This window comes from Camelina sativa, chromosome 18, assembly GCF_030686135.1.
Source record: "Camelina sativa cultivar CO46 ecotype springtype chromosome 18, ASM3068613v1".
Classification (NCBI taxonomy): domain Eukaryota; kingdom Viridiplantae; phylum Streptophyta; class Magnoliopsida; order Brassicales; family Brassicaceae; genus Camelina; species Camelina sativa.
The window spans coordinates 9,895,133-9,967,221 of record NC_141897.1 but is presented as its reverse complement, the minus strand read 5'-3'; the positions used below and the strand labels follow the sequence as shown (position 1 = coordinate 9,967,221).

Here is a 72,089-nt window from a genome sequence, read left to right as displayed (position 1 = left end):
ATAGGGTCATAATATGTACTAATACAATGCATTTGACTTATTATAAGAGTTCGGGTTGAATTTGGTGTTTTTAGACACCACTTTTACCCATTTTGTCCCGAAACAGCCTAAAACCGAGAAAACATTGAGGCGAAGCAGTAAACAGCTTTGTTACTGTTTATAGGGTCAGAATGTGTGATAATCCAATGCATTTGACTAACTGTAAGAGTTCGGGATGAATTTATAGTTTATAAGACAACACTTAAACCCGTTTTATTCCAAAACAGGCTTAAGCAGAGAAAACAGGCTAAAACCAAGAGAAAACATTGATTTAAAGCAGTAAACAGCTATGTTACTCTTTCTAGGGTTAAAATATGTAACAATCCAATGCATTTGACTAATTATAAGAGTTCGGGTTGAATTTGGAGTGTTTAGACACCACTTTTATCCATTTTGTCCCAAAACAGGCTAAAACCGAGAAAACATTGATTCAAAGCAATAAACAGCTTTGTTACTGTTTCTAGGGTCAGAATGTGTGACAATCCAATGCATATGACTAACTGTAAGAGTTCGGGTTGAATGTGGAGTGTTTAGACACCACTTTTACCCATTTTGTCCCGAAACAGGCTAATACCGAGAAAACATTGATGCGAGGCAGTAAACAGCTTTATTACTGTTTCTAGGGTCAGAATGTGTGACAATCCATTGCATTTTGACTAATTACAAGAGTTTGGGTTGAATCGGGAATATTTAGACACCACTTTTACCCATTTTGTCCCGAAAGAGGCTAAAACCGAGAAAACATTGATGCGAAGCAGTAAACAACTTTGTTACTGTTTCTAGGGTCAGAATGTGTGACAATCCAATACATTTGACTAACTGTAAGAGTTCGTGATGAATTTGGAGTGTTTAGACAACACTTAAACCCGTTTTATCCAAAAACAGGCATAAACAGAGAAAACAGGCTAAAACCCAGAGAAAAAATTGATTCAGAAAAGTAAACAGCTATGTTACATTTTCTAGTGTCAAAATATGTCGCAATCCAATGCATATGACTAATAATAAGAGTTCGGGTTGAATTTGGAGTGTTTAGACACCACATTTACCCATTTTATCCAGAAATAGGCTAAAACCAAGAAAACATTGATGCGACGCAGTAAACAGCTTGGTTACTGTTAATAGCATCAGAATGTGTGAGAATCCAATACATTTGACTAATTATAAGAGTTCGGGTTGAATTTGGAGTGTTTAGACACCACTTTTACCCATTTTGTCCTGAAACAGGCTAAAACCGAGAAAACATTGATGCGAAGTAGTAAACAGATTTGTTACTGTTTTGAGGGTCAGAATGTGTGACAATCAAATGCATTTGAATAGCTGTAAGAGTTCGGGATGAATTTGGAGTTTTTAGACAACACTTAAACCCGTTTTATTCCAAAACAGGCTTAAACAGAGAAAACAGGCTAAAACCCAGAGAAAAAATTGATTCAGAGCAGTAAACAGCTGTGTTACATTTTCTAGTGTCAAAATATGTCGCAATCCAATGCATTTGACTAATAATAAGAGTTCGGGTTGAATTTGGAGTGTTTAGACACCACATTTACCCATTTTGTCCAGAAATAGGCTAAAACAGAGAAAACAGGCTTAAATTAAGAGAAAACATTGATTCAATGCAGTAAACAGATATGTTACTCTTTCTAGGGTCAACATGTGTAACAATCTAATGCATTTGACTAATTATAAGAGTTCGGGTTGAATTAGGAGTGTTTAAACACCATGTTTACCCATTTTGTCCCGAAACAGGCTAAAACCGAGAAAAAATTGATGCGACGCAGTAAACAGCTTTGTTACTGATTATAGCATCAGAATGTGTGAGAATCCAATGCATTTGACTAATTATAAGATTTCGGGTTGAATATGGAGTCTTTAGACACCACTTTTACCCATTTTGTCCCGAAACAGGCTTAAACCGAGAAAACATTGATGCGAAGCAGTAAACAGATTTGTTACTGTTTTGAGGGTCAGAACGTGTGACATCAAATGCATTTGAATAACTGTAAGAGTTTGGGATGAATTTGGAGTTTTTAGACAACACTTAAACCCGTTTTATTCCAAAACAGGCTTAAGTAGAGAAAACATTCTAAAACCGAGAGAAAACGTTTATTCGAAGCAGTAAACAGCAATGTTACTCTTTCTAGGGTCAAAATATGTAACAATCCAATGCATTTGACTAATTATAAGAGTTCGGGTTGAATTTGGAGTGTTTAGACACCACTTTTACCCATTTTGTCCCAAAACATACTTAAACCGAGAAAACATTGATTCTAAGCAATACACAGCTTTGTTAATGTTTCTAGGGTCAGAATGTGTCACAATCCAATGCATTTGACTAACTGTAAGAGTTCGGGATGAATTTGGAGTGTTTAGACAACACTTAAACCCGGTTTATCCCAAAACAGGCTTAAACAGAGAAAAAGACTAAACCCGAGAGGATACATTGATTTAAAGCAATAAACAGCTATGTTAATCTTTCTAGGGTCAAAATATGTAGCAATCCATTGCATTTGACTAATAATAGGAGTTCGGGTTGAATTTGGAGTGTTTAGACACCACATTTACCCATTTTGTCCGGAAATAGGCTAAAACAGAGAAAACAGGCTAAAACCAAGAGAAAACATGGATTCAATGAATTAAACAGATATGTTACTCTTTCTAGAGTCAACATATGTAACAGCCCAATGCATTTGACTAATTATAAGAATTCGGGTTGAATTAGGAGTGTTTAAACACCACTTTTACCCATTTTGTCCGGAAACAGGCTAAAACCGAGAAAACATTGATTCGAAGCAGTAAACAGCTATGTTACTCTTTATAGGGTCATAATATGTACTAATTCAATGCATTTGACTAATTATAAGAGTTCGGGTTGAATTTGGTGTTTTTAGACACCACTTTTACCCATTTTGTCCTGAAACAGCCTAAAACCGAGAAAACATTGAGGCGAAGCAGTAAACAGCTTTGTTACTGTTTATAGGGTCAGAATGTCTGACAATCCAATCCATTTGACTAACTGTAAGAGTTCGGGATGAATTTGGAGTTTATAAGACAACACTTAAACCCGTTTTATTCCAAAACAGGCTTAAGCAGAGAAAACAGGTTAAACCAAGAGAAAACATTGATTTAAAGCAGTAAACAGCTATGTTACTCTTTCTAGGGTTAAAATATGTAACAATCCAATGCATTTGACTAATTATAAGAGTTCGGGTTGAATTTGGAGTGTTTAGACACCACTTTTATCCATTTTGTCCCAAAACAGGCTAAAACCGAGAAAACATTGATTCAAAGCAATAAACAGCTTTGTTACTGTTTCTAGGGTCAGAATGTGTGACAATCCAATGCATTTGACTAACTGTAAGAGTTCGGGTTGAATGTGGAGTGTTTAGACACCACTTTTACCCATTTTGTCCCGAAACAGGCTAAAACCGAGAAAACATTGATGCGAGGCAGTAAACAGCTTTATTACTGTTTCTAGGGTCAGAATGTGTGACAATCCATTGCATTTTGACTAATTATAAGAGTTTGGGTTGAATCGGGAATATTTAGACACCACTTTTACCCATTTTGTCCCGAAACAGGCTAAAACCGAGAAAACATTGATGCGAAGCAGTAAACAACTTTGTTACTGTTTCTAGTGTCAGAATGTGTGACAATCCAATGCAATAGACTAATTACAAGAGTTCGGGTTGAATTTGGAGTGTTTAAACACCACTTTTACCCATTTTGTCCCGAAACAGGCTAAAACCGAGAAAACATTGAAGCGAAGCAGTAAACAGCTTTGTTACTTTTTCTAGGGTCAGAATGTGTGACAATCCAATGCATTTGACTAACTGTAAGAGTTCGGGATGAATTTGGAGTGTTTAGAGAACATTTAAACCCGTTTTATCCCAAAACAGGCTTAAACAGAGAAAACAAGCTAAAACCGAGAGAAAACATTGATTCGAAGCGGTAAATAGATATGTTACTCTTTCTAGGGTCATAATATGTACCAATCCAATGCATTTGACTAATTATAAGAGTTCGGGTTGAATTTGGAGTTTTTAGACACCACTTTTACCCATTTTGTCCCGAAACAGGCTAAAACTGAGAAAACATTTAGGCGAAGCAGTAAACAGTTTTGTTACTGTTTCTAGGGTCAGAATGTGTGACAATCCAATGTCTTTGACTAACTGTAAGAGTTCGGGATGAATTTGGAATTTTTAGACAACACTTAAACCTGTTTTATTCCAAAACAGGCTTTAGCAGAGAAAACAGGCTAAAACCGAGAGAAAACATTGATCTAAAGCAGTAAACATTTATGTTACTCTTTCTAGGGTTAAAATATGTAACAATCCAATGCATTTGACTAATTATAAGAGTTCGGGTTGAATTTGGAGTGTTTAGACACCACTTTTACCCATTTTGTCCCAAAACAGGCTAAAACCAAGAAAACATTGATTGAAAGCAATAAATAGCTTTGTTACTGTTTCTAGGGTCAGAATATGTGACAATCCAATGCATTTGACTAACTGTAAGAGTTCGGGTTGAATTTGGAGTGTTTAGACACCACTTTTACCCATTTTGTCCCGAAACAGGCTAGAACCAAGAAAACATTTATGCGAATCAGTAAACAGCCTTGTTAATGTTTCTAGGGTCAGAATATGTGACAATCCAATGCATTTTGACTAATTATAAGAGTTCGGGTTGAATTGGGAATATTTAGACACCACTTTTACCCATTTTGTCCCAAAACAGGCTAAAACCAAGAAAACATTGATTCAAAGCAATAAACAGCTTTGTTACTGTTTCTAGGGTCAGAATGTGTGACAATCCAATGCATTTGACTAACTGTAAGAGTTCGGGTTGAATTTGGAGTGTTTAGACACCACTTTTACCCATTTTGTCCCGAAACAGGCTAGAACCAAGAAAACATTGATGCGAAGCAGTAAACAGCTTTGTTAATGTTTCTAGGGTCAGAATGTGTGACAATCTAATGCATTTTGAGTAATTATAAGAGTTCGGGTTGAATTGGGAATTTTTAGACACCACTTTTACCCATTTTGTCCCTAAACAGGCTAAAACCGAGAAAACATTGATGCGAAGCAGTAAACAACTTTGTTACTGTTTCTAGTGTCAGAATGTGTGACAATCCAATGCATTTGACTAATTATAAAAGTTTGGGTTGAATTTGGAGTGTTTAGACACCACTTTTACCCATTTTGTCCCGAAACAGGCTAGAACCGAGAAAACATTGATGCGAAGCAGTAAACAGCTTTGTTACTGTTTCTAGGGTCAGAATGTGTGACAATCCATTGCATTTTGACTAATTATAAGAGTTCGGGTTGAATCGGGAATATTTAGACACCACTTTTACCCATTTTGTCCCGAAACAGGCTAAAACCGAGAAAACATTGATGCGAAGCAGTAAACAACTTTGTTACTGTTTCTAGTGTCAGAATGTGTGACAATCCAATGCATTTGACTAATTATAAAAGTTTGGGTTGAATTTGGAGTGTTTAAACACCACTTTTACCCATTTTGTCCCGAAACAGGCTAAAACCGAGAAAACATTGATTCAAAGCAATAAACAGCTTTGTTACTGTTTCTAGGGTCAGAATGTGTGACAATCCAATGCATTTGATTAACTGTAAGAGTTTGGGTTGAATTTGGAGTGTTTAGACACCAGTTTTACCAATTTTGTCCCGAAACAGGATAGAACCGAGAAAACATTGATGCGAAGCAGTAAACAGCTTTGTTACTGTTTCTAGTGTCAGAATTTGTGACAATCCATTGCATTTTGACTAATTATAAGAGTTCGGGTTGAATCGGGAATATTTAGACACCACTTTTACCCATTTTGTCCCGAAACAGGCTAAAACCGAGAAAACATTGATGCGAAGCAGTAAACAACTTTGTTACTGTTTCTAGTGTCAGAATGTGTGACAATCCAATGCATTTGACTAATTATAAGAGTTTGGGTTGAATTTGGAGTGTTTAGACAACACTTAAACCCGTTTTATCCAAAAACAAGCTTAAACAGAGAAAACAGGCTAAAACCGAGAGAAAAAATTGATTCAGAGCAGTAAACAGCTATGTTACATTTTCTAGGGTCAAAATATGTAACAATCCAATGCATTTGACTAATTATAAGAGTTCGGGTTGAATTGGGAATATTTAGACACCACTTTTACTCATTTTGTCCCGAAACAGGCTAAAACCGAGAAAACATTGATGCAAAGCAGTAAACAACTTTGTTACTGTTTCTAGTGTCAGAATGTGTGACAATCCAATGTATTTGACTAATTATAAGAGTTCGGGTTGAATTTGGAGTGTTTAGACACCACTTTTATCAATTTTGTCCCAAAACAGGCTAAAACCGAGAAAACATTGATGCGAAGCAGTAAACAACTTTGTTACTGTTTCTAGTGTCAGAATGTGTGGCAATCCAATGCATTTGACTAATTATAAAAGTTTGGGTTGAATTTGGAGTGTTTAAACACCACTTTTACCCATTTTGTCCCGAAACAGGCTAAAACCGAGAAAACATTGATTCAAAGCAATAAACAGCTTTGTTACTGTTTCTAGGGTCAGAATGTGTGACAATCCACTGCATTTGACTAACTGTAAGAGTTCGGGTTGAATTTGGAGTGTTTAGACACCATTTTTACCCATTTTGTCCCGAAACAGGCTAAAACCGAGAAAACATTGATTCAAAGCAATAAACAGCTTTGTTACTGTTTCTAGGGTCAGAATGTGTGACAATCCACTGCATTTGACTAACTGTAAGAGTTCGGGTTGAATTTGGAGTGTTTAGACACCACTTTTACCCATTTTGTCCCAAAACAGGCTAGAACCGAGAAAACATTGATGCGAAGCAGTAAACAACTTTGTTACTGTTTCTAGTGTCAGAATGTGTGACAATCCAATGCATTTGACTAATTATAAGAGTTTGGGTTGAATTTGGAGTGTTTAGACAACACTTAAACCCGTTTTATCCAAAAACAAGCTTAAACAGAGAAAACAGGCTAAAACCGAGAGAAAAAATTGATTCAGAGCAGTAAACAGCTATGTTACATTTTCTAGGGTCAAAATATGTAACAATCCAATGCATTTGACTAATTATAAGAGTTCGGGTTGAATTGGGAATATTTAGACACCACTTTTACTCATTTTGTCCCGAAACAGGCTAAAACCGAGAAAACATTGATGCAAAGCAGTAAACAACTTTGTTACTGTTTCTAGTGTAAGAATGTGTGACAATCCAATGTATTTGACTAATTATAAGAGTTCGGGTTGAATTTGGAGTGTTTAGACACCACTTTTACCCATTTTGTCCGGAAACAGGCTAAAACCAAGAAAACATTGATGCGAAGCAGTAAACAGCTTTGTTACTGTTTCTAGGGTCAGAATATGTGACAATCCAATGCATTTGACTAACTGTAAGAGTTCGGGATGAATTTGGAGTGTTTAGACAACATATAAACCCGTTTTATCCCAAAACAGGCTTAAACAGAGAAAACAGGCTAACACCGAGAGAAAACATTGATTCGAAGCAGTAAACAGCTATGTTACTCTTTCTAGGGTCATAATATGTACCAATCCAATGCATTTGACTAATTATAAGAGTTCGGGTTGAATTTGGAGTTTTTAGACACCACTTTTACCCATTTTGTCCCGAAACAGGCTAAAACCGAGAAAACATTGATGCGAAGCAGTAAACAGCTTTGTTACTGTTTCTAGGGTCAGAATATGTGACAATCCAATGCATTTGACTAACTGTAAGAGTTCGGGATGAATTTGGAGTGTTTAGACAACATATAAACCCGTTTTATCCCAAAACAGGCTTAAACAGAGAAAACAGGCTAAAACCCAGAGAAAAATTTGATTCAGAGCAGTAAACAGCTATGTTACTCTTTCTAGGGTCATAATATGTACCAATCCAATGCATTTGACTAATTATAAGAGTTCGGGTTGAATTTGGAGTTTTTAGACACCACTTTTACCCATTTTGTCCCGAAACAGGCTAAAACCGAGAAAACATTGATGCGAAGCAGTAAACAGCTTTGTTACTGTTTCTAGGGTAAGAATGTGTGACAATCCAATGCATTTGACTAACTGTAAGAGTTCGGGATGAATTTGGAGTGTTTAGACAACACTTAAACCCGTTTTATCCAAAAACAGGCTTAAACAGAGAAAACAGGCTAAAACCCAGAGAAAAATTTGATTCAGAGCAGTAAACAGCTATGTTACATTTTCTAGTGTCAAAATATGTCGCAATCCAATGCATTTGACTAATAATAAGAGTTCGGGTTGAATTTGGAGTGTTTATACACCACATTTACCCATTTTATCCAGAAATAGGCTAAACCCGAGAAAACATTGATGCGACGCAATAAACAGCTTTGTTACTGTTTATAGCATCAGAATGTGTGAGAATCTAATGCATTTGACTAATTATAAGAGTTCGGGTTGAATTTGGAGTGTTTAGACACCACTTTTACCCATTTTATCCTGAAACAAGCTAAAACCGAGAAAACATTGATGCGAAGCAGCAAACAGATTTGTTACTGTTTTGAGGGTCAGAATGTGTGACAATCAAATGCATTTGAATAACTGTAAGAGTTCGGGATGAATTTGGAGTGTTTAGACACCACTTTTACCCATTTTGTCCCAAAACAGGCTAAAACCAAGAAAACATTGATTGAAAGCAATAAATAGCTTTGTTACTGTTTCTAGGGTCAGAATATGTGACAATCCAATGCATTTGACTAACTGTAAGAGTTCGGGTTGAATTTGGAGTGTTTAGACACCACTTTTACCCATTTTGTCCCGAAACAGGCTAGAACCAAGAAAACATTGATGCGAAGCAGTAAACAGCTTTGTTAATGTTTCTAGGGTCAGAATGTGTGACAATCTAATGCATTTTGAGTAATTATAAGAGTTCGGGTTGAATTGGGAATTTTTAGACACCACTTTTACCCATTTTGTCCCTAAACAGGCTAAAACCGAGAAAACATTGATGCGAAGCAGTAAACAACTTTGTTACTGTTTCTAGTGTCAGAATGTGTGACAATCCAATGCATTTGACTAATTATAAAAGTTTGGGTTGAATTTGGAGTGTTTAGACACCACTTTTACCCATTTTGTCCCGAAACAGGCTAGAACCGAGAAAACATTGATGCGAAGCAGTAAACAGCTTTGTTACTGTTTCTAGGGTCAGAATGTGTGACAATCCATTGCATTTTGACTAATTATAAGAGTTCGGGTTGAATCGGGAATATTTAGACACCACTTTTACCCATTTTGTCCCGAAACAGGCTAAAACCGAGAAAACATTGATGCGAAGCAGTAAACAACTTTGTTACTGTTTCTAGTGTCAGAATGTGTGACAATCCAATGCATTTGACTAATTATAAAAGTTTGGGTTGAATTTGGAGTGTTTAAACACCACTTTTACCCATTTTGTCCCGAAACAGGCTAAAACCGAGAAAACATTGATTCAAAGCAATAAACAGCTTTGTTACTGTTTCTAGGGTCAGAATGTGTGACAATCCAATGCATTTGATTAACTGTAAGAGTTTGGGTTGAATTTGGAGTGTTTAGACACCAGTTTTACCAATTTTGTCCCGAAACAGGATAGAACCGAGAAAACATTGATGCGAAGCAGTAAACAGCTTTGTTACTGTTTCTAGGGTCAGAATTTGTGACAATCCATTGCATTTTGACTAATTATAAGAGTTCGGGTTGAATCGGGAATATTTAGACACCACTTTTACCCATTTTGTCCCGAAACAGGCTAAAACCGAGAAAACATTGATGCGAAGCAGTAAACAACTTTGTTACTGTTTCTAGTGTCAGAATGTGTGACAATCCAATGCATTTGACTAATTATAAGAGTTTGGGTTGAATTTGGAGTGTTTAGACAACACTTAAACCCGTTTTATCCAAAAACAAGCTTAAACAGAGAAAACAGGCTAAAACCGAGAGAAAAAATTGATTCAGAGCAGTAAACAGCTATGTTACATTTTCTAGGGTCAAAATATGTAACAATCCAATGCATTTGACTAATTATAAGAGTTCGGGTTGAATTGGGAATATTTAGACACCACTTTTACTCATTTTGTCCCGAAACAGGCTAAAACCGAGAAAACATTGATGCAAAGCAGTAAACAACTTTGTTACTGTTTCTAGTGTAAGAATGTGTGACAATCCAATGTATTTGACTAATTATAAGAGTTCGGGTTGAATTTGGAGTGTTTAGACACCACTTTTACCCATTTTGTCCGGAAACAGGCTAAAACCAAGAAAACATTGATGCGAAGCAGTAAACAGCTTTGTTACTGTTTCTAGGGTCAGAATATGTGACAATCCAATGCATTTGACTAACTGTAAGAGTTCGGGATGAATTTGGAGTGTTTAGACAACATATAAACCCGTTTTATCCCAAAACAGGCTTAAACAGAGAAAACAGGCTAACACCGAGAGAAAACATTGATTCGAAGCAGTAAACAGCTATGTTACTCTTTCTAGGGTCATAATATGTACCAATCCAATGCATTTGACTAATTATAAGAGTTCGGGTTGAATTTGGAGTTTTTAGACACCACTTTTACCCATTTTGTCCCGAAACAGGCTAAAACCGAGAAAACATTGATGCGAAGCAGTAAACAGCTTTGTTACTGTTTCTAGGGTAAGAATGTGTGACAATCCAATGCATTTGACTAACTGTAAGAGTTCGGGATGAATTTGGAGTGTTTAGACAACACTTAAACCCGTTTTATCCAAAAACAGGCTTAAACAGAGAAAACAGGCTAAAACCCAGAGAAAAATTTGATTCAGAGCAGTAAACAGCTATGTTACATTTTCTAGTGTCAAAATATGTCGCAATCCAATGCATTTGACTAATAATAAGAGTTCGGGTTGAATTTGGAGTGTTTATACACCACATTTACCCATTTTATCCAGAAATAGGCTAAACCCGAGAAAACATTGATGCGACGCAATAAACAGCTTTGTTACTGTTTATAGCATCAGAATGTGTGAGAATCTAATGCATTTGACTAATTATAAGAGTTCGGGTTGAATTTGGAGTGTTTAGACACCACTTTTACCCATTTTATCCTGAAACAAGCTAAAACCGAGAAAACATTGATGCGAAGCAGCAAACAGATTTGTTACTGTTTTGAGGGTCAGAATGTGTGACAATCAAATGCATTTGAATAACTGTAAGAGTTCGGGATGAATTTGGAGTGTTTAGACACCACTTTTACCCATTTTGTCCCAAAACAGGCTAAAACCAAGAAAACATTGATTGAAAGCAATAAATAGCTTTGTTACTGTTTCTAGGGTCAGAATATGTGACAATCCAATGCATTTGACTAACTGTAAGAGTTCGGGTTGAATTTGGAGTGTTTAGACACCACTTTTACCCATTTTGTCCCGAAACAGGCTAGAACCAAGAAAACATTGATGCGAAGCAGTAAACAGCTTTGTTAATGTTTCTAGGGTCAGAATGTGTGACAATCTAATGCATTTTGAGTAATTATAAGAGTTCGGGTTGAATTGGGAATTTTTAGACACCACTTTTACCCATTTTGTCCCTAAACAGGCTAAAACCGAGAAAACATTGATGCGAAGCAGTAAACAACTTTGTTACTGTTTCTAGTGTCAGAATGTGTGACAATCCAATGCATTTGACTAATTATAAAAGTTTGGGTTGAATTTGGAGTGTTTAGACACCACTTTTACCCATTTTGTCCCGAAACAGGCTAGAACCGAGAAAACATTGATGCGAAGCAGTAAACAGCTTTGTTACTGTTTCTAGGGTCAGAATGTGTGACAATCCATTGCATTTTGACTAATTATAAGAGTTCGGGTTGAATCGGGAATATTTAGACACCACTTTTACCCATTTTGTCCCGAAACAGGCTAAAACCGAGAAAACATTGATGCGAAGCAGTAAACAACTTTGTTACTGTTTCTAGTGTCAGAATGTGTGACAATCCAATGCATTTGACTAATTATAAAAGTTTGGGTTGAATTTGGAGTGTTTAAACACCACTTTTACCCATTTTGTCCCGAAACAGGCTAAAACCGAGAAAACATTGATTCAAAGCAATAAACAGCTTTGTTACTGTTTCTAGGGTCAGAATGTGTGACAATCCAATGCATTTGATTAACTGTAAGAGTTTGGGTTGAATTTGGAGTGTTTAGACACCAGTTTTACCAATTTTGTCCCGAAACAGGATAGAACCGAGAAAACATTGATGCGAAGCAGTAAACAGCTTTGTTACTGTTTCTAGGGTCAGAATTTGTGACAATCCATTGCATTTTGACTAATTATAAGAGTTCGGGTTGAATCGGGAATATTTAGACACCACTTTTACCCATTTTGTCCCGAAACAGGCTAAAACCGAGAAAACATTGATGCGAAGCAGTAAACAACTTTGTTACTGTTTCTAGTGTCAGAATGTGTGACAATCCAATGCATTTGACTAATTATAAGAGTTTGGGTTGAATTTGGAGTGTTTAGACAACACTTAAACCCGTTTTATCCAAAAACAAGCTTAAACAGAGAAAACATTGATGCATTTTCTAGGTTGGGTTGAATTTGGAGTTTGGGTTGAATTTGGAGTGTTTAAACAGAGAAAAATTGATTCAGAGCAGTAAACAGCTATGTTACATTTTCTAGGGTCAAAATATGTAACAATCCAATGCATTTGACTAATTATAAGAGTTCGGGTTGAATTGGGAATATTTAGACACCACTTTTACTCATTTTGTCCCGAAACAGGCTAAAACCGAGAAAACATTGATGCAAAGCAGTAAACAACTTTGTTACTGTTTCTAGTGTAAGAATGTGTGACAATCCAATGTATTTGACTAATTATAAGAGTTCGGGTTGAATTTGGAGTGTTTAGACACCACTTTTACCCATTTTGTCCGGAAACAGGCTAAAACCAAGAAAACATTGATGCGAAGCAGTAAACAGCTTTGTTACTGTTTCTAGGGTCAGAATATGTGACAATCCAATGCATTTGACTAACTGTAAGAGTTCGGGATGAATTTGGAGTGTTTAGACAACATATAAACCCGTTTTATCCCAAAACAGGCTTAAACAGAGAAAACAGGCTAACACCGAGAGAAAACATTGATTCGAAGCAGTAAACAGCTATGTTACTCTTTCTAGGGTCATAATATGTACCAATCCAATGCATTTGACTAATTATAAGAGTTCGGGTTGAATTTGGAGTTTTTAGACACCACTTTTACCCATTTTGTCCCGAAACAGGCTAAAACCGAGAAAACATTGATGCGAAGCAGTAAACAGCTTTGTTACTGTTTCTAGGGTCAGAATATGTGACAATCCAATGCATTTGACTAACTGTAAGAGTTCGGGATGAATTTGGAGTGTTTAGACAACACTTAAACCCGTTTTATCCAAAAACAGGCTTAAACAGAGAAAACAGGCTAAAACCCAGAGAAAAATTTGATTCAGAGCAGTAAACAGCTATGTTACATTTTCTAGTGTCAAAATATGTCGCAATCCAATGCATTTGACTAATAATAAGAGTTCGGGTTGAATTTGGAGTGTTTATACACCACATTTACCCATTTTATCCAGAAATAGGCTAAACCCGAGAAAACATTGATGCGACGCAATAAACAGCTTTGTTACTGTTTATAGCATCAGAATGTGTGAGAATCTAATGCATTTGACTAATTATAAGAGTTCGGGTTGAATTTGGAGTGTTTAGACACCACTTTTACCCATTTTATCCTGAAACAAGCTAAAACCGAGAAAACATTGATGCGAAGCAGCAAACAGATTTGTTACTGTTTTGAGGGTCAGAATGTGTGACAATCAAATGCATTTGAATAACTGTAAGAGTTCGGGATGAATTTGGAGTTTTTAGACAACACTTAAACCCGTTTTATTCCAAAACAGGCTTAAGTAGATAAAACATTCTAAAACCGAGAGAAAACGTTTATTCGAAGCAGTAAACAGCAATGTTACTCTTTCTAGGGTCAAAATATGTAACAATCCAATGCATTTGACTAATTATAAGAGTTTGGGTTGAATTTGGAGTGTTTAGACACCACTTTTACCCATTTTGTCCCAAAACATGCTAAAACCGAGAAAACATTGATTCTCAGCAATACACAGCTTTGTTAATGTTTCTAGGGTCAGAATGTGTCACAATCCAATGCATTTGACTAACTGTAAGAGTTCGGGATGAATTTGGAGTGTTTAAACACCACTTTTACCCATTTTGTCCCGAAACAGGCTAAAACCGAGAAAACATTGATGCGAAGCAGTAAACAGCTTTGTTACTTTTTCTAGGGTCAGAATGTATGACAATCCAATGCATTTGACTAACTGTAAGAGTTCGGGATGAATTTGGAGTGTTTAGATAACATTTAAACCCGTTTTATCCCAAAACAGGCTTAAACAGAGAAAACAAGCTAAAACCGAGAGAAAACATTGATTCGTAGCAGTAAATAGATATGTTACTCTTTCTAGGGTCATAATATGTACCAATCCAATGCATTTGACTAATTATAAGAGTTCGGGTTGAATTTGGAGTTTTTAGACACCACTTTTACCCATTTTGTCCCGAAACAGGCTAAAACTGAGAAAACATTTAGGCGAAGCAGTAAACAGCTTTGTTACTGTTTCTAGGGTCAGAATGTGTGACAATCCAATGTCTTTGAATAACTGTAAGAGTTCGGGATGAATTTGGAAATTTTAGACAACACTTAAACCCGTTTTATTCCAAAACAGGCTTAAGCAGAGAAAACAGGCTAAAACCGAGAGAAAACATTGATTTAAAGCAGTAAAAATTTATGTTACTCTTCCTAGGGTTAAATATGTAATAATCCAATGCATTTGACTAATTATAAGAGTTCGGGTTGAATTTTGAGTGTTTAGACATCACTTTTACCCATTTTGTCCCAAAACAGGCTAAAACCAAGAAAACATTGATTCAAAGCAATAAACAGCTTTGTTACTGTTTCTAGGGTCAGAATGTGTGACAATCCAATGCATTTGACTAATTGTAAGAGTTCGGGTTGAATTTGGAGTGTTTAGACACCACTTTTACCCATTTTGTCCCGAAACAGGCTAAAAAAGAGAAAACAGGCTAAAACCAAGAGAAAACATTGATTCAATGAAGTAAACTGCTATGTTACTCTTTCTAGAGTCAACATATGTAACAATTAGAAGTGTTCAATTAGGAGTGTTTAAACACCACTTTTACCCATTTTGTCCCGAGACAGGCTAAAACCGAGAAAACATTGATTCAAAGTAGAAACAGCTTTGTTACTGTTTTGAGGGTAATAATGTGTGAGAATCCAATGCATTTGACTAATTATAAGAGTTCAGGTTGAATTTGGAGTGTTTAGACACCACTTTTACCTATTTTGTCTCGAAACAGGCTAAAACCAAGAAAACATTGATGCAAAGCAGTTAACAGCTTTGTTACTGTTTCTAGGGTCAGAATGTGTGACAATCCAATGCATTTGACTAACTGTAAGAGTTCGGGTTGAATTTGGAGTGTTTAGACACCACTTTTACCCATTTTGTCCCGAAACTGGCTAGAACCAAGAAAACATTGATGCGAAGCAGTAAACAGCTTTGTTAATGTTTCTAGGGTCAGAATGTGTGACAATCCAATGCATTTTGACTAATTATAAGAGTTCGGGTTGAATTGAGAATATTTAGACACCACTTTTACCCATTTTGTCCCGAAACAGGCTAAAACCGAGAAAACATTGATGCGAAGCAGTAAACAACTTTGTTACTGTTTCTAGTGTCAGAATGTGTGACAATCCAATGCATTTGACTAATTATAAAAGTTTGGGTTGAATTTGGAGTGTTTAAACACCACTTTTACCCATTTTGTCCCGAAACAGGCTAAAACCGAGAAAACATTGATTCAAAGCAATAATCAGCTTTGTTACTCTTTCTAGGGTCAGAATGTGTGACAATTCAATGCATTTGACTAACTATAAGAGTTCGGGTTGAATTTGGAGTGTTTAAACACCACTTTTACCCATTTTGTCCCGAAACAGGCTAAAACCGAGAAAACATTGATGCGAAGCAGTAAACAGCTTTGTTACTTTTTCTAGGGTCAGAATGTGTGACAATCCAATGCATTTGACTAACTGTAAGAGTTCGGGATGAATTTGGAGTGTTTAGACAACATTTAAACCTGTTTTATCCGAAAAGAGGCTTAAACAGAGAAAACAAGCTAAAACCGAGAGAAAACATTGATTCGTAGCAGTAAATAGATATGTTACTCTTTCTAGGGTCATAACATGTACCAATCCAATGCATTTGACTAATTATAAGAGTTCGGGTTGAATTTGGAGTTTTTAGACACCATTTTTACCCATTTTGTCCCGAAACAGGCTAAAACTGAGAAAACATTTAGGGGAAGCAGTAAACAGCTTTGTTACTGTTTCTAGGGTCAGAATGTGTGACAATCCAATGTCTTTGACTAACTGTAAGAGTTCGGGATGAATTTGGAATTTTTAGACAACACTTAAACCCGTTTTATTCCAAAACAGGCTTAAGCAGAGAAAACAGGCTAAAACCGAGAGAAAACATTGATTTAAAGCAGTAAACATTTATGTTACTCTTCCTAGGGTTAAATATGTAACAATCCAATGCATTTGACTAATTAGAAGAGTTCGGGTTGAATTTGGAGTGTTTAGACATCACTTTTACCCATTTTGTCCCAAAACAGGCTAAAACCAAGAAAACATTGATTCCAAGAGATAAACAGCTTTGTTACTGTTTCCTGGGTCAGAATGTGTGACAATCCAATGCATTTGACTAACTGTAAGAGTTCGGGTTGAATTTGGAGTGTTTAGACACCACTTTTACCCATTTTGTCCCGAAACAGGCTAAAACAGAGAAAACAGGCTAAAACCAAGAGAAAACAATGATTCAATGAAGTAAACAGCTATGTTACTCTTTCTAGAGTCAACATATGTAACAATCCAATGCATTTGACTAATTATAAGAGTTCGGGTTGAATTAGGAGTGTTTAAACACCACTTTTACCCATTTTGTCCCGAAACAGGCTAAAACCGAGAAAACATTGATTCAAAGTAGAAACAGCTTTGTTACTGTTTTGAGGGTAATAATGTGTGAGAATCCAATGCATTTGACTAATTATAAGAGTTGGGGTTGAATTTGGAGTGTTTAGACACCACTTTTACCCATTTTGTCCCGAAACTGGCTAGAACCAAGAAAACATTGATGCGAAGCAGTAAACAGCTTTGTTAATGTTTCTAGGGTCAGAATGTGTGACAATCCAATGCATTTTGACTAATTATAAGAGTGCGGGTTGAATTGGGAATATTTAGACCCCACTTTTACCCATTTTGTCCCGAATCAGGCTAAAACCGAGAAAACATTGATGCGAAGCAGTAAACAACTTTGTTACTGTTTCTAGTGTCAGAATGTGTGACAATCCAATGCATTTGACTAATTATAAGAGTTCGGGTTGAATTAGGAGTGTTTAAACACCACTTTTACCCATTTTGTCCCGAAACAGGCTAAAACCGAGAAAACATTGATTCAAAGCAATAAACATCTTTGTTACTGTTTCTAGGGTCAGAATGTGTGACAATCCAATGCATTTGACTAACTGTAAGAGTTTGGGTTGAATTTGGAGTGTTTAGACACCACTTTTACCCATTTTGTCCCGAAACAGGCTAGAACCAAGAAAACATTGATGCGAAGCAGTAAACAGCTTTGTTAATGTTTCTAGGGTCAGAATGTGTGACAATCCAATGCATTTTGACTAATTATAAGAGTTCGGGTTGAATTGGGAGTGTTTAGACACCACTTTTACCCATTTTGTCCCGAAACAGGCTAAAACCGAGAAAACATTGATGCGAAGCAGTAAACAACTTTCTTACTGTTTCTAGGGTCAGAATGTGTGACAATCCATTGCATTTTGACTAATTATAAGAGTTTGGGTTGAATTTGGAGTGTTTAAACACCACTTTTACCCATTTTGTCCCGAAACAGGCTAAAACCGAGAAAACATTGATTCAAAGCAATAAACAGCTTTGTTACTCTTTCTAGGGTCAGAATGTGTGACAATCCAATGCATTTGACTAATTATAAGAGTTCGGGTTGAATTTGGAGTGTTTAAACACCACTTTTACCCATTTTGTCCCGAAACAGGCTAAAACCGAGAAAACATTGATGCGAAGCAGTAAACAGCTTTGTTACTTTTTCTAGGGTCAGAATGTGTGACAATCCAATGCATTTGACTAACTGTAAGAGTTCGGGATGAATTTGGAGTGTTTAGACAACATTTAAACCCGTTTTATCCCAAAACAGGCTTAAACAGAGAAAACAAGCTAAAACCGAGAGAAAACATTGATTCGTAGCAGTAAATAGATATGTTACTCTTTCTAGGGTCATAATATGTACCAATCCAATGCATTTGACTAATTATAAGAGTTCGGGTTGAATTTGGAGTTTTTAGACACCACTTTTACCCATTTTGTCCCGAAACAGGCTAAAACTGAGAAAAGATTTAGGGGAAGCAGTAAACAGCTTTGTTACTGTTTCTAGGGTCAGAATGTGTGACAATCCAATGTCTTTGACTAACTGTAAGAGTTCGGGATGAATTTGGAATTTTTAGACAACACTTAAATCCGTTTTATTCCAAAACAGGCTTAAGCAGAGAAAACAGGCTAAAACCGAGAGAAAACATTGATTTAAAGCAGTAAACATTTATGTTACTCTTCCTAGGGTTAAATATGTAACAATCCAATGCATTTGACTAATTAGAAGAGTTCAGGTTGAATTTGGAGTGTTTAGACATCACTTTTACCCATTTTGTCCCAAAACAGGCTAAAACCAAGAAAACATTGATTCCAAGCAATAAACAGCTTTGTTACTGTTTCTAGGGTCAGAATGTGTGACAATCCAATGCATTTGACTAATTGTAAGAGTTCGGGTTGAATTTGGAGTGTTTAGACACCACTTTTACCCATTTTGTCCCGAAACAGGCTAAAACCAAGAGAAAACAATGATTCAATGAAGTAAACAGCTTTGTTACTGTTTCTAGGGTAAGAATGTGTGACAATCCAATGCATTTGACTAACTGTAAGAGTTCGGGATGAATTTGGAGTGTTTAGACAACACTTAAACCCGTTTTATCCAAAAACAGGCTTAAACAGAGAAAACAGGCTAAAACCCAGAGAAAAATTTGATTCAGAGCAGTAAACAGCTATGTTACATTTTCTAGTGTCAAAATATGTCGCAATCCAATGCATTTGACTAATAATAAGAGTTCGGGTTGAATTTGGAGTGTTTATACACCACATTTACCCATTTTATCCAGAAATAGGCTAAACCCGAGAAAACATTGATGCGACGCAATAAACAGCTTTGTTACTGTTTATAGCATCAGAATGTGTGAGAATCTAATGCATTTGACTAATTATAAGAGTTCGGGTTGAATTTGGAGTGTTTAAACACCACTTTTACCCATTTTATCCTGAAACAAGCTAAAACCGAGAAAACATTGATGCGAAGCAGCAAACAGATTTGTTACTGTTTTGAGGGTCAGAATGTGTGACAATCAAATGCATTTGAATAACTGTAAGAGTTCGGGATGAATTTGGAGTTTTTAGACAACACTTAAACCCGTTTTATTCCAAAACAGGCTTAAGTAGATAAAACATTCTAAAACCGAGAGAAAACGTTTATTCGAAGCAGTAAACAGCAATGTTACTCTTTCTAGGGTCAAAATATGTAACAATCCAATGCATTTGACTAATTATAAGAGTTTGGGTTGAATTTGGAGTGTTTAGACACCACTTTTACCCATTTTGTCCCAAAACATGCTAAAACCGAGAAAACATTGATTCTCAGCAATACACAGCTTTGTTAATGTTTCTAGGGTCAGAATGTGTCACAATCCAATGCATTTGACTAACTGTAAGAGTTCGGGATGAATTTGGAGTGTTTAAACACCACTTTTACCCATTTTGTCCCGAAACAGGCTAAAACCGAGAAAACATTGATGCGAAGCAGTAAACAGCTTTGTTACTTTTTCTAGGGTCAGAATGTATGACAATCCAATGCATTTGACTAACTGTAAGAGTTCGGGATGAATTTGGAGTGTTTAGATAACATTTAAACCCGTTTTATCCCAAAACAGGCTTAAACAGAGAAAACAAGCTAAAACCGAGAGAAAACATTGATTCGTAGCAGTAAATAGATATGTTACTCTTTCTAGGGTCATAATATGTACCAATCCAATGCATTTGACTAATTATAAGAGTTCGGGTTGAATTTGGAGTTTTTAGACACCACTTTTACCCATTTTGTCCCGAAACAGGCTAAAACTGAGAAAACATTTAGGCGAAGCAGTAAACAGCTTTGTTACTGTTTCTAGGGTCAGAATGTGTGACAATCCAATGTCTTTGAATAACTGTAAGAGTTCGGGATGAATTTGGAAATTTTAGACAACACTTAAACCCGTTTTATTCCAAAACAGGCTTAAGCAGAGAAAACAGGCTAAAACCGAGAGAAAACATTGATTTAAAGCAGTAAAAATTTATGTTACTCTTCCTAGGGTTAAATATGTAATAATCCAATGCATTTGACTAATTATAAGAGTTCGGGTTGAATTTTGAGTGTTTAGACATCACTTTTACCCATTTTGTCCCAAAACAGGCTAAAACCAAGAAAACATTGATTCAAAGCAATAAACAGCTTTGTTACTGTTTCTAGGGTCAGAATGTGTGACAATCCAATGCATTTGACTAATTGTAAGAGTTCGGGTTGAATTTGGAGTGTTTAGACACCACTTTTACCCATTTTGTCCCGAAACAGGCTAAAAAAGAGAAAACAGGCTAAAACCAAGAGAAAACATTGATTCAATGAAGTAAACTGCTATGTTACTCTTTCTAGAGTCAACATATGTAACAATCCAATGCATTTGACTAATTATAAGAGTTCGGGTTCAATTAGGAGTGTTTAAACACCACTTTTACCCATTTTGTCCCGAGACAGGCTAAAACCGAGAAAACATTGATTCAAAGTAGAAACAGCTTTGTTACTGTTTTGAGGGTAATAATGTGTGAGAATCCAATGCATTTGACTAATTATAAGAGTTCAGGTTGAATTTGGAGTGTTTAGACACCACTTTTACCTATTTTGTCTCGAAACAGGCTAAAACCAAGAAAACATTGATGCAAAGCAGTTAACAGCTTTGTTACTGTTTCTAGGGTCAGAATGTGTGACAATCCAATGCATTTGACTAACTGTAAGAGTTCGGGTTGAATTTGGAGTGTTTAGACACCACTTTTACCCATTTTGTCCCGAAACTGGCTAGAACCAAGAAAACATTGATGCGAAGCAGTAAACAGCTTTGTTAATGTTTCTAGGGTCAGAATGTGTGACAATCCAATGCATTTTGACTAATTATAAGAGTTCGGGTTGAATTGAGAATATTTAGACACCACTTTTACCCATTTTGTCCCGAAACAGGCTAAAACCGAGAAAACATTGATGCGAAGCAGTAAACAACTTTGTTACTGTTTCTAGTGTCAGAATGTGTGACAATCCAATGCATTTGACTAATTATAAAAGTTTGGGTTGAATTTGGAGTGTTTAAACACCACTTTTACCCATTTTGTCCCGAAACAGGCTAAAACCGAGAAAACATTGATTCAAAGCAATAATCAGCTTTGTTACTCTTTCTAGGGTCAGAATGTGTGACAATTCAATGCATTTGACTAACTATAAGAGTTCGGGTTGAATTTGGAGTGTTTAAACACCACTTTTACCCATTTTGTCCCGAAACAGGCTAAAACCGAGAAAACATTGATGCGAAGCAGTAAACAGCTTTGTTACTTTTTCTAGGGTCAGAATGTGTGACAATCCAATGCATTTGACTAACTGTAAGAGTTCGGGATGAATTTGGAGTGTTTAGACAACATTTAAACCTGTTTTATCCGAAAAGAGGCTTAAACAGAGAAAACAAGCTAAAACCGAGAGAAAACATTGATTCGTAGCAGTAAATAGATATGTTACTCTTTCTAGGGTCATAACATGTACCAATCCAATGCATTTGACTAATTATAAGAGTTCGGGTTGAATTTGGAGTTTTTAGACACCATTTTTACCCATTTTGTCCCGAAACAGGCTAAAACTGAGAAAACATTTAGGGGAAGCAGTAAACAGCTTTGTTACTGTTTCTAGGGTCAGAATGTGTGACAATCCAATGTCTTTGACTAACTGTAAGAGTTCGGGATGAATTTGGAATTTTTAGACAACACTTAAACCCGTTTTATTCCAAAACAGGCTTAAGCAGAGAAAACAGGCTAAAACCGAGATAAAACATTGATTTAAAGCAGTAAACATTTATGTTACTCTTCCTAGGGTTAAATATGTAACAATCCAATGCATTTGACTAATTAGAAGAGTTCGGGTTGAATTTGGAGTGTTTAGACATCACTTTTACCCATTTTGTCCCAAAACAGGCTAAAACCAAGAAAACATTGATTCCAAGAGATAAACAGCTTTGTTACTGTTTCCTGGGTCAGAATGTGTGACAATCCAATGCATTTGACTAACTGTAAGAGTTCGGGTTGAATTTGGAGTGTTTAGACACCACTTTTACCCATTTTGTCCCGAAACAGGCTAAAACAGAGAAAACAGGCTAAAACCAAGAGAAAACAATGATTCAATGAAGTAAACAGCTATGTTACTCTTTCTAGAGTCAACATATGTAACAATCCAATGCATTTGACTAATTATAAGAGTTCGGGTTGAATTAGGAGTGTTTAAACACCACTTTTACCCATTTTGTCCCGAAACAGGCTAAAACCGAGAAAACATTGATTCAAAGTAGAAACGGCTTTGTTACTGTTTTGAGGGTAATAATGTGTGAGAATCCAATGCATTTGACTAATTATAAGAGTTGGGGTTGAATTTGGAGTGTTTAGACACCACTTTTACCCATTTTGTCCCGAAACTGGCTAGAACCAAGAAAACATTGATGCGAAGCAGTAAACAGCTTTGTTAATGTTTCTAGGGTCAGAATGTGTGACAATCCAATGCATTTTGACTAATTATAAGAGTGCGGGTTGAATTGGGAATATTTAGACCCCACTTTTACCCATTTTGTCCCGAATCAGGCTAAAACCGAGAAAACATTGATGCGAAGCAGTAAACAACTTTGTTACTGTTTCTAGTGTCAGAATGTGTGACAATCCAATGCATTTGACTAATTATAAGAGTTCGGGTTGAATTAGGAGTGTTTAAACACCACTTTTACCCATTTTGTCCCGAAACAGGCTAAAACCGAGAAAACATTGATTCAAAGCAATAAACATCTTTGTTACTGTTTCTAGGGTCAGAATGTGTGACAATCCAATGCATTTGACTAACTGTAAGAGTTTGGGTTGAATTTGGAGTGTTTAGACACCACTTTTACCCATTTTGTCCCGAAACAGGCTAGAACCAAGAAAACATTGATGCGAAGCAGTAAACAGCTTTGTTAATGTTTCTAGGGTCAGAATGTGTGACAATCCAATGCATTTTGACTAATTATAAGAGTTCGGGTTGAATTGGGAGTGTTTAGACACCACTTTTACCCATTTTGTCCCGAAACAGGCTAAAACCGAGAAAACATTGATGCGAAGCAGTAAACAACTTTCTTACTGTTTCTAGGGTCAGAATGTGTGACAATCCATTGCATTTTGACTAATTATAAGAGTTTGGGTTGAATTTGGAGTGTTTAAACACCACTTTTACCCATTTTGTCCCGAAACAGGCTAAAACCGAGAAAACATTGATTCAAAGCAATAAACAGCTTTGTTACTCTTTCTAGGGTCAGAATGTGTGACAATCCAATGCATTTGACTAATTCTAAGAGTTCGGGTTGAATTTGGAGTTTTTAAACACCACTTTTACCCATTTTGTCCCGAAACAGGCTAAAACCGAGAAAACATTGATGCGAAGCAGTAAACAGCTTTGTTACTTTTTCTAGGGTCAGAATGTGTGACAATCCAATGCATTTGACTAACTGTAAGAGTTCGGGATGAATTTGGAGTGTTTAGACAACATTTAAACCCGTTTTATCCCAAAACAGGCTTAAACAGAGAAAACAAGCTAAAACCGAGAGAAAACATTGATTCGTAGCAGTAAATAGATATGTTACTCTTTCTAGGGTCATAATATGTACCAATCCAATGCATTTGACTAATTATAAGAGTTCGGGTTGAATTTGGAGTTTTTAGACACCACTTTTACCCATTTTGTCCCGAAACAGGCTAAAACTGAGAAAAGATTTAGGGGAAGCAGTAAACAGCTTTGTTACTGTTTCTAGGGTCAGAATGTGTGACAATCCAATGTCTTTGACTAACTGTAAGAGTTCGGGATGAATTTGGAATTTTTAGACAACACTTAAATCCGTTTTATTCCAAAACAGGCTTAAGCAGAGAAAACAGGCTAAAACCGAGAGAAAACATTGATTTAAAGCAGTAAACATTTATGTTACTCTTCCTAGGGTTAAATATGTAACAATCCAATGCATTTGACTAATTAGAAGAGTTCAGGTTGAATTTGGAGTGTTTAGACATCACTTTTACCCATTTTGTCCCAAAACAGGCTAAAACCAAGAAAACATTGATTCCAAGCAATAAACAGCTTTGTTACTGTTTCTAGGGTCAGAATGTGTGACAATCCAATGCATTTGACTAACTGTAAGAGTTCGGGTTGAATTTGGAGTGTTTAGACACCACTTTTACCCATTTTGTCCCGAAACAGGCTAAAACCAAGAGAAAACAATGATTCAATGAAGTAAACAGCTATGTTACTCTTTCTAGAGTCAACATATGTAACAATCCAATGCATTTGACTAATTATAAGAGTTTGGGTTGAATTAGGAGTGTTTAAACACCACTTTTACCCATTTTGTCCCGAAACAGGCTAAAACCGAGAAAACATTGATTCAAAGTAGAAACAGCTTTGTTACTGTTTTGAGGGTAATAATGTGTGAGAATCCAATGCATTTGACTAATTATAAGAGTTCGGGTTGAATTTGGAGTGTTTAGACACCACTTTTACCCATTTTGTCCCGAAACAGGCTAAAACCGAGAAAACATTGATGCGAAGCAGTTAACAGCTTTGTTACTGTTTCTAGGGTCAGAATGTGTGACAATCCAATGCATTTGACTAACTGTAAGAGTTCGGGTTGAATTTGGAGTGTTTAGACACCACTTTTACCCATTTTGTCCCGAAACTGGCTAGAACCAAGAAAACATTGATGTGAAGCAGTAAACAGCTTTGTTAATGTTTCTAGGGTTAGAATGTGTGACAATCCAATGCATTTTGACTAATTAGAAGAGTTCGGGTTGAATTGGGAATATTTAGACACCTCTTTTACCCATTTTGTCCCGAAACAGGCTAAAACCGAGAAAACATTGATGCGAAGCAGTAAACAACTTTGTTACTGTTTCTAGTGTCAGAATGTGTGACAATCCAATGCATTTGACTAATTATAAGAGTTCGGGTTGAATTAGGAGTGTTTAAACACCACTTTTACCCATTTTGTCCCGAAACAGGCTAAAACCGAGAAAACATTGATTCAAAGCAATAAAACAGCTTTGTTACTGTTTCTAGGGTCAGAATGTGTGACAATCCAATGCATTTGACTAACTGTAAGAGTTTGGGTTGAATTTGGAGTGTTTAGACACCACTTTTACCCATTTTGTCCCGAAACAGGCTAGAACCAAGAAAACATTGATGCGAAGCAGTAAACAGCTTTGTTAATGTTTCTAGGGTCAGAATGTGTGACAATCCAATGCATTTTGACTAATTATAAGAGTTCGGGTTGAATTGGGAGTGTTTAGACACCACTTTTACCCATTTTGTCCCGAAACAGGCTAAAACCGAGAAAACATTGATGCGAAGCAGTAAACAACTTTCTTATTGTTTCTAGGGTCAGAATGTGTGACAATCCATTGCATTTTGACTAATTATAAGAGTTTGGGTTGAATTTGGAGTGTTTAAACACCACTTTTACCCATTTTGTCCCGAAACAGGCTAAAACCGAGAAAACATTGATTCAAAGCAATAAACAGCTTTGTTACTCTTTCTAGGGTCAGAATGTGTGACAATCCAATGCATTTGACTAATTATAAGAGTTCGGGTTGAATTTGGAGTGTTTAAACACCACTTTTACCCATTTTGTCCCGAAACAGGCTAAATCCGAGAAAACATTGATGCGAAGCAGTAAACAGCTTTGTTACTTTTTCTAGGGTCAGAATGTATGACAATCCAATGCATTTGACTAACTGTAAGAGTTCGGGATGAATTTGGAGTGTTTAGATAACATTTAAACCCGTTTTATCCCAAAACAGGCTTAAACAGAGAAAACAAGCTAAAACCGAGAGAAAACATTGATTCGTAGCAGTAAATAGATATGTTACTCTTTCTAGGGTCATAATATGTACCAATCCAATGCATTTGACTAATTATAAGAGTTTAGGTTGAATTTGGAGTTTTTAGACACCACTTTTACCCATTTTGTCCCGAAACAGGCTAAAACTGAGAAAACATTTAGGCGAAGCAGTAAACAGCTTTGTTACTGTTTCTAGGGTCAGAATATGTGACAATCCAATGTCTTTGAATAACTGTAAGAGTTCGGGATGAATTTGGAATTTTTAGACAACACTTAAACCCGTTTTATTCCAAAACAGGCTTAAGCAGAGAAAACAGGCTAAAACCGAGAGAAAACATTGATTTAAAGCAGTAAACATTTATGTTACTCTTCCTAGGGTTAAATATGTAATAATCCAATGCATTTGACTAATTATAAGAGTTCGGGTTGAATTTGGAGTGTTTAGACATCACTTTTACCCATTTTGTCTCAAAACAGGCTAAAACCAAGAAAACATTGATTCAAAGCAATAAACAGCTTTGTTACTGTTTCTAGGGTCAGAATGTGTGACAATCCAATGCATTTGACTAACTGTAAGAGTTCGGGTTGAATTTGGAGTGTTTAGACACCACTTTTACCCATTTTGTCCCGAAACAGGCTAAAACAGAGAAAACAGGCTAAAACCAAGAGAAAACAATGATTCAATGAAGTAAACAGCTATGTTACTCTTTCTAGAGTCAACATATGTAACAATCCAATGCATTTGACTAATTATAAGAGTTTGGGTTGAATTAGGAGTGTTTAAACACCACTTTTACCCATTTTGTCCCGAAACAGGCTAAAACCGAGAAAACATTGATTCAAAGTAGAAACAGCTTTGTTACTGTTTTGAGGGTAATAATGTGTGAGAATCCAATGCATTTGACTAATTATAAGAGTTCGGGTTGAATTTGGAGTGTTTAGACACCACTTTTACCCATTTTGTCCCGAAACAGGCTAAAACTGATAAAACATTGATGCGAAGCAGTTAACAGCTTTGCTACTGTTTCTAGGGTCAGAATGTGTGACAATCCAATGCATTTGACTAACTGTAAGAGTTCGGGTTGAATTTGGAGTGTTTAGACACCACTTTTACCCATTTTGTCCCGAAACAGGCTAGAACCAAGAAAACATTGATGTGAAGCAGTAAACAGCTTTGTTAATGTTTCTAGGGTCAGAATGTGTGACAATCCAATGCATTTTGACTAATTATAAGAGTTCGGGTTGAATTGGGAGTGTTTAGACACCACTTTTACCCATTTTGTCCCGAAACAGGCTAAAACCGAGAAAACATTGATGCGAAGCAGTAAACAACTTTCTTACTGTTTCTAGGGTCAGAATGTGTGACAATCCATTGCATTTTGACTAATTATAAGAGTTTGGGTTGAATTTGGAGTGTTTAAACACCACTTTTACCCATTTTGTCCCGAAACAGGCTAAAACCGAGAAAACATTGATTCAAAGCAATAAACAGCTTTGTTACTCTTTCTAGGGTCAGAATGTGTGACAATCCAATGCATTTGACTAATTATAAGAGTTCGGGTTGAATTTGGAGTGTTTAAACACCACTTTTACCCATTTTGTCCCGAAACAGGCTAAAACTGAGAAAACATTGATGCGAAGCAGTAAACAGCTTTGTTACTTTTTCTAGGGTCAGAATGTGTGACAATCCAATGCATTTGACTAACTGTAAGAGTTCGGGATGAATTTGGAGTGTTTAGACAACATTTAAACCCGTTTTATCCCAAAACAGGCTTAAACAGAGAAAACAAGCTAAAACCGAGAGAAAACATTGATTCGTAGCAGTAAATAGATATGTTACTCTTTCTAGGGTCATAATATGTACCAATCCAATGCATTTGACTAATTATAAGAGTTCGGGTTGAATTTGGAGTTTTTAGACACCACTTTTACCCATTTTGTCCCGAAACAGGCTAAAACTGAGAAAACATTTAGGGGAAGCAGTAAACAGCTTTGTTACTGTTTCTAGGGTCAGAATGTGTGACAATCCAATGTCTTTGACTAACTGTAAGAGTTCGGGATGAATTTGGAATTTTTAGACAACACTTAAATCCGTTTTATTCCAAAACAGGCTTAAGCAGAGAAAACAGGCTAAAACCAAGAGAAAACATTGATTTAAAGCAGTAAACATTTATGTTACTCTTCCTAGGGTTAAATATGTAACAATCCAATGCATTTGACTAATTAGAAGAGTTCGGGTTGAATTTGGAGTGTTTAGACATCACTTTTACCCATTTTGTCCCAAAACAGGCTAAAACCAAGAAAACATTGATTCCAAGCAATAAACAGCTTTGTTACTGTTTCTAGGGTCAGAATGTGTGACAATCCAATGCATTTGACTAACTGTAAGAGTTCAGGTTGAATTTGGAGTGTTTAGACACCACTTTTACCCATTTTGTCCCGAAACAGGCTAAAACAGAGAAAACAGGCTAAAACCAAGAGAAAACAATGATTCAATGAAGTAAACAGCTATGTTACTCTTTCTAGAGTCAACATATGTAACAATCCAATGCATTTGACTAATTATAAGAGTTTGGGTTGAATTAGGAGTGTTTAAACACCACTTTTACCCATTTTGTCCCGAAACAGGCTAAAACCGAGAAAACATTGATTCAAAGTAGAAACAGCTTTGTTACTGTTTTGAGGGTAATAATGTGTGAGAATCCAATGCATTTGACTAATTATAAGAGTTCGGGTTGAATTTGGAGTGTTTAGACACCACTTTTACCCATTTTGTCCCGAAACAGGCTAAAACCAAGAAAACATTGATGCGAAGCAGTTAACAGCTTTGTTACTGTTTCTAGGGTCAGAATGTGTGACAATCCAATGCATTTGACTAACTGTAAGAGTTCGGGTTGAATTTGGAGTGTTTAGACACCACTTTTACCCATTTTGTCCCGAAACTGGCTAGAACCAAGAAAACATTGATGTGAAGCAGTAAACAGCTTTGTTAATGTTTCTAGGGTCAGAATGTGTGACAATCCAATGCATTTTGACTAATTAGAAGAGTTCGGGTTGAATTGGGAATATTTAGACACCTCTTTTACCCATTTTGTCCCGAAACAGGCTAAAACCGAGAAAACATTGATGCGAAGCAGTAAACAACTTTGTTACTGTTTCTAGTGTCAGAATGTGTGACAATCCAATGCATTTGACTAATTATAAGAGTTCGGGTTGAATTAGGAGTGTTTAAACACCACTTTTACCCATTTTGTCCCGAAACAGGCTAAAACCGAGAAAACATTGATTCAAAGCATTAAAACAGCTTTGTTACTGTTTCTAGGGTTAGAATTTGTGACAATCCAATGCATTTGACTAACTGTAAGAGTTCGGCCAACTCTTAAACCCGTTTTATCCTAAAAACAGGCTTAAACAGAGAAAACATGCTAAAACAGAGAGAAAACATTGATTTAAAACAGTAAACAGCTATGTTAATCGTTCTTGTGTCAAAATATGTAACAATCCAATGCATTTGACTGATTATACGAGTTCGGGTTGAATTTGGAGTGTTTAGACACCACTTTTACCCATTTTGTCCCGAAACAGGCTAAAACCGAGAAAACATTGATGCGAAGCAGTAAACAACTTTCTTATTGTTTCTAGGGTCAGAATGTGTGACAATCCATTGCATTTTGACTAATTATAAGAGTTTGGGTTGAATTTGGAGTGTTTAAACACCACTTTTACCCATTTTGTCCTGAAACAGGCTAAAACCGAGAAAACATTGATTCAAAGCAATAAACAGCTTTGTTACTCTTTCTAGGGTCAGAATGTGTGACAATCCAATGCATTTGACTAATTATAAGAGTTCGGGTTGAATTTGGAGTGTTTAAACACCACTTTTACCCATTTTGTCCCGAAACAGGCTAAAACCGAGAAAACATTGATGCGAAGCAGTAAACAGCTTTGTTACTTTTTCTAGGGTCAGAATGTATGACAATCCAATGCATTTGACTAACTGTAAGAGTTCGGGATGAATTTGGAGTGTTTAGATAACATTTAAACCCGTTTTATCCCAAAACAGGCTTAAACAGAGAAAACAAGCTAAAACCGAGAGAAAACATTGATTCGTAGCAGTAAATAGATACGTTACTCTTTCTAGGGTCATAATATGTACCAATCCAATGCATTTGACTAATTATAAGAGTTTAGGTTGAATTTGGAGTTTTTAGACACCACTTTTACCCATTTTGTCCCGAAACAGGCTAAAACTGAGAAAACATTTAGGCGAAGCAGTAAACAGCTTTGTTACTGTTTCTAGGGTCAGAATATGTGACAATCCAATGTCTTTGAATAACTGTAAGAGTTCGGGATGAATTTGGAATTTTTAGACAACACTTAAACCCGTTTTATTCCAAAACAGGCTTAAGCAGAGAAAACAGGCTAAAACCGAGAGAAAACATTGATTTAAAGCAGTAAACATTTATGTTACTCTTCCTAGGGTTAAATATGTAATAATCCAATGCATTTGACTAATTATAAGAGTTCGGGTTGAATTTGGAGTGTTTAGACATCACTTTTACCCATTTTGTCTCAAAACAGGCTAAAACCAAGAAAACATTGATTCAAAGCAATAAACAGCTTTGTTACTGTTTCTAGGGTCAGAATGTGTGACAATCCAATGCATTTGACTAACTGTAAGAGTTCGGGTTGAATTTGGAGTGTTTAGACACCACTTTTACCCATTTTGTCCCGAAACAGGCTAAAACAGAGAAAACAGGCTAAAACCAAGAGAAAACAATGATTCAATGAAGTAAACAGCTATGTTACTCTTTCTAGAGTCAACATATGTAACAATCCAATGCATTTGACTAATTATAAGAGTTTGGGTTGAATTAGGAGTGTTTAAACACCACTTTTACCCATTTTGTCCCGAAACAGGCTAAAACCGAGAAAACATTGATTCAAAGTAGAAACAGCTTTGTTACTGTTTTGAGGGTAATAATGTGTGAGAATCCAATGCATTTGACTAATTATAAGAGTTCGGGTTGAATTTGGAGTGTTTAGACACCACTTTTACCCATTTTGTCCCGAAACAGGCTAAAACTGAGAAAACATTGATGCGAAGCAGTTAACAGCTTTGCTACTGTTTCTAGGGTCAGAATGTGTGACAATCCAATGCATTTGACTAACTGTAAGAGTTCGGGTTGAATTTGGAGTGTTTAGACACCACTTTTACCCATTTTGTCCCGAAACAGGCTAGAACCAAGAAAACATTGATGTGAAGCAGTAAACAGCTTTGTTAATGTTTCTAGGGTCAGAATGTGTGACAATCCAATGCATTTTGACTAATTATAAGAGTTCGGGTTGAATTGGGAGTGTTTAGACACCACTTTTACCCATTTTGTCCCGAAACAGGCTAAAACCGAGAAAACATTGATGCGAAGCAGTAAACAACTTTCTTACTGTTTCTAGGGTCAGAATGTGTGACAATCCATTGCATTTTGACTAATTATAAGAGTTTGGGTTGAATTTGGAGTGTTTAAACACCACTTTTACCCATTTTGTCCCGAAACAGGCTAAAACCGAGAAAACATTGATTCAAAGCAATAAACAGCTTTGTTACTCTTTCTAGGGTCAGAATGTGTGACAATCCAATGCATTTGACTAATTATAAGAGTTCGGGTTGAATTTGGAGTGTTTAAACACCACTTTTACCCATTTTGTCCCGAAACAGGCTAAAACCGAGAAAACATTGATGCGAAGCAGTAAACAGCTTTGTTACTTTTTCTAGGGTCAGAATGTGTGACAATCCAATGCATTTGACTAACTGTAAGAGTTCGGGATGAATTTGGAGTGTTTAGACAACATTTAAACCCGTTTTATCCCAAAACAGGCTTAAACAGAGAAAACAAGCTAAAACCGAGAGAAAACATTGATTCGTAGCAGTAAATAGATATGTTACTCTTTCTAGGGTCATAATATGTACCAATCCAATGCATTTGACTAATTATAAGAGTTCGGGTTGAATTTGGAGTTTTTAGACACCACTTTTACCCATTTTGTCCCGAAACAGGCTAAAACTGAGAAAACATTTAGGGGAAGCAGTAAACAGCTTTGTTACTGTTTCTAGGGTCAGAATGTGTGACAATCCAATGTCTTTGACTAACTGTAAGAGTTCGGGATGAATTTGGAATTTTTAGACAACACTTAAATCCGTTTTATTCCAAAACAGGCTTAAGCAGAGAAAACAGGCTAAAACCGAGAGAAAACATTGATTTAAAGCAGTAAACATTTATGTTACTCTTCCTAGGGTTAAATATGTAACAATCCAATGCATTTGACTAATTAGAAGAGTTCGGGTTGAATTTGGAGTGTTTAGACATCACTTTTACCCATTTTGTCCCAAAACAGGCTAAAACCAAGAAAACATTGATTCCAAGCAATAAACAGCTTTGTTACTGTTTCTAGGGTCAGAATGTGTGACAATCCAATGCATTTGACTAACTGTAAGAGTTCAGGTTGAATTTGGAGTGTTTAGACACCACTTTTACCCATTTTGTCCCGAAACAGGCTAAAACAGAGAAAACAGGCTAAAACCAAGAGAAAACAATGATTCAATGAAGTAAACAGCTATGTTACTCTTTCTAGAGTCAACATATGTAACAATCCAATGCATTTGACTAATTATAAGAGTTTGGGTTGAATTAGGAGTGTTTAAACACCACTTTTACCCATTTTGTCCCGAAACAGGCTAAAACCGAGAAAACATTGATTCAAAGTAGAAACAGCTTTGTTACTGTTTTGAGGGTAATAATGTGTGAGAATCCAATGCATTTGACTAATTATAAGAGTTCGGGTTGAATTTGGAGTGTTTAGACACCACTTTTACCCATTTTGTCCCGAAACAGGCTAAAACCGAGAAAACATTGATGCGAAGCAGTTAACAGCTTTGTTACTGTTTCTAGGGTCAGAATGTGTGACAATCCAATGCATTTGACTAACTGTAAGAGTTCGGGTTGAATTTGGAGTGTTTAGACACCACTTTTACCCATTTTGTCCCGAAACTGGCTAGAACCAAGAAAACATTGATGTGAAGCAGTAAACAGCTTTGTTAATGTTTCTAGGGTCAGAATGTGTGACAATCCAATGCATTTTGACTAATTAGAAGAGTTCGGGTTGAATTGGGAATATTTAGACACCTCTTTTACCCATTTTGTCCCGAAACAGGCTAAAACCGAGAAAACATTGATGCGAAGCAGTAAACAACTTTGTTACTGTTTCTAGTGTCAGAATGTGTGACAATCCAATGCATTTGACTAATTATAAGAGTTCGGGTTGAATTAGGAGTGTTTAAACACCACTTTTACCCATTTTGTCCCGAAACAGGCTAAAACCGAGAAAACATTGATTCAAAGCAATAAAACAGCTTTGTTACTGTTTCTAGGGTCAGAATGTGTGACAATCCAATGCATTTGACTAACTGTAAGAGTTTGGGTTGAATTTGGAGTGTTTAGACACCACTTTTACCCATTTTGTCCCGAAACAGGCTAGAACCAAGAAAACATTGATGCGAAGCAGTAAACAGCTTTGTTAATGTTTCTAGGGTCAGAATGTGTGACAATCCAATGCATTTTGACTAATTATAAGAGTTCGGGTTGAATTGGGAGTGTTTAGACACCACTTTTACCCATTTTGTCCCGAAACAGGCTAAAACCGAGAAAACATTGATGCGAAGCAGTAAACAACTTTCTTATTGTTTCTAGGGTCAGAATGTGTGACAATCCATTGCATTTTGACTAATTATAAGAGTTTGGGTTGAATTTGGAGTGTTTAAACACCACTTTTACCCATTTTGTCCCGAAACAGGCTAAAACCGAGAAAACATTGATTCAAAGCAATAAACAGCTTTGTTACTCTTTCTAGGGTCAGAATGTGTGACAATCCAATGCATTTGACTAATTATAAGAGTTTGGGTTGAATTTGGAGTGTTTAAACACCACTTTTACCCATTTTGTCCCGAAACAGGCTAAAACCGAGAAAACATTGATGCGAAGCAGTAAACAGCTTTGTTACTTTTTCTAGGGTCAGAATGTATGACAATCCAATGCATTTGACTAACTGTAAGAGTTCGGGATGAATTTGGAGTGTTTAGATAACATTTAAACCCGTTTTATCCCAAAACAGGCTTAAACAGAGAAAACAAGCTAAAACCGAGAGAAAACATTGATTCGTAGCAGTAAATAGATATGTTACTCTTTCTAGGGTCATAATATGTACCAATCCAATGCATTTGACTAATTATAAGAGTTCGGGTTGAATTTGGAGTTTTTAGACACCACTTTTACCCATTTTGTCCCGAAACAGGCTAAAACTGAGAAAACATTTAGGCGAAGCAGTAAACAGCTTTGTTACTGTTTCTAGGGTCAGAATGTGTGAAAATCCAATGTCTTTGACTAACTGTAAGAGTTCGGGATGAATTTGGAATTTTTAGACAACACTTAAACCCGTTTTATTCCAAAACAGGCTAACACCGAGAGAAAACATTGATTTAAAGCAGTAAACATTTATGTTACTCTTCCTAGGGTTAAATATGTAACAATCCAATGCATTTGACTAATTATAAGAGTTCGGGTTGAATTTGGAGTGTTTAGACATCACTTTTACCCATTTTGTCCCAAAACAGGCTAAAACCAAGAAAACATTGATTCAAAGCAATAAACAGCTTTGTTACTGTTTCTAGGGTCAGAATGTGTGAAAATCCAATGCATTTGACTAACTGTAAGAGTTCGGGTTGAATTTGGAGTGTTTAGACACCACTTTTACCCATTTTGTCCCGAAACAGGCTAAAACAGAGAAAACAGGCTAAAACCAAGAGAAAACATTGATTCAATGAAGTAAACAGCTATGTTACTCTTTCTAGAGTCAACATATGTAACAATCCAATGCATTTGACTAATTATAAGAGTTCGGGTTGAATTAGGAGTGTTTAAACACCACTTTTACCCATTTTGTCCCGAAACAGGCTAAAACCGAGAAAACATTGATTCAAAGCAATAAACAGCTTTGTTACTGTTTCTAGGGTCAGAATGTGTGACAATCCAATGCATTTGACTAACTGTAAGAGTTTGGGTTGAATTTGGAGTGTTTAGACACCACTTTTACCCATTTTGTCCCGAAACAGGCTAGAACCAAGAAAACATTGATGCGAAGCAGTAAACAGCTTTGTTAATGTTTCTAGGGTCAGAATGTGTGACAATCCAATGCATTTTGACTAATTATAAGAGTTCGGGTTGAATTGGGAATATTTAGACACCACTTTTACCCATTTTGTCCCGAAACAGGCTAAAACCGAGAAAACATTGATGCGAAGCATTAAACAACTTTGTTACTGTTTCTAGTGTCAGAATGTGTGACAATCCAATGCATTTGACTAATTATAAAAGTTTGGGTTGAATTTGGAGTGTTTAAACACCACTTTTACCCATTTTGTCCCGAAACAGGCTAAAACCGAGAAAACATTGATTCAAAGCAATAAACAGCTTTGTTACTGTTTCTAGGGTCAGAATGTGTGACAATCCAATGCATTTGACTAACTGTAAAAGTTCGGGTTGAATTTGGAGTGTTTAGACAGCACTTTTACCCATTTTGTCCCGAAACAGGCTAGAACCAAGAAAATATTGATGCGAAGCAGTAAACAGCTTTGTTAATGTTTCTAGGGTCAGAATGTGTGACAATCCAATGCATTTTGACTAATTATAAGAGTTCGGGTTGAATTGGGAATATTTAGACACCACTTTTACCCATTTTGTCCCGAAACAGGCTAAAACCGAGAAAACATTGATGCGAAGCAGTAAACAACTTTGTTACTGTTTCTAGTGTCAGAATGTGTGACAATCCAATGCATTTGACTAACTGTAAGAGTTTGGGTTGAATTTGGAGTGTTTAGACAACACATAAACCCGTTTTATCCAAAAACAAGCTTAAACAGAGAAAACAGGCTAAAACCGAGAGAAAAAATTGATTCAGAGCAGTAAACAGCTATGTTACATTTTCGAGGGTCAAAATATGTAACAATCCAATGCATTTGACTAATTATAAGAGTTCGGGTTGAATTGGGAATATTTAGACACCACTTTTTCTCATTTTGTCCCGAAAGAGGCTAAAACCGAGAAAACATTGATGCAAAGCAGTAAACAACTTTGTTACTGTTTCTAGTGTCAGAATGTGTGACAATCCAATGTATTTGACTAATTATAAGAGTTCGGGTTGAATTTGGAGTGTTTAGACACCACTTTTATCAATTTTGTCCCGAAACAGGCTAAAACCGAGAAAACATTGATGCGAAGCAGTAAACAACTTTGTTACTGTTTCTAGTGTCAAAATGTGTGACAATCCAATGCATTTGACTAATTATAAAAGTTTGGGTTGAATTTGGAGTGTTTAAACACCACTTTTACCCATTTTGTCCCGAAACTGGCTAAAACCGAGAAAACATTGATTCAAAGCAATAAACAGCTTTGTTACTGTTTCTAGGGTCAGAATGTGTGACAATCCAATGCATTTGACTAACTGTAAGAGTTCGGGATGAATTTGGAGTGTTTAGACAACATATAAACCCGTTTTATCCCAAAACAGGCTTAAACAGAGAAAACAGGCTAAAACCAAGAGAAAACATTGATTCGTAGCAGTAAATCGATATGTTACTCTTTCTAGGGTCATAATATGTACCAATCCAATGCATTTGACTAATTATAAGAGTTCGGGTTGAATTTGGAGTTTTTAGACACCACTTTTACCCATTTTGTCCCGAAACAGGCTAAAACTGAGAAAACATTTAGGCGAAGCAGTAAACAGCTTTGTTACTGTTTGTAGGGTCAGAATGTGTGACAATCCAATGTCTTTGAGTAACTGTAAGAGCTCGGGATGAATTTGGAATTTTTAGACAACACTTAGACCCGTTTTATTCCAAAACAGGCTAAAACCGAGAGAAAACATTGATTTAAAGCAGTAAACATTTATGTTACTCTTCCTAGGGTTAAATATGTAACAATCCAATGCATTTGACTAATTATAAGAGTTCGGGTTGAATTTGGAGTGTTTAGACATCACTCTTACCCATTTTGTCCCAAAACAGGCTAAAACCAAGAAAACATTGATTCAAAGCATTAAACAGCTTTGTTACTGTTTCTAGGGTCAGAATGTGTGACAATCCAATGCATTTGACTAACTGTAAGAGTTCGGGTTGAATTTGGAGTGTTTAGACACCACTTTTACCCATTTTGTCCCGAAACAGGCTAAAACAGAGAAAAAAGGCTAAAACCAAGAGAAAACATTGTTTCAATGAAGTAAACAGCTATGTTACTCTTTCTAGAGTCAACATATGTAGCAATCCAATGCATTTGACTAATTATAAGAGTTCGGGTTGAATTAGGAGTGTTTAAACACCACTTTTACCCATTTTGTCCCGAAACAGGCTAAAACCAAGAAAACATTGATTCAAAGTAGAAACAGCTTTGTTACTGTTTTGAGGGTAATAATGTGTGAGAATCCAATGCATTTGTCTAATTATAAGAGTTCGGGTTGAATTTGGAGTGTTTAGACACCACTTTTACCCATTTTGTCCCGAAACAGGCTAAAACCGAGAAAACATTGATGCGAAGCAGTTAAAAGCTTTGTTACTGTTTCTAGGGTCAGAATGTGTGAAAATCCAATGCATTTGACTAACTGTAAGAGTTCGGGAGGAATTTGGAGTGTTTAGACAACATTTAAACCCGTTTTATCCCAAAACATGTTTAAACATAGAAAACAGGCTAAAACCGAGAGAAAACATTGATTCGAAGCAGTAAACAGCTATGTTACTCTTTCTAGGTTCATAATATGTAACAATCCAATGCATTTTACTAATTATAAGAGTTCAGGTTAAATTTGGAGTGTTTAGACACCACTTTTACCCATTTTGTCACGAAACAGCCTAAAACCGAGAAAACATTGAGGCGAAGCAGTAAACAGCTTTGTTACTGTTTATAGGGTCAGAATGTGTGACAATCCAATGCATTTGACTAACTGTAAGAGTTCGGGATGAATTTGGAGTTTTTAAGACAACACTTAAACCCGTTTTATCCCAAAACATGTTTAAACATAGAAAACAGGCTAAAACCGAGAGAAAACATTGATTCGAAGCAGTAAACAGCTATGTTACTCTTTCTAGGGTTAAAATATGTAACAATCCAATGCATTTGACTAATTATAAGAGTTCGGGTTGAATTTGGAGTGTTTAGACAACATTTAAGCCCGTTTTATCCCAAAACATGCTTAAACAGAGAAAACAAGCTAAAACCGAGAGAAAACATTGATTCGAAGCAGTAAACAGATATGTTACTCTTTCTAGGGTCATAATATGTACCAATCCAATGCATTTGACTAATTATAAGAGTTCGGGTTGAATTTGGAGTTTTTAGACACCACTTTTACCCATTTTGTCCCGAAACAGGCTAAAACTGAGAAAACATTTAGGCGAAGCAGTAAACAGCTTTGTTACTGTTTCTAGGGTCAGAATGTGTGACAATCCAATGTCTTTGACTAACTGTAAGAGTTCGGGATGAATTTGGAAATTTTAGACAACACTTAAACCCGTTTTATTCCAAAACAGGCTTAAGCAGAGAAAACAGGCTAAAACCGAGAGAAAACATTGATTTAAAGCAGTAAACAGCTATGTTACTCTTTCTAGGGTTAAAATATGTAACGATCCAATGCATTTGACTAATTATAAGAGTTCGGGTTGAATTTGTAGTGTTTAGACACCACTTTTACCCATTTTGTCCCTAAACAGGCTAAAACCAAGAAAACATTGATTCAAAGCAATAAACAGCTTTGTTACTGTTTCTAGGGTCAGAATGTGTGACAATCCAATGCATTTGACTAACTGTAAGAGTTCGGGTTGAAGTTGGAGTGTTTAGACATCACTTTTACCCATTTTGTCCCGGAACAGGCTAGAACCAAGAAAACATTGATGCGAAGCAGTAAACAGCTTTGTTAATGTTTCTAGGGTCCGAATGTGTGACAATCTAATGCATTTTGACTAATTATAAGAGTTCGGGTTGAATTGGGAATATTTAGACACCACTTTTACCCATTTTGTCCCTAAACAGGCTAAAACCGAGAAAACATTGATGCGAAGCAGTAAACAACTTTGTTACTGTTTCTAGTGTCAGAATGTGTGACAATCCAATGCATTTGACTATTGATGTTCATATATTTTACCTTGTTTTCCCTTGGTTTATTCACAACTTTTGCATCTTTTGCTATCAATTTAGGCCATTATTGTGTAGCTTTAGGACTAATCATGCATTAGTGTATAGTTGCATTGCATTTGCATCTTTTCATGCATAAACAGGTGATTTTGGAGCTTAAGGAGCATGGAAGCAATGCTGAGGAGAAGTGAAGCAATCCTAAGGAGAAAACAAGAGAGTTAAGGCTGTAGAATCAAGGTCCGGAGTCCAACTCGACCGCACCACTCGACCACCACTCGACCGTGTGCTGAGAAGGACTCGACCGAGTGGAGAATGCACGAGAGAAGCTAGCTCGACCAGCCACTCGACCGAGCACTGGTCGAGTTGACCAAGCCGTTGACTGCTTTGACTTTTTGTATTTTTAGGGCTTCCACCTCATCTCCTATAATTAGCCCTTGTACCTGCAGCCACCAAGGAGTCCAGCTTTTTAGAGAGGCCAGCTTTTTAGAGAGTCCAGCTTTTTAGAGAGTCTAAAACCTAGTTTTTACCTTTTTTAGATTTTATTCCTTTTGCACTTTTCTTTTATTTTAGATTTTGTACTTGTTTGAGAGAGAAAGACTAGATTCTTATATTTTGTTTGTTTCATAACTTTCAAAGTATTAAGATTTCGAGTTTTATTCCTTCATCAATATTGTAGATCTCTGTTTCATCTTTCTAATGATGCAAGTTTCATTATTTTCTGGGTTTTTGACATATTTCACCATGTGTTCTTGTGAGTAGTTTGTTTAGGACCTTGAGGATGGGTTAGGTTGGGTTGATCTTGTGGTTTGTTTGATTTGGTCAAGCTTGATTGTTGTAGATCTCTTCTAGGCTAGATGATCTTAATGCTGATCCTATATCTGAGAAGGTAGGGTTTGATTTCAAGCATCTTAGCATCACACCAATGTCTAAGGAGCATAGATAAGGCTAGATCTAGAGCTTACCATTAGGCTTGCTAAGAGATTAGAAGTCTTGTTTGGTTTGAGATGTATTGCTTAATTCCTGCTTGTGTAGATTCTTTTCTTTGTGAGAACAAGTCTAGAAATGCATAGGTTTGATTGTTTCTTGCCATGAGAGTGGATTAAACATGTCTTAGAATAGTATGTTTAGAAATCAGCTCAATGTTTGCTTGAGATTTGTTGACCAAGTTAGATAACCACAATGATTAGCTCAGCCCATGAATCCCTCCTCAAGGCCTTCTTAGTTTATTGAAATCTTAGTCTAAATATCATTGCTTGCTTGTTGTTTGATTAGTTTTAGCATTGCTCTGTTTTTCTTGTGTTGCTCTGTTTTCACGTTTAAGTCTAGCTCGACCACGTACTCGACCTACACTCGGTCGAGTGCTGCTCGAGTTCATCCCCAGAACTTGTGTTTTTGATTTGTGATTATCTTGTTTCATTCCTGTTTCATTTCCATTGCATTCACGTAGTTTCCTATTCATTACTTGTCCTGCATTAGTTCATTAGCATAGTGTCTATCTCTGTTCTAGTTTCATTATAGCTTTAATTTGTCTGTTCTGTTTGCATTTAGTATCTTGCTCTAGTTGTTTTTACTTTCTGCATTTCATATCTCATTTTAGGATTGTTAGTGACAAACAATCTTTACAATTGGCTTGACTTAGACTCATATGCACATCTTAATTGTTCACAATCACTCAGATAGGATTGACACCTCTTATACTGCAACTGCATAAGGGGAATTGAAACACTCTGACTTCTATTCATTCCATACATCTTTCATTCATACACCACAAAGAAAGTCAGTTTCAATTTGGCGCCGTTGCCCATTTGAGTGTGTTTTGTGACATTTAGGATCATTATTAGTCTAAGATTAAGTTCGTTTAAACACTTGTGAAGTTACTGAACTCGAATCTTCCTTTGCTTGGCTGTTTTGTGTTTCAGGTACCCACTCGACCACCTACTCGACCACCACTCGACCGAGCTGTGATCGAGCACTTGATCGAGCCAGAGGCCGGATCCAATTAGCCATTACTTCCCAGTCGACTCGACCACCCACTCGAGCCTGCGCTCGACCGTGTACCTGTTCGAGTCTGTAGTAGAGTTTGTTGATGCACACAAGGTCAAAAGGCAAAGACAGTCTTCCGCAGCCTATTGACAACATCCACAGGCTACAAAAGGGTTTGAGACATAAGCAAGGAAGAGTAGTTCAACAACAACAAGGTCAAGACATCATGGAGCAACAAGCTATCCATGAGCAAAGACCAAAGCACATTGGTGCAGGAGATGCACCCAATACCCACAACCAAAGGGTTGGAATTGTGCCACCTTCAGTAGCAAACAATAACTTTGAGATCAAGAGTGGATTGATCTCAATGATACAAGCAAACAAGTTTCATGGGTTGCCAATGGAGGATCCACTAGATCACCTTGATGAGTTTGACAGAATCTGTGGCCTCACAAAGATCAATGGAGTGAGTGAAGATGGATTCAAATTAAGGCTCTTCCCATTTTCTCTTGGAGACAAAGCTCACCTTTGGGAGAAGACTCTTCCTACTGGAGCTATCACCACATGGGATGCATGCAAGAAAGCTTTTCTGGCCAAGTTCTTCTCCAATGCAAGGACTGCTAGGCTGAGGAATGAGATTTCTGGGTTTGCTCAAAGGAATAATGAGAGCTTTTGTGAAGCTTGGGAGAGGTTTAAAGGATTCCAAACTCAGTGTCCTCACCATGGCTTCAGCAATGAGTCACTTCTAAGCACCTTGTATAGAGGAGTGCTTCCCAAGATAAGAATGCTTCTTGACACAGCCTCTAATGGCAACTTCCCCATCGTCGAGCTGCCCCAATCTCCACCTCCAAGTCACCAACAAGACCCCAACTACTCCTATGACAGCATGCAGATGGATGTGGACAACTACTTCCACAATCCCTAAGGTACCACTATCACCTTCCCTTGTAGATATCATAACATTTGACATTGTGTTTTGTTTTTCGTTTTTTATCTTGAATCCTCACTCAAATTTCTTTCACACAGGGACTGTGTGATTTAAGTTCTGGGGAGGGTTTGAGATAGCATTTGACATTGTGTTTTGTGATTCTTATTTCAAATTTTTAGCATAATCATGTTAATACTTGCATAGCATCAAAGGCATAGAAAAACCCTAAAAATTTGAAAATTTTTGCAAAAATCTTTATAAAAAAAGAGTGTTCATGTAGTTTGCACTGCACATTAGGATCTTGTTTAGCATGTTTCATGTAGGATTGTATAGTACTTGCATTAGGGATCTATGATGAGTATTCCCTTATTAGCTTGTTTATTCACTAGACTAGGATCAATGCCCAAGTTAATAGTACTTTGATGCTAGTTGAGTGGTTAGAATAAGATTGAACCAAGCCTTGAATTCCTACATTGCATTTGGTCTAAATTGAAGCATGTTGAGATTTGAAACCATTTCCTATTTATAAGAACCTAATATTGACTTTCAATTATCAATGTGTGCAATGCTTTAAACTCATGGATACCACATACATATTTGGATCATCTTCTTCCTTTTTACCACTCTTGTTGATCCAAGTAGCTGATTTCCTCATTAAAAATCAGTTCCCCTACCCCTAAACCAAACCTTCTTTCAAGCCATGTTTGTTCTTGTGTGTGTGAGGCCTATTTTTGGGATTGAGCTTGGTAGAAAGTGTTAGGTTTGAACTGACAAGAGTAAAGCCTTGTGTAGTTCTAGTTTGCATTTTTCAAACTAGATAGGACTAGGTGGTTCACTTGTTGGATTTGGGACTTGGCTATTATGAAAAGAAAAGAGGAAAAAGAGAAAGAAAAGGTTAGAGTCTTTAGGAGGAGAATGTGTTTAAGAAAATTTAAAGTCTAGTGAAAGAATGGGAAGAATAAGGTGGTTTAAAGATGGTTCTAGTTAAAGAAAAGAAAGAAAGAAAAGAGAAGTCTAGCAAAATGCTTATATGTCTTAAGAATAAGAAGAAAAGAGAACCATAGCAAATAAGTGAGAATCCCCCATTCCACTAGAAAGATCAACTAAGAAACCTCTCCTAAGACTTTAAAACCAAAAAGAGAAAAGGGTGAAAAAGAAGAAAAGAAGTTAAAGGGTAGCACTAGGACCAATTGGGTTTAGCTTGATAGGATAAACACTTTGGGTACCTTTGGATAGACAAGGTTTTGTTCTTGTAAGTGTCTAAGTGTTCTTACCTTTAGCATTCTTCTAAAGCTCAATCCATTTTTTATGAGAGAACCTTGATATTGATAAGCCCTACTCTAAAAAGAGACCATCATTGTCTCTAAACCTTTTACTGCCAAGCCAAATGAGTTTAAGCATTAAATAGAATTGATTCATGTTCTTGATTAATGAATGTTAAAGGAATTGGTTGATTTGAATGCATGTGGATATCTAAGGCTTAAATCAGTAAAGGTTGTGAAATGCTTGTCTAAAATTTTTAATTCCAGCTCATTCAACTTGCATCATAGTATTAGTAACTTGGACATTGATTCTAGATGGTCTATTTGCAAGCTTTAGGAGCTGAGATCCCACTTTCAAACCTCATCTACCTTCTTATGTCTTGTTTATTTGCTTGAGGGCAAGCAAAGACTAAGTTTGGGGGTGTTGATGTTCATATATTTTACCATGTTTTCCCTTAGTTTATTCACATCTTTTGCTAGCCATTTTCATCATTATTGTGTAGCTTTAGGACTAATCATGCATTAGAGTTTAGTTGCATTGCATTTGCATCTTTTCATGCATAAACAGGTGATTTTGGAGCTTAAGGAGCATGGAAACAATCCTGAGGAGAAGTGAAGCAATCTTGAAGGGAAAGCAAGAGAGTTAAGGCTGAAGAACCAAGGTCCAGAGTCCAACTCGACCAAGCACTCGACCGAGTGGGTAGATGGACTCGACCGAGTGGAGTGTGCACGAGAGAAGCCAGCTCGACCATGGACTCGACCGAGCACTGGTCGAGTTGACCGAGCCGTTGACTACTTTGACTTTTTCTATTTTTAGGGCTTCCACCTCCTCACCTATATAAGGCCTTGTACCTGCAGCCACCAAAGTGTGCAACTTTTTAGATATTCCCTAAACCTAGTTTTTACCTTTTTTAGTTTTATTCCTTTTGCATTTTTATTTTTAAGATCTTGTACTTCCTTAAAAAAGAAGACTAGATTCTTATATTTTGTTGGTTCTATAACTTTCAAGATATTGAGAATTTGAGTTTCATCCTTTCATCAATATTGAAGATATTTGTTTAATCTTTCTAATAATGCAAGTTTCAATATTTTCTGGGTTTTTGACTTTGATCACCATGTATTGTTGTGAGTAGTTTCCTTAGGATCTTGAGGATGGGTTAGGATGGATTGATCTTGTGGTTTGTGTGACTTGGTCAAGCTTGATTGTTGTAGATCTCTTCTAGGGTAGATGATCTTAATGCTGATTCTATATCTGAGAGGGTAGAGTCTGATTTCAAGCTTCTTAGCATCACACCAATGTTTAGGAAGCATAGATAAGGCTAGATCTAGAGCTTACCATTAGGCTTGCTAAGAGATTAGAGGTCTTGTTTGGTTTGAGATGTATTGCTTAATGCCTGCTTGTGTAGATTCTTTACTGTGTGAGAACAAGTCTAGAATTGCATAGGTTTGATTGTTTCTTGACCATGAGAGTGGGAGAAACTTGTCTTAGATTAATATGTCTAGAGGTTAGCTCAAAGTTTGCTTGAGATTTGTTGACCAAGTTAGATAACCACAATGATTAGTCCATCCCATGAATCCATCCTCAGGACCTTCTTTGTTTATTGAAATCTTAGTCTTAATCCTGTTGCTTGCTTGTTGTTTGATTGGATTTAGCATTACTCTGTTTTTATTGCATTGCTCTGTTTCTGCGTCTAGTCTAGCTCGACCACCCACTCGACCAACACTCGGTCGAGTGCTGCTCGAGTTCGTCCCCAGAACTCTGTGTCTATGATTTGCGTTTGTCTTGTTTCATTCCTGTTTCATTCCAGTTGCATACATTTAGTTTTCAGTTCATTAATTATCTTGCATTAGTTCATTAGTAGTAGTCTCTGTTTCTGTTCTTGCTTTATCACTGTTTCAATCATTCAGTTTCATTTGCATCTAGTTGTTAGTTCTTGTAGTTTATTTTCTGCATTTTACATTTTCTTCCTAGGATTGTTAGTGACAAACAATCTTTACATTTGTCTTAACTTAGATTCATATGCATATCTTAATTGTTCACAAACACTCATTTAGGATTGATACCTCTTGTACTGCAATAGCATAAGGGGAATTGAAACACCCATCCATCATTCCATTCATATCTCACCATTGCATACATCATCATTCACACCACAAAGAAAAATCTTGTTTCACAATCCAATGCATTTGACTAATTATAAGAGTTCGGGTTGAATTTGGAGTGTTTAGACACTACTTTTACCCATTTTGTCCTAAAACATGCTAAAACCGAGAAAACATTGATTAAAAGCAATAAACAGCTTTGTTACTGTTTCTAGGGTCAGAATGTGTGACAATCCAATGCATTTGACTAACTGTAAGAGTTCGGGTTGAATTTGGAATGTTTAGACACCACTTTTACCCATTTTGTCCCGAAACAGGCTAGAACCGAGAAAACATTGATGCGAAGCAGTAAACAGATTTGTTACTGTTTCTAGGGTCAGAATGTGTGACAATCCAATGCATTTTGACTAATTATAAGAGTTCGGGTTGAATTGGGAATATTTGGACACCACTTTTACCCATTTTGTCCCGAAACAGGCTAAAACCGAGAAAACATTGATGCGAAGCAGTAAACAGCTTTGTTACTTTTTCTAGGGTCAGAATGTGTGACAATCCAATGCATTTGACTAACTGTAAGAGTTCGGGATGAATTTGGAGTGTTTAGACAACATTTAAAACCATTTTATCCCAAAACAGGCTTAAACAGAGAAAACAAACTAAAACCGAGAGAAAACATTGATTCAAAGCAGTAAACAGATATGTTACTCTTTCTAGGGTCATAATATGTACCAATCCAATGCATTTGACTAATTATAAGAGTTCGGGTTGAATTTGGAGTTTTTAGACACCACTTTTACCCATTGAAACTGACTTTCTTTGTGGTGTATGAATGAATGATGTATGGAATGATGATGTATGGAATGAATAGAAGTCAGGGTGTTTCAATTCCCCTTATGCAGTTGCAGTATAAGAGGTGTCAATCCTATCTGAGTGATTGTGAACAATTAAGATGTGCATATGAGTCTAAGTCAAGCCAATTGTAAAGATTGTTTGTCACAAACAATCCTAAAATGAGATATGAAATGCAGAAAGTAAAAACAACTAGAACAAGATACTAAATGCAAACAGAACAGACAAATTAAAGCTATAATGAAATTAGAACAGAGATAGAAACTATGCTAATGAACTAATGCAAGACAAGTAATGAACAGGAAACTACGTGAATGCAATGGAAATGAAACAGGAATGAAACAAGACAATCACAAATCAAAAACACAAGTTCTGGGGATGAACTCGAGCAGCACTCGACCGAGTGTAGGTCAAGTACGTGGTCGAGCTAGACTTAAACGTGAAAACAGAGCAATGCTAAAACTAATCAAACAACAAGCAAGCAATGATATTTAGACTAAGATTTCAATAAACAAAGAAGGCCTTGAGGAGGGATTCATGGGCTGAGCTAATCATTGTGGTTATCTAACTTGGTCAACAAATCTCAAGCAAACTTTGAGCTGATCTCTAGACATACTATTCTAATACATGCTTAATCCACTCTCATGGCAAGAAACAATCAAACCTATGCATTTCTAGACTTGTTCTCACAAAGAAAAGAATCTACACAAGCAGACATTAAGCAATACATCTCAAACCAAACAAGACTTCTAATCTCTTAGCAAGCCTAATGGTAAGCTCTAGATCTAGCCTTATCTATGCTCCTTAGACATTGGTGTGATGTTAAGATGCTTGAAATCAAACCCTACCTTCTCAGATATAGGATCAGCATTAAGATCATCTAGCCTAGAAGAGATCTACAACAATCAAGCTTGACCAAATCAAACAAACCACAAGATCAACCCAGCCTAACCCATCCTCAAGGTCCTAAACAAACTACTCACAAGAACACATGGTGAAATATGTCAAAAACCCAGAAAATAATGAAACTTGCATCATTAGAAAGATGAAACAGAGATCTACAATATTGATGAAGGAATAAAACTCGAAATCTTAATACTTTGAAAGTTATGAAACAAACAAAATATAAGAATCTAGTCTTTCTCTCTCAAACAAGTACAAAATCTAAAATAAAAGAAAAGTGCAAAAGGAATAAAATCTAGAAAAGGTAAAAACTAGGTTTTAGACTCTCAAAAAAGCTGGGCTCTTTGGTGGCTGCAGGTACAAGAGCTTTATATAGGAGATGAGGTGGAAGCCCTAAAAATACAAAAAGTCAAAGTAGTCAACGACTCGGTCAACTCGACCAGTGCTCGGTCGAGTGGCTGGTCGAGCTGGCTTCTCTCGTGCGTTCTCCACTCGGTCGAGTCCTCCTCAGCACACGGTCGAGTGGTGGTCGAGTGGTGCGGTCGAGTTGGACTCCGGACCTTGATTCTACAGCCTTAACTCTCTTGTTTTCTCCTCAGGATTGCTTCACTTCTCCTCAGCATTGCTTCCATGCTCCTTAAGCTCCAAAATCACCTGTTTATGCATGAAAAGATGCAAATGCAATGCAACTATACTCTAATGCATGATTAGTCCTAAAGCTACACAATAATGGCCTAAATGGATAGCAAAAGATGCAAAAGTTGTGAATAAACTAAGGGAAAACAAGGTAAAATATATGAACATCAACAGCCCCAAACTTAGTCTTTGCTTGCCCTCAAGCAAATAATCAAGACAAAAGAAGGTAGGTGAGGTTTGAAAGTGGGATCTCAGCTCCTCAAGCTTGGAAATAGACTATCTAGAATCAATGTCCAAGTTACTAGTACTATGATGCAAGTTGAATGAGCTATACTTAAAGACTTTAGACAAGCATATCACAACCTTCACTGATTTGAGCCTTAGACATCCACATGCATTCAAATCAACCATTTCCTTTAACATTCATTAATCAAGAACATGAATCAATTCTATGCAATGCTTAAACTTATTTGGCTTGGCAGTAAAAGGTTTAGAGACAATGATGGTCTCTTTTTAGAGTAGGGCTTATCAATATCAAGGTTCTCTCATAAAAAATGGATTGAGCTTTAGAAGAATGCTAAAGGTAAGAACACTTAAACACATACAAGAACAAAACCTTGTCTACCCAAAGGCACCCAAAGTGTTTATCCTATCAATCTAAACCCAATTGGTCCTAGTGCTACCCTTTAACTTCTTTTCTTCTTTTTCACCCTTTTTTCTTTTGGTTTTAAAGTCTTAGGAGAGGTTTCTTATTTGATCTTTCTAGTGGAATGGGGGATTCTTACTTATTTGCTATGGTTCTCTTTTCTTCTTATTCTTAAGACATATAAGCATTTTGCTAGACTTCTCTTTTCTTTCGTTCTTTTCTTTAACTAGAACCATCTTTAAACAACCTTATTCTTCCCATTCTTTCACTAGACTTTAAATTTTCTTAAACACATTCCCCTCCTAAAGACTCTAACCTTTTCTTTCTCTTTTTCCTCTTTTCTTTTCATAATAGCCAAGTCCCAAACCCAACAAGTGAACCACCTAGTCCTATCTAGATTGAAAAATGCAAACTTGAACTACACAAGGCTTTACTCTTGTCAGTTCAAACCTAACACTTTCTACCAAGCTCAATCCCAAAAATAGGCCTCACACACACAAGAATAAACATGGCTTGAAAGAAGGTTTGGTTTAGGGGTAGGGGAACTGATTCTTAATGAGGAAATCAGCTACTTGGATCAACAAGAGTGGTAAAAAGGAAAAAGATGATCCAAATATGTATGTGGTATCCATGAGTTTAAAGCATTGCACACATTGATAATTGAAAGTCAATATTAGGTTCTTATAAATAGGAAATGGTTTCAAATCTCAACATGCTTCAATTTAGACCAAATGCAATGTAGGAATTCAAGGCTTGGTTCAATCTTATTCTAACCACTCAACTAGCATCAAAGTATTATTAACTTGGGCATTGATCCTAGTCTAGTGAATAAACAAGCTAATAAGGGAATACTCATCATAGATCCCTAATGCAAGTACTATACAATCCTACATGAAACATGCTAAACAAGATCCTAATGTGTAGTGCAAACTACATGAACACTCTTTTTTTATAAAGATTTTTGCAAAGATTTTCAAATTTTTAGGGTTTTTCTATGCCTTAGATGCTATGCAAGTATTAACATGATTATGCTAAAAATTTGAAATAAGAATCACAAAACACAATGTCAAATGCTATCTCAAACCCTCCCCCAAACTTAAATCACACAGTCCCTGTGTGAAAGAAATTTGATTGAGGATTCAAGATGAAAAATAAAAAATAAAACACAATGTCAAATGCAATGATATCTACAAGGAAAGGTGATAGTGGTACCTTAGGGATTGTGGAAGTAGTTGTCCACATCCATCTGCATGCTGTCATAGGAGTAGTTGGGGTCTTGTTGGTGACTTGGAGGTGGAGATTGGGGCAGCTCGACGATGGGAATCGACCGGGACTCGGTCGAGTACGTGCTCGAGTGGGGGGGTCGAGCTGGACCACGAGTGTCAAAATGTTGACCTTGCTGCTGGTAGAACTGCTGGTAGAGTGCTGGATCCATGAAGTACTGGGGTGGGATGGGAGGGTAACCGTGATATCCTGGATAAGCAGCTGGATGTGGGAAGCCATAGGTTGATCTGGGCTGGAACTCGGCCGAGTGCATTGGAGGTGCTCGGTCGAGTGGGTGCTCGAGTGACCCGGTCGAGTACCTTGAAAATGGTTGTTCTCGGGTACTTGAGCTCCTCTTCCTCTGACTTGGCTCATACATTGAAGCCCTAGCTGGTTCCACAGGGTTCGCAACTCTAGAAAGTGCTCTAGTTGAGCTACTCCTCCTCAAAGGGCTTGATGGTGTAGGTGAAGAATTCCCACTCTTCAACTCAGCAATCTCCTTTTTTAAGCCCTTGATGGACTTAGCCATGTTGGTCACCTTCTTCTTCAGCTTATCAAACTTCTTCCCATGCCATTTGTTCCATTTTTGCAGAAGGGTTAATCTCTTGGTAGCCTCCCTCACTCCTCTACTATCTCTTGGGTTGAGCTCATAATCCTCAAAGTAAAATTCCTCCTCCCCATCAGCCATTTGCACATCTCCAGCTTCATCAACTCTAAGTTGAACTGTCCCATCAAACAAATGCTCCTCAGCTGGCCAAAAGTCAATGTTGGCTCCTTCTTGAATGGTGGTGAGCTCTTGGTTAGGCAAAATCAGTTGCTTTTTCCCAAGTGTTGGAAGTTCAAAGTTGAAAATGTGATTCCCTTGATGCATCTCCTTGGTTAGGATGAGAGTAGAGGTGAGGTAGCTAGAGTCAATCCATCTTGGTGAAACCCTTTCTCCTCTAAATGGAACCTTAGCAGCTTGAACGATTGGAGTAATGATGCCTCCAATGGTTAGTGCTCCTCTTGATCCTTTATTCTCCAACTTGCCTACCCAACTTCTCAAGTAAATCATGTGGTCAATGAGCACCATTGCTAGGTCAGTCTCCACAGTGCTCCCAAGAATGATGGTACCATTTCTTTCTTGGAAGATGACTCCATTGAGAGCCAAATCAATCATCTTTAGCTCCCCCTCATTAATGTTCCCAGTTTCCTTCCTAGCAAAGAAGGTGTTGGCAAGAGCTTTGTGGAAGTACCTTAGGACTGGGCTCCTTATCCTTGAACTCTTGGAATTGGAGGGTGAGTAGTATTTGTTGTCCCCAATGGTTTCCCACACAGCATAGAGCTCTTCTCTTGGAATCATCAAACTCCTATTGCTCCCAACCTCAAAACCAAACACATTGGCTATCTTCTTCATTGAAAGTTCATACCTTTTCCCCTTGATTGTGAAAGCAATGTGACCAGCTCCAAACTCAGGATCCTTCCTTGCATATGTATGCAGCTTGACTGTGGCTAGAAACTCACAACTCTCTTCTTTGTAGTCCTCCATGCAAAGCCCCATAAACTTGGTTAGGTTGCTCTTCTCAAAGAGATACTCCACATCTTCACCAATGGCTAGCTTCTCCATGGTTTCCTTGTGTGGATATCTAGTCCCTAAGAACTCCATTCTCATGAAAGCATCATAGAGTTGCCTCTTTGACAACCCACAGGACTCAGCTTCTCCATCATCCTCTATCTCTTCTTTTTCACTTTCTTCCTCACTCTCATTCTCACTCTCCTCTTGTTCAACCTCAACTGCTGGCCTCTTCCCTTTGGCCTTGTGTCTCCTCATGAACTCATTGAGAGTTGACTCCCTTTCCTCCTCACTTTCAGTCCTCTCAGGATCTTCCTCAACTCTCTCTCTCCTTGGACACGGCATCTGGCTCGACCGGCTGCTCGAACCATCACTCGGTCGAGTGCATGATAGAGTGGGGCGTCGAGTGGCCCTTCCAGCTTCTCCTCTGGACTCAAGGCTAGCATCATGACGTTCCATGGAGGTTGCAGCAGTTTGTTGAGACTTCCTAGTGATTCTTGAAGACATTTTTCAAATAGAACTGAAGGGAATAGACTCAAAGCTCAAAGTTAATAGGTTAGTGAACCAAAAACTTGAAAGAACTAAGCTTGAGCAAAAGATAAGCTATGAGAGAGACTTTAAAACTTGAATTCAATGGTTTTGAGCAAATGAGAGAATGTGAGAGGTATAATTTCGTGCAAAGTCTATATAAAGAAGCTAAGGGGACAAAGAGACAAGGGTGGAGCATCCATACCATTCAAATTTGAAATGGGAATCTTTGACCTGCTTTTTGCTGCCACTCAATCCCACACTCGACTGTACACGGTCGAGCACCTTGACCAAATTTTGAAATTTCAAAATTTTTCTTCTTGTTCTTCCCTCCACTTGATCGTTCTAGCGATTTGAAGATCAAATGGGCCTCAATTCCTTCCAGCTCGGTCGAGTACCTCTCGTGGGTAGGTCGAGTTGGCTTGCGAGTCTCCTTCTCCAAGTCTAATTCTCTCCTTACCCAACTACATTCTCACCTAAAGGCCTGTCCAACACAAATATAAAAGAAAACACATCAAAACTACAAGGAAAATAAACCATATTTACAAAGGATACCTTAGGGACTTCCTCCCTAGTGAGCTTGTTTAAAGTCACTAAGCTTGACTTTGGTGTCCTTTTTAGACTTGGTTTAGATACCAAGGAGGTGATGAAATCCTCCCTGGAACCTCTTGATCACTGTGAAGTTGATCCTTGATCACCTCACCCTTAACACACAAACCATGTTTCTTCTTGATTTTGAGCCTTGGTCTTGCCTTCCTTAAGGACCTCTTGTTCAGCTTAACTTGAAGATCCTCAACCATACTAGTCAACTCTTGAACTGACCTCTTAAGCTTTTCCACAAAATCATCTTGAGAGGAGAGCTTAACCTTTGGAGTAGCTTCACCACTTGAACCTTCTTGACCCCCTTTGTCCTTGATAGTAAAAGGTTGATCATCAATGGTAGGAAGGTTTTTTGTGCTATGGAGTATGGCATCACACTTGTTGAAGCTCCCAAATCACAAAGGCATTGGTTGTAGTGAAGATAGCTAAGTGTGCAAGGCAGATAAAATGGACCTGGATCCTTAAGCTCGATTGGAATGATAACTCTTCCAAGGTCCTCAAGATCCTTCTCATCTTGAGCTTCAGCCTTCTTCTTTGACAAATCAAGCAAAAAGTCTTTGTAGAGAGGATATGGATCATACTGTTCCAAGGCAGGTCCTCTCTCTTCTTCTTGGTAAGCAATGGTGATCTCTTGTATGGCCAACACTTCCTCAACCACAGCTTCTTCCTTTAAAACCCTCTCTTCTTCTTGTTGCTTAGCCATCATCTCCTTTCTCTCAATGATTTCCCTAAACTCCTTAATCTTTTGTGCTTTAAAACGTCCTGGAATGGAAGAGGTGGCTTGTAAGCAGGAGGAGTGTACTTAGCAGGCTTGACAGCTTCTAAGTCTGCAACTCGATCGACCACTCGAGCATGCACTCGATCGAGTGGCTGTTCGAGTACTTGGTCGAGTGCAATAACGGACTCCAGTTGCTTTGCACAAACGTCACTTGGGGCTTCAGTAACTAATGAATTCCCCCAAACTTGGACTTCACTGTCCTCAGTGACTTCCTCATCAGAGATATGAATGGCTTTTGCAGTGAACTCCCTTGGATTTTGAACAGCTTTTCCAGGGAGTTGGTTGGGTTTAGGAGCTGAAGTAGAGGCAATGTTACTCTCCATGTACTTCATTCTGGAGTTGAGACCTTCAAACTTCAAGTTCAGATCATTGTACTGTGATGTGAGCCTTTGATTCAACTCAGCAAACTGCTTGGCTTCCTCAATCTTGCCTTGTGTTTGCCCAATCAACAACTGTTGCATCATTGCTCTTAAGTCTTGTTCCTGGCCTTGGTTAGTCTGAAACCCTGGTGGGGGACACAATTGGGGCTGGAACACTTGGTGTTGTTGCTTGGGGATGTAGTTTTGTTGCTGTTGAGGTTGAGGAGGTGGATAGACCTGGTCTTGAGGGTTGGCCACATTGGTGCTCCTATAAGAGAGATTGTTGTTCTTGAAACCTCCTTGGTTGTAGCCTTTGAATCCTCCCTGGTTCTGCATGTAGCACAACTCAGCAAATTCAGGCTCCCCCTCTTGAACTGGAGCTTCCTCTTCACCAATGAAGGGAATAGACTTGGACTGGCTGAGGAGTATCTTGTCAAGCTTCTCATTGACCATCTTCAAATCCTTCTTATACTTGTCCTCTTGATCAGTTGAGGAGCTCCTTATGGTCCTATCATAGTCCTCATTATAATTGCCATCAGATTGAGCAAGATTCTCAACTAATTCTCATCCTTCTTCCACATTCTTGTTGAGGAAGTTACCATTAGAGGTTGTGTCAAGAAGCATTCTTATCTTGGGAAGCACTCCTCTATACAAGGTGCTTAGAAGTGACTCATTGCTGAAGCCATGGTGAGGACACTGAGTTTGGAATCCTTTAAACCTCTCCCAAGCTTCACAAAAGCTCTCATTATTCCTTTGAGCAAACCCAGAAATTTCATTCATCAACTTAGCAGTCCTTGCATTGGAGAAGAACTTGGCCAGAAAAGCTTTCTTGCATGCATCCCATGTGGTGATAGCTCCAGTAGGAAGAGTCTTCTCCCAAAGGTGAGCTTTGTCTCCAAGAGAAAATGGGAAGAGCCTTAATTTGAATCCATCTTCACTCACTCCATTGATCTTTGTGAGTCCACAGATTTTGTCAAACTCATCAAGGTGATCTAGTGGATCCTCCATTGGCAACCCATGAAACTTGTTGGCTTGTATCATTGAGATCAATCCACTCTTGATCTCAAAGTTATTGTTTGCTACTGAAGGTGGCACAATTCCAGCCCTTTGGTTGTGGGTATTGGGTGCATCTCCTGCACCAATGTGTCTTGGTCTTTGCTCATGGATAGCTTGTTGCTCCATGATGTCTTGACCTTGTTGTTGTTGAACTACTCTTCCTTGCTTATGTCTCAAACCCTTTTGTAACCTGTGGATGTTGTCAATAGGCTGCTGAAGACTGTCTTTGCCTTTTGACCTTGTGTGCATCAACAAACTCTACTACAGACTCGAACATGTACACGGTCGAGCGCAGGCTCGAGTGGGTGGTCGAGTCGACTGGGAAGTAATGGCTAATTGGATCCGGCTTCTGGCTCGATCAAGTGCTCGATCACAGCTCGGTCGAGTGGTGGTCGAGTAGGTGGTCGAGCTGGCTTCTCTCGTGTGTTCTCCACTCGGTCGAGTCCTCCTCAGCACACGGTCGAGTGGTGGTCGAGTGGTGCGGTCGAGTTGGACTCTGGACCTTGATTCTACAGCCTTAACTCTCTTGTTTTCTCCTCAGGATTGCTTCACTTCTCCTCAGCATTGCTTCCATGCTCCTTAAGCTCCAAAATCACTTGTTTATGCATGAAAAGATGCAAATGCAATGCAACTATACTCTAATGCATGATTAGTCCTAAAGCTACACAACAATGGCCTAAATGGATAGCAAAAGATGCAAAAGTTGCGAATAAACTAAGGGAAAACAAGGTAAAATATATGAACATCACCCATTTTGTCCCAAAACAGGCTAAAACTGAGAAAACATTTAGGCGAAGCAGTAAACAGCTTTGTTACTGTTTCTAGGGTCAGAATGTGTGACAATCCAATGTCTTTTACTAACTGTAAGAGTTCGGGATGAATTTGGAATTTTTAGATAACACTTAAACCCGTTTTATTCCAAAACAGGCTTAAGCAGAGAATACAGGCTAAAACCGAGAGAAAACATTGATTTAAAGCAGTAAACAGCTATGTTACTCTTTCTAGGGTTAAAATATGTAACAATCCAATGCATTTGACTAATTATAAGAGTTCGGGTTGAATTTGGAGTGTTTAGACACCACTTTTACCCATTTTGTCCTAAAACATGCTAAAACCGAGAAAACATTGATTCAAAGCAATAAACAGCTTTGTTACTGTTTCTAGGGTCAGAATGTGTGACAATCCAATGCATTTGACTAACTGTAAGAGTTCGGGTTGAATTTGGAATGTTTAGACACCACTTTTACCCATTTTGTCCCGAAACAGGCTAGAACCGAGAAAACATTGATGCGAAGCAGTAAACAGCTTTGTTACTTTTTCTAGGGTCAAAATATGTAACAATCCAATGCATTTGACTAATTATAAGAGTTCTGGTTGAATTTGGAGTGTTTAGACACCAGTTTTACCCATTTTGTCCCAAAAAAAGCTAAAACCAAGAAAACATTTATTCAAAGCAATAAACAGCATTGTTACTGTTTCTAGGGTCAGATTTGTGACAATCCAATGCATTTGACTAACTGTAAGAGTTCGGGTTGAATTTGGAGTGTTTAGACACCACTTTAACCCATTTTGTCCCGAAACAGGCTAGAACCGAGAAAACATTGATGCGAAGCAGTAAACAGCTTTGTTACTGTTTCTAGGGTCAGAATGTGTGACAATCCAATGCATTTAACTAACTGTAAGAGTTCGGGATGAATTTGGAGTGTTTAGACAACATTTAAACCCGTTTTATATCAATACAGACTTAAGCAGAGAAAACAGGCTAAAACCAAGAGAAAACATTGATTTAAAGCAGTAAACAGCTATGTTACTCTTTCTAGGGTCAAAATATGTAACAATCCAATGCATTTGACTAATTATAAGAGTTCGGGTTGAATTTGGAGTGTTTAGACACCATTTTTACCCATTTTTTCCCAAAAAAAGCTAAAACCAAGAAAACATTTATTTAAAGCAATAAACAGCTTTGTTACTGTTTCTAGGGTTAGAATTTGTGACAATCCAATGCATTTGACTAACTGTAAGAGTTCGGGTTGAATTTGGAGTGTTTAGACACCACTTTTACCCATTTTGTCCCGAAACAGGCTAGAACCGAGAAAACATTGATGCGAAGCAGTAAACAGCTTTGTTACTGTTTCTAAGGTCAGAATGTGTGACAATCCAATGCATTTTGACGAATTATAAGAGTTCGGGTTGAATTGGGAATATTTGGACACCACTTTTACCCATTTTGACGAATGCATTTTGACGAATTATAAGAGTTCGGGTTAGAATTTGTGACAATCCAATGCATTTGACTAACTGTAAGAGTTCGGGATGAATTTGGAGTGTTTAGACAACACTTAAACCCGTTTTATTCTAAATCAGGCTTAAGCAGAGAAAACAGGCTAAAACCAAGAGAAAACATTGATTTAAAGCAGTAAACAGCTATGTTACTCTTTCTAGGGTCAAAATATGTAACAATCCAATGCATTTGACTAACTATAAGAGTTCGGGTTGAATTTGGAGTGTTTAGACACCAGTTTTACCCATTTTGTCCCAAAAAAAGCTAAAACCAAGAAAACATTTATTCAAAGCAATAAACAGCATTGTTACTGTTTCTAGGGTTAGAATTTGTGACAATCCAATGCATTTGACTAACTGTAAGAGTTCGGGTTGAATTTGGAGTGTTTAGACATCACTTTTACCCATTTTGTCCCGAAACAGGCTAGAACCAAGAAAACATTGATGCGAAGCAGTAAACAGCTTTGTTACTGTTTCTAGGGTCAGAATGTGTGATAATCCAATGCATTTTGACTAATTATAAGAGTTCGGGTTGAATTGGGAATATTTGGACACCACTTTTACCCATTTTGTCCCGAAACAGGCTAAAACCGAGAAAACATTGATGCGAAGCAGTAAACAACTTTGTTACTGTTTCTAGTGTCAGAATGTGTGACAATCCAATGCATTTGACTAATTATAAGAATTCGGGTTGAATTTGGAGTGTTTAAACACCACTTTTACCCATTTTGTCCCGAAACAGGCTAAAACCGAGAAAACATTGATGCGAAGCAGTAAACAGCTTTGTTACCTTTTCTAGGGTCAGAATGTGTGACAATCCAATGCATTTGACTAACTGTAAGAGTTCGGGATGAATTTGGAGTGTTTAGACAACATTTAAACCAGTTTTATTCCAAAACAGACTTAAGCAGAGAAAACAGGCTAAAACCGAGAGAAAACATTGATTTAAAGCAGTAAACAGCTATGTTACTCTTTCTAGGGTCAAAATATGTAGCAATCCAATGCATTTGACTAACTATAAGAGTTCGGGTTGAATTTGGAGTGTTTAGACACCACTTTTACCCATTGTGTCCCAAAAAAGATAAAACCAAGAAAACATTTATTCAAAACAATAAACAGTGTTGTTACTGTTTCTAGGGTTAGAATTTGTGACAATCCAATGCATTTGACTAACTGTAAGAGTTCGGGTTGAATTTGGAGTGTTTAGACACCACTTTTACCCATTTTGTCCCGAAATAGGCTAGAACCGAGAAAACATTGATGCGAAGCAGTAAACAGCTTTGTTACTGTTTCTAGGGTCAGAATGTGTGACAATCCAATGCATTTGACTAACTGTAAGGGTTCGGGATGAATTTGGAGTGTTTAGACGACACTTAAACCCGTTTTATTCCAAATCAGGCTTAAGCAGAGAAAACAGGCTAAAACCGAGAGAAAACATTGATTTAAAGCAGTAAACAGCTATGTTACTCTTTCTAGGGTTAACATATGTAACAATCCAATGCATTTGACTAATTATAAGAGTTCGGGTTGAATTTGGAGTGTTTAGACACCACTTTTACCCATTTGGTCCCAAAACATGCTAAAACCGAGAAAACATTTATTTAAAGCAATAAACAGCTTTGTTACTGTTTCTAGGGTTAGAATTTGTGACAATCCAATGCATTTGACTAACTGTAAGAGTTCGGGTTGAATTTGGAGTGTTTAGACACCACTTTTACCCATTTTGTCCCGAAACAGGCTAAAACCGAGAAAACATTGATGCGAAGCAGTAAACAGCTTTGTTACTTTTTCTAGGGTCAGAATGTGTGACAATCCAATGCATTTGACTAACTGTAAGAGTTTGGGATGAATTTGGAGTGTTTAGACAACATTTAAACCCGTTTTATTCCAAAACAGACTTAAGCAGAGAAAACAGACTAAAACCGAGAGAAAACATTGATTTAAAGCAGTAAACAGCTATGTTACTCTTTCTAGGGTCAAAATATGTAACAATCCAATGCATTTGACTAACTATAAGAGTCCGGGTTGAATTTGGAGTGTTTAGACACCACTTTTACCCATTTTGTCCTAAAACATGCGAAAACCGAGAAAACATTGATTCAAAGCAATAAACAGCTTTGTTACTGTTTCTAGGGTCAGAATGTGTGACAATCCAATGCATTTGACTAACTGTAAGGGTTCGGGATGAATTTGGAGTGTTTAGACGACACTTAAACCCGTTTTATTCCAAATCAGGCTTAAGCAGAGAAAACAGACTAAAACCGAGAGAAAACATTGATTTAAAGCAGTAAACAGCTATGTTACTCTTTCTAGGGTTAAAATATGTAACAATCCAATGCATTTGACTAATTATAAGAGTTCGGGTTGAATTTGGAGTGTTTAGACACCACTTTTACCCATTTTGTCCTAAAACATGCTAAAACCGAGAAAACATTGATTCAAAGCAATAAACAGCTATGTTACTGTTTCTAGGGTCAGAATGTGTGACAATCCAATGCATTTGACTAACTGTAAGAGTTCGGGTTGAATTTGGAATGTTTAGACACCACTTTTACCCATTTTGTCCCGAAACAGGCTAGAACCGAGAAAACATTGATGCGAAGCAGTAAACAGCTTTGTTACTGTTTCTAGGGTCAGAATGTGTGACAATCCAATGCATTTTGACTAATTATAAGAGTTCGGGTTGAATTGGGAATATTTGGACACCACTTTTACCCATTTTTTCCCGAAACAGGCTAAAACCGAGAAAACATTGATGCGAAGCAGTAAACAGCTTTGTTACTTTTTCTAGGGACAGAATGTGTGACAATCCAATGCATTTGACTAACTGTGAGAGTTCGGGATGAATTTGGAGTGTTTAGACAACATTTAAACCTGTTTTATTCCAATACAGACTTAAGCAGAGAAAACAGGCTAAAACCGAGAGAAAACATTGATTTAAACAGCTATGTTACTTTTTCTAGGGTCAAAATATGTAACAATCCAATGCATTTGACTAATTATAAGAGTTCTGGTTGAATTTGGAGTGTTTAGACACCACTTTTACCCATTTTGTCCCAAAAAAAGCTAAAACCAAGAAAACATTTATTTAAAGCAATAAACAGATTTGTTACTGTTTCTAGGGTTAGAATTTGTGACAATCCAATGCATTTGACTAACTGTAAGAGTTCGGGTTGAATTTGGAGTGTTTAGACACCACTTTTACCCATTTTGTCCCGGAACAGGCTAGAACCGAGAAAACATTGATGCGAAGCAGTAAACAGCTTTGTTACTGTTTCTAGGGTCAGAATGTGTGACAATCCAATGCATTTTGACTAATTATAAGAGTTCGGGTTGAATTGGGAATATTTGGACACCACTTTTACCCATTTTGTCCCGAAACAGGCTAAAACCGAGAAAACATTGATGCGAAGCAGTAAACAACTTTGTTACTGTTTCTAGTGTCAGAATGTGTGACAATCCAATGCATTTGACTAATTATAAGAGTTCGGGTTGAATTTGGAGTGTTTAAACACCACTTTTACCCATTTTGTCCCGAAACAGGCTAAAACCGAGAAAACATTGATGCGAAGCAGTAAACAGCTTTGTTCCTTTTCTAGGGTCAGAATGTGTGACAATCCAATGCATTTGACTAACTGTAAGAGTTCGGGATGAATTTGGAGTGTTTAGACAACATTTAAACCCGTTTTATTCCAAAACAGACTTAAGCAGAGAAAACAGACTAAAACCGAGAGAAAACATTGATTTAAAGCAGTAAACAGCTATGTTACTCTTTCTAGGGTCAAAATATGTAACAATCCAATGCATTTGACTAACTATAAGAGTTCGGGTTGAATTTGGAGTGTTTAGACACCACTTTTACCCATTTTGTCCTAAAACATGCTAAAACCGAGAAAACATTGATTCAAAGCAATAAACAGCTTTGTTACTGTTTCTAGGGTCAGAATGTGTGACAATCCAATGCATTTGACTAACTGTAAGGGTTCGGGATGAATTTGGAGTGTTTAGACGACACTTAAACCCGTTTTATTCCAAATCAGGCTTAAGCAGAGAAAACAGACTAAAACCGAGAGAAAACATTGACTTAAAGCAGTAAACAGGTATGTTACTCTTTCTAGGGTTAAAATATGTAACAATCCAATGCATTTGACTAATTATAAGAGTTCGGGTTGAATTTGGAGTGTTTAGACACCACTTTTACCCATTTTGTCCTAAAACATGCTAAAACCGAGAAAACATTGATTCAAAGCAATAAACAGCTTTGTTACTGTTTCTAGGGTCAGAATGTGTGACAATCCAATGCATTTGACTAACTGTAAGAGTTCGGGTTGAATTTGGAATGTTTAGACACCACTTTTACCCATTTTGTCCCGAAACAGGCTAGAACCGAGAAAACATTGATGCGAAGCAGTAAACAGCTTTGTTACTGTTTCTAGGGTCAGAATGTGTGACAATCCAATGCATTTTGACTAATTATAAGAGTTCGGGTTGAATTGGGAATATTTCGACACCACTTTTACCCATTTTTTCCCGAAACAGGCTAAAACCGAGAAAACATTGATGCGAAGCAGTAAACAGCTTTGTTACTTTTTCTAGGGACAGAATGTGTGACAATCCAATGCATTTGACTAACTGTGAGAGTTCGGGATGAATTTGGAGTGTTTAGACAACATTTAAACCTGTTTTATTCCAATACAGACTTAAGCAGAGAAAACAGGCTAAAACCGAGAGAAAACATTGATTTAAACAGCTATGTTACTTTTTCTAGAGTCAAAATATGTAACAATCCAATGCATTTGACTAATTATAAGAGTTCTGGTTGAATTTGGAGTGTTTAGACACCACTTTTACCCATTTTGTCCCAAAAAAAGCTAAAACCAAGAAAACATTTATTTAAAGCAATAAACAGATTTATTACTGTTTCTAGGGTTAGAATTTGTGACAATCCAATGCATTTGACTAACTGTAAGAGTTCGGGTTGAATTTGGAGTGTTTAGACACCACTTTTACCCATTTTGTCCCGAAACAGGCTAGAACCGAGAAAACATTGATGCGAAGCAGTAAACAGCTTTGTTACTGTTTCTAGGGTCAGAATGTGTGACAATCCAATGCATTTTGACTAATTATAAGAGTTCGGGTTGAATTGGGAATATTTGGACACCACTTTTACCCATTTTGTCCCGAAACAGGCTAAAACCGAGAAAACATTGATGCGAAGCAGTAAACAACTTTTTTACTGTTTCTAGTGTCAGAATGTGTGACAATCCAATGCATTTGACTAATTATAAGAGTTCGGGTTGAATTTGGAGTGTTTAAACACCACTTTTACCCATTTTGTCCCGAAACAGGCTAAAACCGAGAAAACATTGATGCGAAGCAGTAAACAGCTTTGTTACTTTTTCTAGGGTCAGAATGTGTGACAATCCAATGCATTTGACTAACTGTACGAGTTCGGGATGAATTTGGAGTGTTTAGACAACATTTAAACCCGTTTTATTCCAAAACAGACTTAAGCAGAGAAAACAGACTAAAACCGAGAGAAAACATTGATTTAAAGCAGTAAACAGCTATGTTACTCTTTCTAGGGTCAAAATATGTAACAATCCAATGCATTTGACTAACTATAAGAGTTCGGGTTGAATTTGGAGTGTTTAGACACCACTTTTACCCATTTTGTCCCAAAAAAGCTAAAACCAAGAAAACATTTATTCAAAACAATAAACAGCGTTGTTACTGTTTCTAGGGTTAGAATTTGTGACAATCCAATGCATTTGACTAACTGTAAGAGTTCGGGTTGAATTTGGAGTGTTTAGACACCACTTTTACCCATTTTGTCCCGAAACAGGCTAGAACCGAGAAACCATTGATGCGAAGCAGTAAACAGCTTTGTTACTGTTTCTAGGGCCAGAATGTGTGACAATCCAATGCATTTGACTAACTGTAAGGGTTCGGGATGAATTTGGAGTGTTTAGACGACACTTAAACCCGTTTTATTCCAAATCAGGCTTAAGCAGAGAGAACAGGCTAAAACCGAGAGAAAACATTGATTTAAAGCAGTAAACAGCTATGTTACTCTTTCTAGGGTTAAAATATGTAACAATCCAATGCATTTGACTAATTATAAGAGTTCGGGTTGAATTTGGAGTGTTTAGACACCACTTTTACCCATTTTGTCCTAAAACATGCTAAAACCGAGAAAACATTGATTCAAAGCAATAAACAGATTTGTTACTGTTTCTAGGGTCAGAATGTGTGACAATCCAATACATTTGACTAACTGTAAGGGTTCGGGATGAATTTGGAGTGTTTAGACGACACTTAAACCCGTTTTATTCCAAATCAGGCTTAAGCAGAGAAAACAGGCTAAAACCGAGAGAAAACATTGATTTAAAGCAGTAAACAGCTATGTTACTCTTTCTAGGGTTAAAATATGTAACAATCCAATACATTTGACTAATTATAAGAGTTCGGGTTGAATTTGGAGTGTTTAGACACCACTTTTACCCATTTTGTCCTAAAACATGCTAAAACCGAGAAAACACTGATTCAAAGCAATAAACAGCTTTGTTACTGTTTCTAGGGTCAGAATGTGTGACAATCCAATGCATTTGACTAACTGTAAGAGTTCGGGTTGAATTTGGAATGTTTAGACACCACTTTTACCCATTTTGTCCCGAAACAGGCTAGAACCGAGAAAACATTGATGCGAAGCAGTAAACAGCTTTGTTACTATTTCTAGGGTCAGAATGTGTGACAATCCAATGCATTTTGACTAATTATAAGAGTTCGGGTTGAATTGGGAATATTTGGACACCACTTTTACCCATTTTTTCCCGAAACAGGCTAAAACCGAGAAAACATTGATGCGAAGCAGTAAACAGCTTTGTTACTTTTTCTAGGGACAGAATGTGTGACAATCCAATGCATTTGACTAACTGTGAGAGTTCGGGATGAATTTGGAGTGTTTAGACAACATTTAAACCCGTTTTATTCCAATACAGACTTAAGCAGAGAAAACAGGCTAAAACCGAGAGAAAACATTGATTTAAACAGCTATGTTACTCTTTCTAGGGTCAAAATATGTAACAATCCAATGCATTTGACTAATTATAAGAGTTCGGGTTGAATTTGGAGTGTTTAGACACCACTTTTACCCATTTTGTCCCAAAAAAAGCTAAAACCAAGAAAACATTTATTTAAAGCAATAAACAGATTTGTTACTGTTTATAGGGTTAAAATTTGTGACAATCCAATGCATTTGACTAACTGTAAGAGTTCGGGTTGAATTTGGAGTGTTTAGACACCACTTTTACCCATTTTGTCCCAAAACAGGCTAGAACCGAGAAAACATTGATGCGAAGCAGTAAACAGCTTTGTTACTGTTTCTAGGGTCAGAATTTGTGACAATCCAATGCATTTGACTAACTGTAAGGGTTCAGGATGAATTTGGAGTGTTTAGACAACACTTAAACCCGTTTTATTCCAAATCAGGCTTAAGCAGAGAAAACAGGCTAAAACCGAGAGAAAACATTGATTCAAAGCAGTAAACAGCTATCTTACTCTTTTTAGGGTTAAAATATGTAACAATCCAATGCATTTGACTAATTATAAGAGTTCGGGTGGAATTTGGAGTGTTTAGACACCACTTTTACCCATTTTGTCCCAAAAAAAGCTAAAACCAAGAAAACATTTATTCAAAGCAATAAACAGCGTTGTTACTGTTTCTAGGGTTAGAATTTGTGACAATCCAATGCATTTGTCTAACTGTAAGAGTTCGGGTTGAATTTGGAGTGTTTAGACACCACTTTTACCCATTTTGTCCCGAAACAGGCTAGAACCGAGAAAACATTGATGTGAAGCAGTAAACAGCTTTGTTACTGTTTCTAGGGTCAGAATGTGTGATAATCCAATGCATTTGACTAACTGTAAGGGTTCGGGATGAATTTGGAGTGTTTAGACAACACTTAAACCCGTTTTATTCCAAATCAGGCTTAAGCAGAGAAAACAGGCTAAAACCGAGAGAAAACATTGATTTAAAGCAGTAAACAGCTATGTTACTCTTTCTAGGGTTAAAATATGTAACAATCCAATGCATTTGACTAACTGTAAGACTTCGGGTTGAATTTGGAATGTTTAGACACCACTTTTACCCATTTTGTCCCTAAACAGGCTAGAACCAAGAAAACATTTATTCAAAAGAATAAACAGCTTTGTTACTGTTTCTAGGGTCAGAATTTGTGACAATCCAATGCATTTGACTAACTGTAAGAATTCGGGATGAATTTGGAGTGTTTCGACAACACTTAAACCCATTTTGTCCCGAAACAGGCTAGAACTGAGAGAACAGGCTAAAACCCAGAGAAAACATTGATTCAAAGCAGTAAACAGCTATGTTACATTTTCTAGGGGCAAAATATGTAACAATCCAATGCATTTGACTAATTATAGGAGTTCGGGTTGAATTGGGAATGCTTAGACACCACTTTTACCCATTTTGTCCTGAAAGAGGCTAAAACCAAGAAAACATTGATTCAAAGTAGAAACAGCTTTGTTACTGTTTCTAGGGTCAGAATGTGTGAGAATCCAATGCATTTGACTAATTGTAAGAGTTCAGACAACACTTAAACCCGTTTTATCCCAAGAAAGGGTTAAACAGAGAAAACAGGCTAAAACCGAGAGAAAACATTGATTTAAAGCAGTAAACAGCTATGTTACTCTTTGTAGGGTTAAAATATGAAACAATCCATTGCATTTGACTAATTAAAAGAGTTTGGGTTGAATTTGGAGTGGTTAGACACCACTTTTACCCATTTTGTCCTAAAACATGCTAAAACCGAGAAAACATTGATTTCAAAGCAATAAACAGCTTTGTTACTGTTTCTAGGGTCAGAATGTGTGACAATCCAATGCATTTGACTAACTGTAAGAGTTCGGGTTGAATTTGGAATGTTTAGACACCACTTTTACCCTTTTTGTCCCGAAACAGGCTAGAACCGAGAAAACATTGATGCGAAGCAGTAAACAGCTTTGTTACTGTTTCTAGGGTCAGAATGTGTGACAATCCAATGCATTTTGACTAATTATAAGAGTTCGGGTTGAATTGGGAATATTTGGACACCACTTTTACCCATTTTTTCCCGAAACAGGCTAAAACCGAGAAAACATTGATGCGAAGCAGTAAACAGCTTTGTTACTTTTTCTAGGGACAGAATATGTGACAATCCAATGCATTTGACTAACTGTGAGAGTTCGGGATGAATTTGGAGTGTTTAGACAACATTTAAACCCGTTTTATTCCAATACAGACTTAAGCAGAGAAAACAGGCTAAAACCGAGAGAAAACATTGATTTAAACTGCTATGTTACTCTTTCTAGGGTCAAAATATGTAACAGTCCAATGCATTTGACTAATTATAAGAGTTCGGGTTGAATTTGGAGTGTTTAGACACCACTTTTACCCATTTTGTCCCAAAAAAAGCTAAAACCAAGAAAACATTTATTTAAAGCAATAAACAACTTTTTTACTGTTTCTAGTGTCAGAATGTGTGACAATCCAATGCATTTGACTAATTATAAGAGTTCGGGTTGAATTTGGAGTGTTTAAACACCACTTTTACCCATTTTGTCCCGAAACAGGCTAAAACCGAGAAAACATTGATGCGAAGCAGTAAACAGCTTTGTTACTTTTTCTAGGGTCAGAATGTGTGACAATCCAATGCATTTGACTAACTGTACGAGTTCGGGATGAATTTGGAGTGTTTAGACAACATTTAAACCCGTTTTATTCCAAAACAGACTTAAGCAGAGAAAACAGACTAAAACCGAGAGAAAACATTGATTTAAAGCAGTAAACAGCTATGTTACTCTTTCTAGGGTCAAAATATGTAACAATCCAATGCATTTGACTAACTATAAGAGTTCGGGTTGAATTTGGAGTGTTTAGACACCACTTTTACCCATTTTGTCCCAAAAAAGCTAAAACCAAGAAAACATTTATTCAAAACAATAAACAGCGTTGTTACTGTTTCTAGGGTTAGAATTTGTGACAATCCAATGCATTTGACTAACTGTAAGAGTTCGGGTTGAATTTGGAGTGTTTAGACACCACTTTTACCCATTTTGTCCCGAAACAGGCTAGAACCGAGAAACCATTGATGCGAAGCAGTAAACAGCTTTGTTACTGTTTCTAGGGCCAGAATGTGTGACAATCCAATGCATTTGACTAACTGTAAGGGTTCGGGATGAATTTGGAGTGTTTAGACGACACTTAAACCCGTTTTATTCCAAATCAGGCTTAAGCAGAGAGAACAGGCTAAAACCGAGAGAAAACATTGATTTAAAGCAGTAAACAGCTATGTTACTCTTTCTAGGGTTAAAATATGTAACAATCCAATGCATTTGACTAATTATAAGAGTTCGGGTTGAATTTGGAGTGTTTAGACACCACTTTTACCCATTTTGTCCTAAAACATGCTAAAACCGAGAAAACATTGATTCAAAGCAATAAACAGATTTGTTACTGTTTCTAGGGTCAGAATGTGTGACAATCCAATACATTTGACTAACTGTAAGGGTTCGGGATGAATTTGGAGTGTTTAGACGACACTTAAACCCGTTTTATTCCAAATCAGGCTTAAGCAGAGAAAACAGGCTAAAACCGAGAGAAAACATTGATTTAAAGCAGTAAACAGCTATGTTACTCTTTCTAGGGTTAAAATATGTAACAATCCAATACATTTGACTAATTATAAGAGTTCGGGTTGAATTTGGAGTGTTTAGACACCACTTTTACCCATTTTGTCCTAAAACATGCTAAAACCGAGAAAACACTGATTCAAAGCAATAAACAGCTTTGTTACTGTTTCTAGGGTCAGAATGTGTGACAATCCAATGCATTTGACTAACTGTAAGAGTTCGGGTTGAATTTGGAATGTTTAGACACCACTTTTACCCATTTTGTCCCGAAACAGGCTAGAACCGAGAAAACATTGATGCGAAGCAGTAAACAGCTTTGTTACTATTTCTAGGGTCAGAATGTGTGACAATCCAATGCATTTTGACTAATTATAAGAGTTCGGGTTGAATTGGGAATATTTGGACACCACTTTTACCCATTTTTTCCCGAAACAGGCTAAAACCGAGAAAACATTGATGCGAAGCAGTAAACAGCTTTGTTACTTTTTCTAGGGACAGAATGTGTGACAATCCAATGCATTTGACTAACTGTGAGAGTTCGGGATGAATTTGGAGTGTTTAGACAACATTTAAACCCGTTTTATTCCAATACAGACTTAAGCAGAGAAAACAGGCTAAAACCGAGAGAAAACATTGATTTAAACTGCTATGTTACTCTTTCTAGGGTCAAAATATGTAACAGTCCAATGCATTTGACTAATTATAAGAGTTCGGGTTGAATTTGGAGTGTTTAGACACCACTTTTACCCATTTTGTCCCAAAAAAAGCTAAAACCAAGAAAACATTTATTTAAAGCAATAAACAGATTTGTTACTGTTTCTAGGGTTAAAATTTGTGACAATCCAATGCATTTGACTAACTGTAAGAGTTCGGGTTGAATTTGGAGTGTTTAGACACCACTTTTACCCATTTTGTCCCAAAACAGGCTAGAACCGAGAAAACATTGATGCGAAGCAGTAAACAGCTTTGTTACTGTTTCTAGGGTCAGAATATGTGACAATCCAATGCATTTGACTAACTGTAAGGGTTCAGGATGAATTTGGAGTGTTTAGACAACACTTAAACCCGTTTTATTCCAAATCAGGCTTAAGCAGAGAAAACAGGCTAAAACCGAGAGAAAACATTGATTCAAAGCAGTAAACAGCTATCTTACTCTTTCTAGGGTTAAAATATGTAACAATCCAATGCATTTGACTAATTATAAGAGTTCGGGTGGAATTTGGAGTGTTTAGACACCACTTTTACCCATTTTGTCCCAAAAAAGCTAAAACCAAGAAAACATTTATTCAAAGCAATAAACAGCGTTGTTACTGTTTCTAGGGTTAGAATTTGTGACAATCCAATGGATTTGTCTAACTGTAAGAGTTCGGGTTGAATTTGGAGTGTTTAGACACCACTTTTACCCATTTTGTCCCGAAACAGGCTAGAACCGAGAAAACATTGATGTGAAGCAGTAAACAGCTTTGTTACTGTTTCTAGGGTCAGAATGTGTGATAATCCAATGCATTTGACTAACTGTAAGGGTTCGGGATGAATTTGGAGTGTTTAGACAACACTTAAACCCGTTTTATTCAAAATCAGGCTTAAGCAGAGAAAACAGGCTAAAACCGAGAGAAAACATTGATTTAAAGCAGTAAACAGCTATGTTACTCTTTCTAGGGTTAAAATATGTAACAATCCAATGCATTTGACTAACTGTAAGAGTTCGGGTTGAATTTGGAATGTTAAGACACCACTTTTACCCATTTTGTCCCGAAACAGGCTAGAACCGAGAAAACCTTGATTCAAAGCAGTAAACAGCTATGTTACATTTTCTATGGTCATCATATGTAACAATCTAATGCATTTGACTAATTATAAGAGTTCTGGTTGAATTGGGAATGTTTAGACACCACTTTTACCCATTTTGTCCCGAAACAGGCTAAAACCGAGAAAACATTGATGCGAAGCAGTAAACAACTTTTTTACTGTTTCTAGTGTCAGAATGTGTGACAATCCAATGCATTTGACTAATTATAAGAGTTCGGGTTGAATTTGGAGTGTTTAAACACCACTTTTACCCATTTTGTCCCGAAACAGGCTAAAACCGAGAAAACATTGATGCGAAGCAGTAAACAGCTTTGTTACTTTTTCTAGGGTCAGAATGTGTGACAATCCAATGCATTTGACTAACTGTACGAGTTCGGGATGAATTTGGAGTGTTTAGACAACATTTAAACCCGTTTTATTCCAAAACAGACTTAAGCAGAGAAAACAGACTAAAACCGAGAGAAAACATTGATTTAAAGCAGTAAACAGCTATGTTACTCTTTCTAGGGTCAAAATATGTAACAATCCAATGCATTTGACTAACTATAAGAGTTCGGGTTGAATTTGGAGTGTTTAGACACCACTTTTACCCATTTTGTCCCAAAAAAGCTAAAACCAAGAAAACATTTATTCAAAACAATAAACAGCGTTGTTACTGTTTCTAGGGTTAGAATTTGTGACAATCCAATGCATTTGACTAACTGTAAGAGTTCGGGTTGAATTTGGAGTGTTTAGACACCACTTTTACCCATTTTGTCCCGAAACAGGCTAGAACCGAGAAACCATTGATGCGAAGCAGTAAACAGCTTTGTTACTGTTTCTAGGGCCAGAATGTGTGACAATCCAATGCATTTGACTAACTGTAAGGGTTCGGGATGAATTTGGAGTGTTTAGACGACACTTAAACCCGTTTTATTCCAAATCAGGCTTAAGCAGAGAGAACAGGCTAAAACCGAGAGAAAACATTGATTTAAAGCAGTAAACAGCTATGTTACTCTTTCTAGGGTTAAAATATGTAACAATCCAATGCATTTGACTAATTATAAGAGTTCGGGTTGAATTTGGAGTGTTTAGACACCACTTTTACCCATTTTGTCCTAAAACATGCTAAAACCGAGAAAACATTGATTCAAAGCAATAAACAGATTTGTTACTGTTTCTAGGGTCAGAATGTGTGACAATCCAATACATTTGACTAACTGTAAGGGTTCGGGATGAATTTGGAGTGTTTAGACGACACTTAAACCCGTTTTATTCCAAATCAGGCTTAAGCAGAGAAAACAGGCTAAAACCGAGAGAAAACATTGATTTAAAGCAGTAAACAGCTATGTTACTCTTTCTAGGGTTAAAATATGTAACAATCCAATACATTTGACTAATTATAAGAGTTCGGGTTGAATTTGGAGTGTTTAGACACCACTTTTACCCATTTTGTCCTAAAACATGCTAAAACCGAGAAAACACTGATTCAAAGCAATAAACAGCTTTGTTACTGTTTCTAGGGTCAGAATGTGTGACAATCCAATGCATTTGACTAACTGTAAGAGTTCGGGTTGAATTTGGAATGTTTAGACACCACTTTTACCCATTTTGTCCCGAAACAGGCTAGAACCGAGAAAACATTGATGCGAAGCAGTAAACAGCTTTGTTACTATTTCTAGGGTCAGAATGTGTGACAATCCAATGCATTTTGACTAATTATAAGAGTTCGGGTTGAATTGGGAATATTTGGACACCACTTTTACCCATTTTTTCCCGAAACAGGCTAAAACCGAGAAAACATTGATGCGAAGCAGTAAACAGCTTTGTTACTTTTTCTAGGGACAGAATGTGTGACAATCCAATGCATTTGACTAACTGTGAGAGTTCGGGATGAATTTGGAGTGTTTAGACAACATTTAAACCCGTTTTATTCCAATACAGACTTAAGCAGAGAAAACAGGCTAAAACCGAGAGAAAACATTGATTTAAACAGCTATGTTACTCTTTCTAGGGTCAAAATATGTAACAATCCAATGCATTTGACTAATTATAAGAGTTCGGGTTGAATTTGGAGTGTTTAGACACCACTTTTACCCATTTTGTCCCAAAAAAAGCTAAAACCAAGAAAACATTTATTTAAAGCAATAAACAGATTTGTTACTGTTTCTAGGGTTAAA

The 72,089-nt window shown here is 37.0% G+C and overlaps 2 non-coding genes across 2 annotated transcripts; one reads left to right on the top strand and one right to left on the bottom strand.

Annotated features, from left to right (window-relative positions):
• Positions 1-42,305: 42,305 nt before the first annotated feature.
• LOC147922730 (small nucleolar RNA R71) lies at positions 42,306-42,412 on the bottom strand. The gene has a single exon (XR_015589849.1). It is a non-coding gene; the product is annotated as a small nucleolar RNA R71 (small nucleolar RNA).
• A 12,357-nt stretch (positions 42,413-54,769) lies between these two features.
• Positions 54,770-54,876, top strand: LOC147922729 (small nucleolar RNA R71). Its single transcript, XR_015589880.1, has one exon. It is a non-coding gene; the product is annotated as a small nucleolar RNA R71 (small nucleolar RNA).
• The last annotated feature ends 17,213 nt before the right edge of the window (positions 54,877-72,089 follow it).